Raw genomic sequence first — 72089 nt, 5'->3', positions numbered from 1 at the left:
CTATAGGTAAGAAACCTCAAAAACACAAGTATTATTTAGTTCTTTCAAAAATAATAAATTACGATCAATTGTGTGAATCTTTTACTTACAAGGCTCATTGCATCATTAAGGAAAGAATATGTAGCACAATTAAATATAAGCATGCATATAAGTCTCTTCCTTGACCTGATCTACTTCATCATGGAACAAAATTGTGTACCTCTCTCACTTCCTTACAATTTTCAGGATTTTAGCGCATAATAATTTGACCATAATGGCCAAGCCTTTTCCCTAACTGCTCATGAATCCTTGGTCACCAATAAGTCCTATCAAGGGCCACCTCTGGTGTCACTACAAGCTATTCCAAATCCTTGCCCCACCCGTTCACTGAACAATGATATCTTTTAATATAACAAGGTGAATCGCTCTCTAAATTCAAAAAATCACCAAGTTTTAAATCAGAAATTCTAGAGCTTTTCAAAGCTTGAGCTCAAGAGGTTCTCAGTTGGAATTTCAAGTTTAGAAATTCCATATATCCAACTTCAAATCCCAAAGTTTTCTTTGTATTCAATTTATCAAAAAGACGTTTAGAATCTATTGCACTCCAAGCTCCAAAACACAAACCTTTTTACTGACCAACTTTGGATTTGAACACTCATGTTCAAAATAAGATTGTGTACTATCTCCGATTGGGTGATGACATACTAATCCATAATCCCTTAGCAAAAGAACTAAAAATAATTTTTTTCACATAACAATTCAAACATCCATGGAAATCCCTTGCCAAATTGAGTGATGGAGATCACACTTTCCAACATTTGGGGATCGATCAAACGGTGGCCCTCATGAGTTGATGTCGAAGTGAATCATTGTGAGAAGTCGTGGTCGAAGAACTCACAATCCGGCAAAGGATCTCAATGATCCCCAAGAGGTTGAAGAAGTGGGTGCTCATCATCTTCTTGTAGGAGAAATTGTAGGCTCCGGCCACGAGCACCATCATCAACAATGCCATCGGGCTTGACCTCAGTGGTCCATCCCTCCCCATCCTCTCCACTTCTCCTCCTCCTCTAATGAAACCCTAACCCTAAATGTGGAGTGGGAGGGGAGGAGATGAGCTTGGGACATAAGGACGGCATGAGAGATGGGATCCCTTGTACCATTACTTTTCTGGCCTCCATCAAAGTTCTCCAACTACCCCTCATCCTTGGATAGACTTATTCTGCAGTTCATGTGATAGACACAGCCAATGAGAAGGTGCCAACTTAATATCTAATTCACATAAATCTGAGCCCCATTCTTTCTAACTCTAGTTAGATTTCATCTTTAGAAAAAGATAATTTAAAATAATTTTAATTTTTATTTACTAAAAAAAATTCTTTCCCTCCGCACATTTGCTTCTTCCCCATGTGTAGGAAGAAAAAACTCTCCCAGGTCCAACCTTTTTTTTCTCAGCCTCCTCCGGTATTGATTTATTTTTCAAGAGTTCTCTCAATACCTATAATGCTTTCTTTTCCTCTCTATTTGATTGTCATTTTTTTTTATTTTTTTTTAATTTTCAGATTTATTTTCGATAATCCTCTTGATACTTCCAAACTTTCTTTTTCTCTTTATTTGCCATGTCTCTTTTTTCTTTTTTTTTGGATTTTTAGATTGATTTTTGGATTTAAATTTTAAATATCCTAATCTTCTCTTCCTCCCCATGTTTCCTACTTCCCGCATCCTTTTAGATCTAATTTTGAATATTACATTTTCCTTTATATTTTCTTTTTTTTTTTTGATTTTTCAATCGTTTTAGAAAAAAATGGAAAAGTATTTTTTTATAATATTTAATTTTATTATCTTTTTCTAATCAGCTAACATCTATTAGCTAAGGAATTGATTCATCTATTTAGATATTGAGTTGGCATTCTCTTGTTGATTATATTTACCACATAGCTATAGAATAAATCTATTCAAGAATTTTCTCTGGGATGGACCGATGGAAAAATTGAACACATGCCACTTGGCAGCATCCTAATACAACGCGCCTCTTTTGTTTGTCTGATTGCACGAGGATGGCGCGCATAAAATCTTTTCTATGCCATAAAGAATTTACGTCTCCAGTTGTAACAAACATAGATGAAATAGGACACGTGTCCGAATAAAACGATTCAAAGCAGTGCGGATGGAATGGGACGCAATGAAACTTCTTCCGGAAGCCCCTGCACGCAATCTCATACGTACATGTGGCCGTTGGGTTCTGTCGGATCTAGCAACCAACTGTCGCGAGACTTTTTCATGTTTAGTGTGAAAATGATGCATCTACTCTATAATATATTATATATATTTGTATATTGCTATCATTCTGCTCCTGGTCATAGCATATGAAAAATACTGAGCAAAAGAACAATCATGCTTGATCCAGGAAACAAACATGAGTTAGCACTTAATTGAATCTTAAAAAATTATACTAAAAAAATTATACTTTTTCCATTTATAGAAAAATAATTTCTAAAAAATGAATTCTTTTAAATTTTATAAATTGTTCCTTCACTCTCATAATTATTGTAGAACAGGTTGTCGCCGTTGTGCAAGAGCTTGCCTTTGACCCAAAGCCAAAGGGCCGATGTCAGGTATTTCAAAATAGACAAGATTGCAACAAAATGCTGAACCAAAATAATAGGATCATAATTTTTTTTGTCAAACTTCTATTGTTTTCGTATCTGGAAATCAAAGACAGTTCTAATCCTTTTCCTTGTAAAAGTGCATTATGCACAGGTGGAAACTTGCACATCCTTTGGCTGTCTATTTTGGTTGTAATTTCTGCTTTTTTATTTTTTTCTACTTATCAGTATCAGTTTGAAAATCCCTCTTCTTTGGTGGGGGGCAGGGTTGTCGAATAGGAGATTGAAGCTGGTCACAGAGGAGTTCAGCATTCAGACATGGCTAGAGTTGACCAAAGAGAGTTAAAGTGATTAAGTGGTGAAGCTTAAGGCCCTAGAAAAAGGATCAATCTGGATTCAAAAATTTTTTTTTTAAAAAAAATGCACATATCTTTCTTGTTAGGAGTAATTTGGAATAAATCGATGATATATGAAAATTCAATCCATTATGATCCATCGGATCTATATCAGCGCCTCTCAATGGACTAATTATTGTGGTTTGTCTGACCTCTGGTCGGCAGATATCTGCCCGATCTTTGATCGGAGGCTATTCTGTTCGACCTCTCATCGGCATATTCTTGATCCGAATTTTAGACGAAAAAAATTTGGTTCGATCCTTGATCAGAAAACTATCAGTCCCAACTTCTAGTCGGCATGCTACGCTCTCTGATCTCTCCTCGAAAGCAGATTGATCGGACTCAGATTCAAAAGACAGGCACCAACTGATCATAGCTGTCAATACTATCTGGATGTAACCACTTGATCTTGAGAATCTTTCGGGTGTAACCGTCTGATCCTGAGAATCACAATCAAATAACCGTACCAGATTCGGTCAGTCTATCTATAAAAAATGATTACACAGCCATCTCTTCTATAAATACTCAAACTCCGAGGACCCAGATAAGTAATCCATCTCAGAGAGCTAAAACTCTGTTTTCTATTTGCGCATTCTGACTTGAGCGTCGGAGGATTTTCGTCGAAGCACAATCCTCCGATCCGAACTTTTTTGTAGGTTGCTCCAGTGCTGTGCCTCCTTGTCTTCTAACATTAATTAGAAACAAGCCGCAACAAATAAAGGAAGGACTGAATCTCAGGTCCTATAGAAAGAAGCAGACAAGTTAGAAACTCTCAAAGATGGCTTCATACAAGACTTTCTTTGATGAACCAACACTCCACCTCCTGACAGATGCAGAATGAAATAAATCACTTTGCTCCCGCACCTCTAGCGATGACGGAAGTTCCTACGCCGGTGCAGTAACCTGTGGTGGTGACATGGAGCAATTCAACCTACTTTTTCAGCAGGTGCAACAACTAACAACTATCGTTCAGATAGCGATCCAGCCTCCATCGACACCATAGTTGGTGAATCAAACCCGGATCCCTCTGCCCCAGTGATTGGCGATAGATTATACTCAAGAGCCAAGGGGATGGCGGTCTCTGAGTCCTTGGTCGGGGCATGATTCAACCCCCAGCCGATGATTTTCTCTGCGCTCTGAAGCACATACCAACTGAGATGTGGAAGTGAAGCGAAGATTTCAAGAAATGGATTGAAAGATCTGACAGATCTGCAACAATCGGTCAGCACCATCTGACGGATTCGATTCTGAACCATCTTTTGTGGCGAGCATCCTCCAGGAACCTATCCCGTCAAACTTCAAGATTCCTCAGTTGGAGAGCTACGATGGTACCACAGATCCCACCGATTATATCAACAGCTTCTGAGCGGTCATGCTCCTTCAAGAAGCCTCTGATGCTATCTTGTGTCGAGCCTTCTCCTCCAATTTGAAGGAGACGGCCCGACATTAGTATTCCAGTCTAAAACCGACTTCTATTCATTCTTTCCGACAATTGAGTCAAGCCTTTGCTGCCCACTTCATCATCAGCCGACGATAACAGAAGCATTCAGACTACCTTCAGACCATTAAACAGAAGGAGGGCGAGTCCATTTGATCTTATGTAGCTCAATTCAACAGAGCTATATTCGAAGTCTGCGACCTAGATCACTCAATTGCAATATCCGTCCAAAAAATAGATTGTTGATGGACGACTTCAAAAAGTCACTATTGAAGACCTTTCTTTGAGATTTTCCAAAAATACTGGCTCAAACAAGAAATATGTCCGATTAAAAGATTCTCTGATGAAGAAACCGTCTGAATAACCCCAACTGTGAAAAAGCACAATGGGCTCGCTCACTCAAACAAAATGGTGAAAATCGCCGCCATTCAAGATCCCCATCGAGGAGAAGGAATATTTATGAGGAGGAATCGTTCACCTCTAAGGTGATTGACGATCTTACTCCTTTGAATACTTCTAGGAGAGAGATTTTGATGGAGATACGAGCCGAGCTGCCTCCACCTCTAAAGATGCAGACAAATCTGGGGTATTTCGATCCAGACAAGTATTGCTTCTATCATCGTGATCATGGTTACGATACTGAAGATTGTTATTAGCTCAAAGAAGAAATTGAGCATTTGATCTAAGAGGGGAGGTTGGATCGGTTCATCCGACGATAAGGTCCTCCATGCTGATATCCTCCAAGGGTCGAGTAGCACAACAGAGATATCCCACACTTCAGCAGCGCCAGCGCCACCCCCTCAGCCTCAACCTCAACTGACACCAGCGTAGCCACAGGTGGAGGGGCAGGCGGTAGTAAAAGATCAACCTCTGCGGGGTGAAATTCATATGATATCTGGGAGGTCGTATGGATCGGTGGAGCCACATGCGGCGAAGAGGCCTCGACTCGAGGAGCCAATGATCTTCACCGAACAAGATGCTGAAGGTATACAAATCCCGCACAATGATACGATGGTTATTACTGCTAATATCGCTGACTATAATGTACACCGCATTTTATCGATAATGAAAGTTCTGTCGATATTTTGTACTTTGCTACTTTCACTGCAATGGAGTTTGTTCCCGAACAGTTGAATAAATTCAGTACTTCGATCCAAAGTTTCTCCAGAAGTTTGGTAATTCAGAGGGAACTATCAAACCCCCTTATCTTGGGAACCAAACCCAAGCAGGTGACCATCTATATTGATTTTCTTATGCTTAACTTACCATCAGTCTACAATACAATACTTGACCGATCAAGTCTAGGAGCACTAAAGGTGGTGGTGTCAAGCTACCACTTGATGATAAAGTTTCTTATGGAAGCTAGAGTGGGTCAAGTTTGAGACAATCAAGCCATGGCCTGACAGTGTTTTACTGCTAAGCTACGGGTGGAGGAACAGCCGGTGGCATCCCAATCTGAACTCTCAATAGATTTGGACACTCGCAATGATCTTGCCAGAGAGCATGCTCGATTGTCTGAGGATCTAGTGGAGGTCCCTCTGAGGAAAGAAAATTTTCATCAAACCGTGAAAATCAGATCATCTATAGATCAGGTAACCAAAGCTCGATTAATTGCTCTTTTGCAGAAAAATATGGATCTGTTTGCTTGGACGACAGCGGATGTGCCTGACATAGATCTAAAGATGATGACCCATCACTTGGGAGTAGATCCGACCTTTCGTCCTATAAAGCAGAAGAAAAAAAGCTTGGCCCAGAGCGCCAAAAAGTAATTACTGAGGAGGTGGACAAGCTGGTCAAGACCGACTTATTTGAGAAGTAATGTTCCTAACTGGCTCGCTAACATAGTGCTAGTCAAAAAGCGAATGACAAATGGCACATGTGCATCAACTTCACTGATCTGAATAAAGCCTGCCCCAAAGATAGCTATCCACTCCCTCGAATAGATCAATTGATGGATACCACTTTTGGATATGAGCTTCTCACCTTCATGGATGTCTTCTTCAGTTATAACCAAATTCAGATGGCACTTGAGAACAAAGAGAAAATGGCTTTATTACTGACTCTGGGCTCTATTGTTACAGGATTAGCCCTTTGGGCTAAAGAATGTCGGAGGAATATATCAGCGACTAGTGAATAAGATATTCAAAGATCAAATTAGTTGCAACATGAAGGTCTATGTATGATATGTTGGTAAAAAATCGAGCTACCCCAAATCACATAGCCGACCTCCAAGAAACCTTCAGCACCCTGCACTGATTCCAGATGCAATTGAATCCCATAAAAAATACCTTCGAAGTTAGCTCTGAAAAGTTTTTGAATTTATAGTCTCTCGATAAGAAATTGAGGCAATCTAGAGAAGATTTGATGATTCTGGAGATATTCCCATCAAGAAATATAAAAGAAGTCCAGCATCTCAATGGAAGGATCGCCTCACTCAATCATTTCGTCTCTAGATTGACTGAGAGATTTTTGCCTTTCTTCCAAACCCTCAAGTAGCTGAGGGACTTTCAGTAGACGATTGTGTTAGAAAGTATTTGAGGAGTTGAAGCAGTACCTTAGCTCGATACTTTTGCTCACAAAGCACCAATCTGGAGAAGAATTGTTACTCTACATTGTCGTATTTTATCAGTAATTAGTTTGGTTCTCATCCAGAAAGAAGGATGAATCCAAAAATTAGTATATTATTCAAGTAAGGTCCTTCATGATGCTAAGACCAAATACATAAAGTTAGAAAAATTAATATTTGCTCTGGTCATTGCGGCAAAGAAGCTTCGGCCCTATTTTCAAGCTCATACAATAGTGCTGCTCACGAATCAGCAATCAAGGCAATCCTCCACCATCCGAACACGTCGGGATGGGTTGCAAAATAGCCTTACAACTCTCTAAGTTTGACATTAAGTTCTGCCCAAGATCTTCAATCAAAGCTCAGGCCTTGATAGACTTCATCTTTGAGTGCACCATCCTTGACGAGAAGGGCTTAGAGACTGCAAAGGGTAGCTCAATGGTGCTGGAGGAACAAATAAATATGAACTATGATCCTAAAAACTAGTGGATTATTCATGTGGATGGGTCTTCTAATTCATCGGGATCAGGAGTTGGGATCATCTTAACTGGGTTGAAAGGTGATGTGGCGGAGTATGCTCTGCAGTTTGAATTTTCAGCCACCAATAATGAAGCAAAGTATGAGGCTCTAATTGTCGGGCTTAGATTTGCAAAGGATGTGAGAGTCAAACACTTAAAAATCTTCAGTGACTTTTAACTAGTGATGGGGTAAGTCATGGGTGAATATGAAGCTCGAAAAAAAAATATGAAGAGATACCTCAAAAAGATAAAAGAACTAACCACATCTTTTCTAAGCTTTGATATCCAATAAGTACTTCGGACACAAAATACATGGATGGATGCACTGTCAAAGCTAGCAGCCTCTCTACTGTTCGAATTTGAAAAGAAAACTTACATCAAGATATTAAAAAACTTAAGCCTGAAAGAACCTCTTGCTGTTCAGCAGATTGAAGAAGAGCCTTACTGGATTGACCCCTCGCTGAACTACCTCAGATTGGGCAAATTACCATCTAATGTAGGAAAATATGTTCTAAAACTAATTGTATGACGATTGAGTTCTTTTGTATATGAATTATTCATTAATAAATAAAATTATTTTGATATTTTTCATTACAAAGTTACATCTTCCTTGTACAACTCTTGTATTGTGATGAAGTCCTTAGAACTATGTTAGTAATCGATAAAGAAAGATTTATCATATAGTTCTTAAATATATTCCGACTAAATGATACATCATTATAGGATGATGATATTTATCAAGTGAAATTATTGTATACCATATGGATTGTTGTCCTCTTAATCAAAGAGTGTGGTGACACTGGTATGGCATACAGGTGAGATATAGGAGTACATCGTCACTAAACATGTGACTCACCTGCTGATGCTCTGCGTTAAGAGCTGACCGTATAGTATATGGACATAAGTATCCTTTAGATATGAGATCACCATAGTGACTTGTAAGTAACTCACTGTTCTTTGGTACCAGACTATTTGGATTTCTAATGCAGTGATGGAAAATTATTGGGCACAATCAAGTACTTGCGAAGTCTGTGTGTGGATCAAGATGAGATTGACCCCTCCAGATTATAGGAACTGATGTATCGCTATATTTCAATTTAGTAAAATCTTGATCAGGGTAATCCATAAGAAAAATTTGAAAATTGAAATACAATATAGATGAAATACTCAGGATTGACAGTTAACCCTAGATCATTCTAGAATATTCAGAGTCAAAGAGATGAATTATGCAGTAACCATATGCATAGATTCTGAAATATTTTTTTATGATTATTCTACCTATTCGGACATCGAGAACATTGTTAGATGGTATCTTCGATTAGTATAGAAATAGTTCCTATGCTACCAGTTTAGTATTTGAACCTATGGAGTCATGTACAAAAATCAGATGATGTAGGAAATTATTGACCTATATTTATATATTCAATTTGAAAGTACTTAATTTAATTGAATATATAAACTAACTTGATTGAAAATTAAGTTATGGATCAAACGGGATTGAAGAGTTGACTACGTCTAGCTAGCACTATACATGAGGTTTAGATTCAATCCTGGAGATGAACAGTTTTTGATCTATTATCCAAAGAGCCTATGAAAATTAGATTTAAGTTTAATTAATTTTATATTAGATCTGATTTAATTAGACTTAATTAGATTCGAAATTTTAAGTTAGATTTGATCTTAAATCCTAAACAGTTTAGGATTGACAGTCTTTCAAAATTATTTCGAATCAGCTTCGAATTTGAATCGAATTGACCCAATATTGGATGAGATCCTTAGAGTTTATTTTCACTATGACTCTCTCACCTCCATGGCCAACCAGCATCTGGTATGGTACTAGTTGTGGGCCATCCACATGGGTGTGGGTGTGGGTGCATATAGACACCAAGTTAGGCATCAATCTTTTCTCATGTAGGAGTCCTTCTTTGATAAATTATGAATTAATTCAAAGCTTGTTTGAATTAAGAATCTTAATCTTATAGGTCATGGAGAATCATCTATAAATAGGGAGGGCCTCTACCTACGAAAGAGAAAAATCAGATTGTGAGAAAGAGAGAAAGAGAGAGAGGCGTGAGAGAGCTTGTGGGTGTCCCCCTTGGGCGTCCTCCTTCTTACTGCACCTCCTCCTTCTTGCCATGGGGTCTATTATGGGCATCCCCTTGCTGGTGTGAGGCATCATACTAGTGCCTCTCTTCTCTCCTTTGCTGACCTTACGAAAGTACTTCAATTCAAGGTTTCATCTCATTTTTCTGTGGAGCTTGGCGTGCGTGCAAAGTAGAAGGCTTGCAAATCCAGGCCTACGCAAAGATTTGAATCCAGATTTGAAGATTTGATCTTATTCTACTATAATCCAGATAAAGATTTGATCTTTATTTAGTTCAACATATAAAAAATTTTAGATGCAATCTGAGTTATCCACTAAAAACAGACTTTCTTTCCCTTCATTGGTATCTGAGCCAGACTTTGATACATGGATGCATAATTATTTTTTTGAATTATTTATATATTGTATGTAATTAAAATTTTATGTTAAATATTAAATCTAATTTAGATCTATTCAAATAAAATTTATGATCTGATTTTAATTGGATTATATGAACCTAATCAATAGTTGATTAAGGTTTGTTATAAGTTTATTATAACAGAATTTTATTGTTGCTGAATTTTATTAAATAATAATTTAATTTAAAATCTATTTTAAATTAATTTTAATAAAATTTTAATGTTTCTATTTTGGGTATGAAGTTGGACTTATTTCAGATCTAAATTGAATCTATTTTGATAGATTTTCATATCTGATTTTTAATAAAATTTTATACTATATCAAAACAGATTTAATCAAAAATTAATTCTTATGCATTTATATTTACATCTAATTAATTTTTAATATGATATCAGATTTAAAATTAATATTTTATAATCAGTATGAGATATTTTAGATCTGATATGATGTATATGATGTATCAAATCTAATTAGATTAGATGAAGAACATGATTGATGAGATCAAAGATATGTTCATGACATAAATTATTTTATCAAAATTGTATGTTGATGTGATTATATATAAAATTAGATTTCAGATCTTAGTAGCCTAGTATTTGGATTGAAGAGATCATCAGATCGTCTGATCATAAGAGATCGAAGGGATTAATCTCTCTCTCTTGTCTATTTGATGGGTTCTCTTATAACGTATAGAGATGTCATTGTGATCCGATTTCATGAAAAAGAGAAGCAAATAGATTCTTATGAGTTATTTTATCATAAATATATTTAGATTAGATCTAAAATAATTTATGATTCATTATAATAAGATAGATTTAGATATAAAATTATTTTAGAATCTGAAAAGCATATTATATTAGATGTAATTGGTATTGATCTAAAAATTGTCATGATACATGTGATGTATATATAAAGTTTAGATCATATCTATAATGTTTAATTATTAAACATATTATGAAAATTTATTTTCATGACTTGAAACATATGGTATGCTTTACCTGAAATCCTGGTAGAATAGTTCTACTAACTGAAACACGCGTTTTATACACTTAATTCTGAATTAAGTTTAAATAATCTAGATTTAAAATTGAAGATCATTAAGATACTATATAAATTAATAGACAATGGATTAGCATGAATCATGACCTTTTATTAGGTTAGATCTAGAGTTAAAAATACATATAGATTAAGTAAAAAATTGATTAAATCTAATTAAAAGTTGAATTAGATTAGATCAGAATTTCTTTAGATTAACCTCAATAGTTGAAGTTTGATCAAATCCATATTTTTGACAATAAATAGACCATGATCATGGCTCTATGGTTGAGCTCAAATCTTTTGGTGGATCAAATCAAAACTAATTAACCAGTTGGTATCTAAGGTAAGTCTGACAGATTCGATCAAGTGGTTATTAACTAAGAGCTACTTATCTAGATGGTGTCTATAACGAGTTAATAGCATATCCCTCCCACTGATCTTACTTACCTGACCAACATGATAGATTATATTTTGATTAGGTCATCAGTCGATTCGAGCTGACCCATGCCATCAAGGTAAATCAGTATGACTAGTTTAAATATCTTTAGACTAGCTTGTGTCTAATCCTCTATATAACTTGATGAAATCAGTGAGAGGATTTACAACTTGCAGGTCAACTTCTTCTCTTATTCTCAAGTCAATAAAATTAAATCTTCTAAATTATTAAGTCCTTAAAATGATATAGTTATGGAGATAATTTGTTCATAACCTTCCATTAAGGTACATGATAATGAGTCCAATATTCCAAATAGGTATTGGAGACACCATACACCTGGTTTCTATTACGTATTGAAATTATCATCCATCATATGACCATCTTGTTATACCTTCAGATCAATGCTCAGGTTGGTCGAGCCACATTGGGACCTGGACATCCATTTATTGGATGCACTAGGTGTTGTCATATTAATGGTTGGACCTAATCAAGATTTTCAGTGAAGACGCCACACCCTGCTGAAGGGATGCCGGGGCAAAATCTAATTGCTAGAAATTATTTGAGAAATAATTGATTATGAACCTACCTATAAATGCACTAAAGTTAGTCGAGCCACACTCGGGCCAAATATAATCTGTGTGGATTTAGTACCCGCTAAAAAATTAATATAATTCTTCGAGTTGGAGGTAGAGACTACAATTCGTATAAAATAATAGGAGAATCTTTAAACTAAAGTCCATATCTTTGAGATTAAAAAAATTCATATACTAATAGGTTTTTATTTTTTTCTTTCAGCTATGGCTAACATACTATCCCTTCGTTCACTGTTGGATAGCGACAAGCTTACCGGACCCAACTTCTATAGCTGGTATCGAAAGTTGAAGATTATCTTGGAGCACAAGAAGATTCTGTATATCCTTATGAATGAGGCACCTGAAGAATCTACTGCCAACGCTCTTTATTTCGTGAGAGACACTTACCTGAAGTGGCTCAATAACCACATGACTGTGCATTATGTGACGAGGCAGCCATGAATGATGAACTTAACCGTAAGTTCAAGGATGCGCAGCCAGAGCAAATCATTTAAATGTTCAATGAGCCTTTCGGTACCCCTGATTATGTACTATACATGATTGAGTAAATTGAATGCCTGAGCAAACTTGACTTTCCATTGCATGAACAGTTAGGCGAGGATGCTATCATCAACTCGCTATCAAAATTCTATCTACCTTTCTCAATCATTATAGAATGATGAAGCTGAAGTAAACTATCATGGTTTGCTAGGATTACTGTAAACTTTTGAGAACGACCACCAGCTCCAAAGGAGCCGGTGCATGTTATAGGAGATTCATCTGTGGGTCATCGATCCTCTAAGAGAGAAAAAAGAAGGTGCAGAAAACTCTTGCTCCGATCCAAAGCAGAGCAAAACATCGAAAGTCGATAAAATCAGGTGGAATGCTTCTTCTGTAAGAAGCTGGATCATTAGAAAAGGAATTATCCTGCTTACATAGCCACCTTGATCCAAACAAGTCTAAGAACAAAAGAAAGAAGCAAACGGTTGCTTCACAAAGTACTTATATGATAACTCCTTATAATTTTTCTGCTTGTAATACTACTACCTAGATATTGGATACTAAAAGTTTGATTAATATATGCAATTCGTTGCAAGAACTGCAAGTAAGTAAGAAATTTTGAGAAGGCGGGTAGTTCCTGAACATTAGAGCTGGAAGCCTTGTTTCAGTCCTGGCTTTGAAAACTTTACAGTTATCTTCGAGTTCAGTACTGTCATGTTAGATGATTGTCATTATTGTCCTTCTTTTTTGATGAATGTCATCTCTGTAGTCTTTTGGCCAAACTTGATTTTAAGTTTATAATAAAGAATGATTCTTATGATATCATTATGAATGATACTGCAATTATGCGAGGACAATTAAGACATGGCATATGCATAATATCACAGTATGTTGGTGTAATATACACATCCAGTAAACATCCTAAAATAGATTAATATCAGTGAATCCTATCTTTGACATTATAAGCTTGGTCATGTAAACAAGAATAAGATTGACAGGTTAATCAAGAAGCGTATCCTTAAAATAGATGATTGTGAATTATTACCAACCTATGAATCTTGTCCACTTGATAAGATGACTAAATCATCTTTTAAAAGAAAGGTAAAAGAGCCAACGATGTCCTAGGTCTAATACATACTGATGTATGCGGACCTATGAACATAAGTATCAGAAGAGGATACTACTACTTCATTACGTTTACAGATGATCTATCGAGGCATGGATATGTCTATCTTATAAAGTATAAATCAAATCATTTGAAATATTCAAACGATTCCATAGTGAAGAAGAGAAACAGATTGGGAAGAGTATTAAGACCCTTCGATCAAATCGAGGAGGTGAATACCTCACTAGTGACTTCTTGACATATCTAGAAGAGAATGAAATTCTCTCACAATGAACAACTCCTGAAACACCACAACATAACGGGATGTCAAAAAAGAGAAAACAACCTTGTTAACATGGTCCAATCCATGATGGACTTTGCGAGTCTGTTAATCTTTTTTTGAAGATATGCTCTGGAAATTACCTGCTATATTCTGAATGAAATATCGAACAAGTCTATCGATAAAACTTCATATGAGAAATAGATTAGGCATAAGCCAGTGCTCTCACACCTTAGGATCTGGGGGTGTCCAGCTTATGTCAAGCGTTTAAAGACAGATAAGCCTAGACCTAAGTCGATAAATACTTGTTCGTAGAGTATCTAAAGAAAACTAAAGAGTACTATTTCTACCTTGCTAAACAACAAAAGATGTTTGTCAGTAATAGGACAGTCTTTTTGAAAAAGTTCCTTAGAGAAGAAACTAATGCCTGTAAAATTGAACTTGGTGAAGTTCAAGAGGTGGAAGGACTGACATACATAAAATTAGATTTGATTGAAGAATCAAATCTGGAGCCAGTAAAGGCATCATTGAGAAGATCTGATAGAGTACGCATTAGCTGAACAGTACTATAGTTTCTTGGATCGGGATAGTGATCCCATCGAACTAGATGAGAACGATGAGGATCCAATCACCTATATGGAAGCCATACAAAGGTCGACTCTCAAAAATGGCTTAAAGTCATGAAGTCTAAGATAGAGTCCATAGAGATTAATGGTGTGTAGACACTAGTTGATCCGTTCGAAGGTATAAAACTCAAAGGATGCAAGTAGATTTTCAAAAGAAAAAGAAGAGCGAATGGGAAGGTAGAAATCTATAAAATCCATCTAGTTGCTAAAAGTTATCATCAGCATTATGGTATTGACTATGACGAGATTTCTCTCCTGTGGCAATGCTTAAGTCCATCCAGATTATACTTGTTATAACTGTACACTTAAATTATGAGATCTGACAAATGGATGTCAAAACTACTTTCCTTAGCGGAGAGCTGAAAGAAGAGATATATATGATACAGCTTGAAGAGTTCACATCCACAGATGAGTCTAAGTGTGCAAGCTAAATAGGTCCATTTATGACTTAAGTAGATGTCTAGGAGTTGAAACATATATTTTGATAAGGTGATCAAAACGTATGGCTTATTAGGAATGGAGAAGAGCCTTGCATCTATAAATGGGCTATCGATTCTATGATCATTTTCTTGTATTGTATGTGGATGACATACTATTAATAGAAAATGATATCCCAGCTTTACAGAGTGAAAAGCTGTGGTTATCATCACAGTTCTCCATGAAGGACTTGAGAGAAGCATCCTACATCCCAGAGATGAAGATCTATAGGGATAGATTTAGAAGGTTGCTTGGACTATCTCAATCCACATACATTCCATATTGAAACGGTTCAACATGAAGAATTTCAAGAAAGGCTATCTTCCAATAGGTCATGGGATTACTCTTTCTAAGAAAGATTGTCTGACAACTCCTCAGGAGAGAGAGAGTGTATGAATAAGAATATCATATACTTCGATAGTGGAATCTATCATGTACACTATGATGTATACGAGACCGGATGTGGCCTATTTACTAGGGGTAGTGAGTAGGTACCAGTCTGATCCAGATAAAAATCATTGGAAGTTGTAAAGACAACCCTTAAATATTTGAGAAATACTAAAGACCAATGGCTTATCTATAGAGATACTGACCTAAAACTTATGAGATATACTGATTTCAATTTTCAGTCAGATAATGATGACAGCAGAAGCATGTCGGACTACGTATTTATCCTAAATGAGGAGCTATTTGCTGGAAGAGTTTCAAGCAACATATTGTGGCCGATTCTGTATGTAAAGTGGAATATATTGTTGCATCCGATGTTGCAAAGGAGATGGTGTGGTTAAAAAAATTCATCATCGAGCTGAAAGTTAACCTTCTATTAATGGCCCTATCCTGCTATATTGTGACAGCTCTGGAGCTATAGCTCAGACAAAAGAACCAAAGTCACACTAGTGCACCAAGCATATTCTACACTATTACCATCTGGTATGAGAGATCGTGGATTGAGATGACGTCGAGTTTCAGAATATCGATAGAAAGAAGAACCTAGCCGACCTTTCACTAAAGCTCTCAAGATCAAAGAGTTCCATGATTTCAAACAAAAATGGGTATAAGATATAGCCTCGATTGGTTTAGTCTAAGTGGGAGTTGTTGAAAAATATATTCTAAAACTAATCGTATGACAATTGAGTTTTTTTTGTATATGAATTATTCATTGATAAATATTATTTTGATATTTTTCATCATAAAGTTATATTTTTCTTGTACAACTCTGTGTTGTGATGAAGTCCTTAGAACTATGTTGGTAATCGATAAAGAAAGATTTATCGTATAGTTCTTAAATATGTTCGCGATCAAACCATACATCATTACAGAATAATGATATTTATTGAATAGAGGTCGTTGTGTGCCATATGGATTGGTTGTTCTCTTAACTAAGGAGTATGGTGACACTGGTATGGCATACAGGTGAGATGTAGGAGTAATCATCACTGAACAAGTACTCACCTACTGAACGCTCTATTGTCAAAAGCTGATCGCATAGCATATGGACTTAAGTTCCTCATACCTGAGATCACTATAGTGATTTGCAAGCAACTCACTGTTCTTTGATGTCAGACTATCTGAATTTCTAATACAGTAATAGAAGCCTGTTGGATATTGTCAAGTACTTGTGATGTCTGTGTGTGGATTAAGATGGGATTACCTCTTCGAATTATAAGAGCTGATGTATCGCTAATATTTCAATTCAGTAAAACTTAGCTAGGGTAATATATGATATGGATTTGAAAGGTTGAAATACAATGTGGATGAAATACTCAGAGTTGATAGTTAATTCTAGATTATCTTAGAGCATTCAGGGTCAAAGAATGAATTATATAGTAACCATATACATAGGTTCTAAAATATTCTCTTACGATTATTCGATCTATTTGGACATCGAAAATCATTGCTAGATGGTATCTTTAATTAGTGCAGAAAATAGTTCCTGTGCTACCGATATAGTGTTCGAACCTATGGAGTTACGCACAAAAATCAGATGACATAAAAAAGTATTGGCTTATGTTTATATATCCAATTTAAAAATATTTGACTTGATTGAATATATAGACTAACTTGATTGAGAATTAAGTTATGGGTCAAACGGGATTGAAGAGTTAACTATATCTAGCTAGTACTGTACATGAGGTTCAAGTTCAATCTCGGAGATGAATAGTTTTTTATCTATAATCCAAAGAGCCTATAAGAAATTAGATTTAAGTACTAATTAATTTTAAATTAGATCTATTTAATTAGACTTAATTGGGTTCAAAATTTTAAGTTAGACTTGGTCCTAAATTTTAAACAGTTTAGGATTAACAACCTTTTGAAATTATTTCGAATCAGCTTTGAATTGAATGCAAATTGATCCAATATTGGATGAGATCCTTAGAGTCTATTTTTACTGAGATTCTCTCACCTCTATGGCTAACCAGTATCTGGTATGGTGCTGGTTATGGGCCATCCCATAGTGTGGCGTGGATGCATGTAAGCACCAAGTTAGGTGCCAATTCTTTCTTATGTAGGAGTCTTCTTTGATAAGTTATGGATTGATTCAAAATTTTTTAAATTAGAAATTCTAATCTTATGGGTCATGAAGAATTATCTATAAATAGGAGGTTCTCTACTTATGAAGGAGAGAAATCAGATTGTGAGAAAGAGAAAAAGAGAGAGAGAGGCGTGAGAGAGCTTGTGGGCATCACCCTTGGCGTCCTCCTTCTTGCCGCCCCTCCTCCTTACCATGGGGTCCATTATGGGCATCCCCTTGCTGGTGTGAGGTATTATACCAGTGCCTCTCTTCTCTCCCTTGGTGGCTTGCAAAGGTACTTCAATCCGAGGCTTCATTCTATTTTTCTACGGAGCTTGGCATGCACACAAGTAGAAGGCCTGCAGATCCAGACCTACACGAAGATTTGGATCCAGATTCTAGAGATTTGATTCCTATTCTGTTACAATTTAGGCAAAGATTTGATTTTATTTAGTTCAACATATAAAAAATTTTAGATGCAACTCTGGTTATCCGCTAGAAATAGACTTTCTTTTCCTTCACTTGACAGTCGAAAGCTCGAAAAATCCACAAACAGATTGCCCGCTATGTGCTTCATGATGACAAATTGTATAAGCGATCTTTCTCTTTCCTACTTCTGAGATATTGCGACCGTCCGAAGTAGACTATGCACTAAGAGAGGTCTATGAATGGATTTGTAGAAGTCATTTAGGTGCAAAGACTCTTTCTTAAAAATCCTCCGATAAGGCTATTATTGGCCTTCGATGAAAAAGGATGCCTTCAATTTTGTCAGAAGGTGCGATCATTATTAGAAGATTTTTAATGTTCAGCATCAACCAGCGGTGCCCTTTGCTTCTATTGCCGCTCCATAGCCTTTCGCTCAGTGAAAAATAGACATTTTGGATCCCTTTTCTCAGCCTCAGTCAGCGCAAATTTCTCTTGGGGCCATTAATTACTTCACAAAGTGGGTGGAGACTAAGCTCTTAGCCCGTATAACAGAGGCTAAGGTTAAAGACTTCATCTAAAAATCTATTATTTACTGCTATGATCTCCCGAGGGTGCTAGTAACTGACAATAGCAGGCAGTTCAGCGGCTTTTAGCTCTAAAAATTCTATGAAGACCTTGGAATTGAATAATGCTTCATTTCAGTCGGACACCCACAAGCAAATGGAAGGCCGAAGTAAGAATAGGACTCTCTTGCAAGGCTTGAAGGCTAGACTTGATTGGACTGGGGGGTTCTGGGTGGACGAGCTATATCATGTATTGTGCGCATTCCGAACAACTCAGAGGATTCCAACTAGAGAAACTCCATTCAACCTTGCATTCGAATCAAAGCAGTTATACTGATTGAGATTGAGCTTCTTTCCTTCAGAGTCATGAGTATAATAAGGACACCAACTCTGAATGGTTGCGAACCAATCTTGATCTGATTGAGGAGGGTAGGGAACGAGCTGCCGTGCGAATGCATCCTACTGACAAAGGGTGCCAAACACTACAATTCTCAAGTCAAGTCTAAGAAATTTCGAGTTGGTGATGTGGTACTACGATGCATTGAAGTCTCACGGCCTATAGAGTGGAGAAAGCTATCAGGTCCATATCAGGTGGATGAGATGGTACGCCACGGAACTTATAAACTCAGACAGCTTGATGAACTCCACTCCCGTAGAACTCAGCTAACCTCCCATGTATTACCAGTGATATTGTAATTTTGCTGAAGTATATGCATGAATGAAGTTTCAATTTGTCAATGTCAGTACTTTCACATATAAGTGAGAGTAAAGTCTTTGATCGGCTTATATTGGAACTCGATTTTGATCGATCTCGAGATGTTAAAAGTCTTTGATCAGCTTATATTTGAACTTGACTTTGATCGGCCTTGAGATGTTAAAAATCTTTGATCGGCTTATATTTTAACTCGATCTTTAATCGGTCTCAAATATTCAAAGCCTTTGATCGGTTTATATTTGAACTTGACCTTTGATCGGTCTCAAGATGTTAAAATCTTTGATCGATTTATATTTGAACTCGATCTGTGATCAGCTTCGAGATGTTATAAGTCTTTGATCAGCTTATATTTGAACTCGATTTTGATTGACCTCAAGATGTTAAAAATTTTTGATTGGCTTATATTTGAACTCGACCTCTGATCGACCTCAAGATGTTAAAAGCCTTCGATCGGCTTATATTTAAACCCGATCTTTGGTCGGCTTAGAAATTCTAAAAGTCTGAGATCAGCTATAGCTATCCCAATTCCAGTGTTGAAAGCCAAAGGAATGTATCAGTGCATAACTTGAGAACTTGCATCATATAGCTACTCCCATAGCCGATTCTTGAACTCGGGAGTAGGCAGTAGTATTACAAAAATTGAAATTTTATTAAGATAAAGCTTTTATGTTTTGCGACGACCATGCGGAGTCAGTATGATTCAAAAAATGATAATATAATAAATATATAATATATATATATATATGAATGCATGGTTGGAAAAATGATAACTTTATTCCAACAAGAAGCATTTATAAGAGTCTGGTTAGCTCTTTGTCTGACATTACAAAATGAAAAAAAGTCAAAACAAAGAAAAGAAAAAAGTTGGCTATTCAGCTGGTGGCGCATCGTCAGCTGGTTGCACCTCATCGATCTAAAAAATTCTCCCGCATCAAGATCTTCGACGCACCGCGCTCTATAGGAATTATGAATTCGAAAAATATGTAAGTATTGCTTTGCTTTTTGTGTAGCTGCATCAAAGCATGTTCCATGTCCATTTCAAGATCGAACAGCTCGAATAGATCAAGTTGTGGTACAGAATTTGAATTGCATTCCAACAAAAGCTATAGCGGAATGACGTTCGACAGTAAAGGTCGTGTGGATCGTTGATTGAGAACTGTCCATTAGCTGCACATGAGATCGGGAAGAAGAAGCTCTTTCTCCTCCCGTCGGAGATCGGCCTTCTGGTTTTCGCTCTCTCAATCGAGATCTTTCATCATGGGAGACTGAAAGAAGCTCTTTTTAGCCAACATTGGCGAAGGGAGCTGTCACCTGGATACCTCGCTGTTATACGTCCTTGGGAGCGACAGCGATCTTTTGCTATTCAACGCCTTTTGCAACTTTAAAATTTTCACTCTAGCATCGTGGATTTCATCTTGAAGTTGCAATGTCTACTTGGACCTCGCCATCCAAATTTTCTATACTTGATCAGGGACTCCAAGGTATGGATTTCTTCATAGGAAAAGTCAAGCTGATGATGAATATGGTCAATTTTGTTGCCACACCCCAAGACTTCTTTTCTGCTGTATCGGGTATCCTTTGTATCTTTTTGACCAATTGTGCCTTCTCGACATTGTGTGCTATAACTCCTCATTGAACCTCCTGTTGAAGTCTACCGACTTTTTTTTTGACCTCATCAAGTTTCTTTTGAGCCTTTTGAAGTCTCTTTCTCTGATCAGCGATCTTTTCTTCGAAGAATTTAATTTCTTCTCCAGACTCTTAATATGAGCTTTAATATTAATTGCCATCATCGGAGAAGAGAAGTGGTCAGTAAAGGAGCAGCAGCTATCGGATTGACGTTGCAAGCATCGTTGACCAACTATGCAAACAATTGAAAGTGGTAAATTCAAAAAATTGTAATTTTATTTTAGTAAATGAAATTTCTTACAGAGATAAAAAAAGAGGAGGCAAAAAGTACAAGCATTCAATCTCTGACCTTCTCTTGGAGAGTTATATCCGAAGGAGGCTCGGAGGGACCTTCCTTAGCAGTTGAAGAGGAGGGCAGCTCAGAACATTCTCCTTCTCGAAAATGAAAAGTTCAGAGATAGTGTGAACTTCTTGTCATCTTCATCTTATCCTTATAGCCAAGAAGTGAGATCAAGCTCCGGATGCTCCTTCTTTATTGACTTTCGATAGTCAATTCAGTCTTCTTTATGAGCCTGATGAAAAATCTTCTCGTTGAAGACCACATGACTGTCATGGTATTCTTTAGATGCCTTGAATATCTCAACACTTGAGCCATCTCCTTAGTGGAAGGCAGGTGATGCCTTGAATTCCTCGATGGAAGAGTGCTTGGCATCTTGAATGCACTCCTCAGTCCTTCTCTTCGCTTCTTCCTTTTCAAGACAGGGTGAGATCGGACTCCACCTACCCAAGGGGCTCCTGGAGATTCTTAGCCTCAGCCCCTAGTTCTTTAATATTCGTCCGAGCTATTTGGGCATCCATCTCGACTTTCTTCTCAGCCTCTTGCGCCTGAGCTTTCCTAACCGAGTGATCGATAAGTTGACAAGAATATGGAGCAGCTGCATTTCAAATCGATTAAGTCAGAGGAAGTATGATGATTAAAAAAAAAAGATAATAGGATAAATGCTATACTGTGACCCATGGTCAAACACAGTTATCTCAGACTGAAAACACTCATCCTATCCATTTGCTCCAACTCTGCTGGAATTATGGAGTTCTCGATAGTTTTTCGAACTGCCTTCCAGTCTTAAAAAAATCGACCCTCCAGAATTCATCGAGAAGAGTCTCATCATCGTTAGCCTCCTTAGAAGACTCGACCCAAGCAAGATCTTAGAAGGCTGAGATTGCTCGATGATCTCTTCTCAAAAATCGACAGTCAAGAGTCAGAGTAGGTGCAGGTGTCGCTAAAACTACTTCGATCTCGAAAGAGACTGCTTGGTCGACAGCAGCAGATTTTTGGCTGAGTTCAGCAGATTTTGGCTTTTTCTTCCTCTCGATCCCGACGGCTTGAACCTTCCTCTTCTGTGGAAAAGAGACTTTCAATTTCACAATATCTTTTGCCAGGGTTCCATTTCTACAATTGCTTAACAAACGTCAGGTTGAAGAGCTATATATATATATACATATACATACATACATACATATATATATATATATATATATATATATATATATATATATATATACACACACACATATATATATATATACATACATATACATACATATATATATATATACATACATATATATATATATATATATATATATATATATATATATGAGAAAGCATAAACGATCCCACTCACTTCTAGGGTTATAGAGGAAAGTCCTATCGAAAAAAGAGATTCATCGAATAAAAGCTCATCCAATGAGGAATGTTGCGATCCAGGAGATTCTTAAGCCTTTCTTTTTCTCGACACTCAACTCTACGGACTTCAAAGATGAAGCTTCGATCCGACCCCAATCCAGAAGCCCCCAATCGTTTATCAAAGCACAAAAAATAAAAAAAAATGGCTCTTCCATCCATGAATGGACGAAGGAGCGCCAGAGATCAGGGAAGAGACATCCCTTTGGGAGGAAACATACAGCCAGTCGGTGTATGGATGTTTCTTCAATGTGAAGAGAGCTCAAAAAGAGGAATTGAAAGTCAGACTCCTGTCTAGAGTAAAGTATAAAAAATCCTATGATATATCTAAAGGAGTTTGGGAATACAGCACAGAAATCAATCCCATAGAACTAAAAAGCTCAAAGATGAAGAAAAAAATAAGAAATCTAAAATCTGCCTGAAGATTTTCTCGTACACCACTAACCAGCTTGAGGTGGATTGTGAACTCGAGCAATGGAATCAGAAGTTCAAGATGAAATTCATCTGAATAGTGTATTGGGTTTGGAGCAACCCCAGGTCACCCAAGGTTAATTCAATTTGGATCTCTTCAGGTCTGACCAAAGGATTGGTTTTAGACCTAGGATTTTTTGGATCCTTCACTTTCTCTCATATGGGACTCTCACTTATAGAGTTTTCAAAATCCATCATGGAAATAGAAATCTAAGGAGAAACGAAAGGAAGAAAAAATCAAGAAAAAGTAAGAGGGACTCACCTTTGAGTAAGAAATCAAAAGGAAGCAACTATCTTCCGAGAGCTCTTCACATGGTGGAGGAAGAAGAAAATCTGTATGTGGGAGCTTTGGGGTAAGAAAAATGATAAAGAAAAAAAAATTTCACCAGAATCAGCAAAGAAGAAATAAAATAAAGGAAGCCACCCCTTTAAATAGAAGGATGCACATCTCTTGGAGGACGTCAAGTTGGTACGTATTCCTAAAACAGACTACGCATCAAGCCTTCATTAGACAAAGCTGGCCGATGGTCTCCACATTTAATATGTCTTAGCAGAGAATAGTGGCATCTACGTAGATTTCAAAAATTTCATCATTAGTTCGATAACTTTTTCGTCTAAAAAACTGCACGCAAACATTTGATTTAAAAAGAGCCCTTCACATCTCCAGCCATTCAGAATGCCAAGATAAGTACTCCTATAGCCGATCAAAGCTCAGATAGGGAGTAGGAGGATATCTGTTAGGAGTAATTTAGACTGGATCGATGATGTATGAAAATTCAAGCCCATTATGACCCATCAGGTCCATATTAATACCTCTCAAGTGGCTAATTGTTGTGGTTTGTCCGACCTCTAGTTGGTAGATGTTTTCTCGATCTCTGATCGATCTATTCTGTCCGACCTCTCATCAGCATGTTATGGATCTGAATCCTAGACGAAAAAGGTTTGATTCGATTTTGATCGAAAAACTATCAGTCCTAACTCCTAGTCGCACGCTGTGCTTTCTGATCTCTCCTCAAAAGCAGATTAATCGGGCTTAAATTCAAACGACAGATGCCAACTAGCCATAACTGTCAATACTATCTAGCCATAGCTTCAATACTATCTGGGTGTAATCGTCTGATCCTGAGAATCTTTCAGATGTAACCATCTGATCTTGAGAATCACAACCAAATAACCGCACCAGATTCGGCCAGTCTGTCTATCAAAAATAGTTGCACAGCCGTCTTCTCTATAAATACTCAAATTCTGAGATCCAAATAAGTAATCCATCTCAGAGAACTAAAATTTTACTTCTCTATTTGTGCATTCTGACTTGAGCATCAGATGGTACTCATCGGAGCACAAGCCTCTGACTCGGACTTTTTTGCAAGTTGCTCCAGTGCTGTGCCTCATTGTATTCTGGCGTCAATCAGAAACAAGCCGTAATATTTCTAAATCACTATCTTTACGAATAGTGTGGTAAATGTATTATTTACAAAAGTATCCTTAAAAATATTTTTGATTTATATTCATGCTTCTTAAAACAATTTTTTTGGAGAATAACATCCAAACCAAGTGAACAAATAACATAGAGAAATACAACATACCTATTTTTTGACTAGTTGCACACTCTGATATATGAATCTTGTCAATTATTGGTCCCTAAATTGATTGAAAAGATTTATGTTAGAAATATTATATGGTATGGGTAAATTATATATATCCAAGAAAAAAAAAAAAAATAGCATTGTTCAAAACTAGTATTTTGTCCATCGGAAAGTTGCCACTCCACATCTTTTTTCATCAACCTTTCTATTCTCTCTCTCATGCCTTATTTGGAACTTGAGATTTGAAGAGAAGAAGAGAGGAGATTGAAGAGAAATTAAGAATTCCTCATTTAGTTAAGAGAGAAGGTTAGAGTCTCCAAGTTGGATGGTTAAATATAGAGAAAATAGAAGAGAAGCAAAGGGAGGAAAAATCTCATGACCTATCTTTTAATTTACTATAAAAACATATATATTTAGAGAGCAGGAAAACTCCCTTTCATTTCTCTTTTCCTTTTCTCTCATATCCAACTCTTTTTTTTTTTTTCCTAAAAAAGTGCCCTTTTGTCACTTAATGTAGATAAAAACCATGCCCAAAATTCTATTTCCTTCTAATTAACCTCTTCTTTAAACTCTCCTTATTTTTTTTGCAAGCACTACTTTCTCCATATTGTTCTTATAATGGCAAGAGCAAAGTGAGCTTAGATCGTGAAAATCTTGAATGGAGGTCATCGTCAAACCATGTAATGGCAAGATTTATGACCTAATGAGAACAACAAAAAAATTGTAGCCAGGGTATGGTAGTGTTATTGTTAATCTTTCTTTGACTTTAGCAATCTTGAAAAATGCGGATGGTAAGGGGTCATTCGCTAGATATGCTATCAATTGAAATTTAAACTAGTGCATTGACTACTTATTGTTAAACATTCATTAGATATGTTAGTATTAATCATTCGTTATTTGACTGGATGAATCAATATGGGTTCTAGTAATTTGACTATTATATTGGAAACAAGAGTTCGACCACACCCATTACTTTAAATACAAAATAAGAGTCCATATATTTCTAAATTTTTGCAGCTTTAAATTTCATTTCTACTCCTCACCAGTCACCGGTTCCTGTATTTTTTTTATATGTAACATCACACACATTATGCATACATACAAAGTTATAGTCTGATTTATACTTAACCCATATATAAAGCTCATGTTGATCATGCTTAGGTCCCTATTTGTGCACTGTGCCATAATTAAGGAATAACATGAACGTTGTGAAAGTTACACTTGCTAGTTGTTCCTTTGCCTTAAAGTACCTAAGAGAGAAGATGTTAAATCATGAGTCAAATAGAGTGGTTATCACTTGTTATATCATCTACTATATTTGGCTATCTAGAAACGCCTGCATATTTAAGAATGCAGATTAGAGTCCTCTCATGATACTTTTGAAAGAACAAGCCCCAGCAGTCAAACACGTCCAAATCAAGACCATTCACCTAGTCGAAACAATCGAAGAAAATTGGGGCTCTTGCATTGCATCCTCCATGTCTTTTAGGGTAATGTATTTCACCCGGAAGCTCCTACCCTGTGATTTTCTCAAAATCAACTTCAACAACAATGTTTTGGATGTTGGTGCGGAGGGAGAAACGAGATTCATTATCCACAATCAAAAATTATATCTGTTGGCCGGCAAAGGGTCCTATATCAATGACATTATAGTCTCTAGAGCCGGGAGGAGGCCGAAAGGGTTTGTTTATGTAGTCACTATATTTAGAGCCTCTGCTGTAGTGCTGGAAGGAGGCTCCAAGATTGTGCTCGGTTGAGTATTGAAGACTATTACCATCTATTGGGGCGATTCAGCTGACCTTCCGATTCCGACTTACTATCGGCCTCATAAGTACAAAATACCGACTAACAATCAGTTAGCTGATCTACAGTCGGCTATCCTCAGCCATCGACAGACTTAGCCACGATAACTCGACTAATTTTAGACCGATGACCATCGACATATCAGAGTTATCGATCGATGCTCATTCAGATCTCCACAACTACTACCGACACACGATCGACATATTATTATTACCGATATATAGTCGGCTTACCTGAAACTACCAGCGTAGGAAGCGCGTAATAGTCAGAATATGATCAGTGGCGGTATAACCACCCACCCCACGATCACATGATGCCAGAACGTGCGGACCTATATGTCTAATCGTTACAGACGGTTACCAACTACTCGTTTATAAAAAGAGATAAATGAATAGCGTTTGGTAAGACACTTTAGGCTGAGACTCTGCTACTTTCAAAATTTAATCTACTGTTCACCACTCTCCACTGACTTAAATATTAGAGGGTCCTCGTCGGACACAATTCTGGTCAGTATGTGGACTTTTTTGCAGGTGCTCTTCTCCGGTGACGGACGCAATAGGAGATTGGCCGCAACAGATTCGTGCACCAGATAGGAAAAGAATATGAGCAACTATGGCTAAGACCAAAACTCAGCATTCAACAGATCTGCAAGGCAATCTTTCCGTCGGAAAGATATTCCTCTTCCTCTTCCATTGGCAGAGCCCAGCTCTTCGCATCCTGTAGTTATTATGGACGCACAAATTGCTGTCTTGATGCAGCAAATGAAGGTGTTAACGGAGGCAGTTCACAGCCTCCAACAGCAACAAACACAACAGCAGCAGTGATCATCAGTGGAGGAGCCGGTAGCTCATTCAGTGCATCTAGGCACAGCCACCATCCTCTGCGGTGCTCACCTTCTTCATCTCCAAAACGACGGTCGTCTCAGTACTCTCACTGAGTTGAACAACCGTATTCTCGACATTCTCGCCACACCACTCATCCGCGATCTCCTTCTCCTTCCCATGTATATAGTATCAAGAAGGAGAAAAGGCCGCGTACATATTCTCCTTCTCCATCCTCAAATTCTTCAGTGGACTCTACCTTCGAATTATCTCAGTAATAGCGGCTTGATGACTACGAGTACAAATTCAAAGAGATTGACCACTAACTCGTCCGACTTCAAGTGGAAGGTCGAAAGGCATCCAACGACTATGACTTCCACACTGCCCAACCTCTCTCTCAATGCATCCTGGATGAGCCGATTCTGTCTTGATTCAAGATACCGCAGATGAAGCCATATGACGGCTCCACTGATCCAATTAATCTCTGGAGAGCTACAAGGCTCTCATGATAATCCAGGGGCAACTGACGTCCTCCTATGCATTGACTTCCCGACGACTATTCGGAAGACTGCTCGAGCCTGGTATTCTAGGCTACAGTCGGAAAGCATAAACTCCTTTAAGCAGCTCAATATTCTTTCATGGCCCATTTCAACATTAGCCGAAAGGTGGCATGGACGTCAGACAGTCTCTTCCCCATCAAGCAAGGCGAGACAGAGACGTTGAGAGATTTTATGGCTCGCTTCAATGCGGCCACACTTGAGATCAGGGACCTCAATGAAGATATGGCCATATTAACAATGAAGAGGGCTCTAAGGGGATCCGAATTTATTTATTCTTTGAATAAGACTCTCCTACGGACCTATGCTGAACTCTTGAAGCATGCATACAAGTATATCCACATGAATGAGAGCGCTTTTGACCAGCGCCGATAGAAGAAAAAGGTCAGAAAAAGAAGCAGAAGAAAAATGAAGCCCCGACCGAACCAAATCAATCAACTACCAATAAGCGAGCTTCACCTCGACGATGGAATCTAAGGCCAAACAATTATGGCAGGTATAACTTGTATACTGCTCTTTCTACTCTCCGTGCATAGATCTTGATGGAGATCGAAGGAGAGAGTACCTACGAATCCCCCATCGATGAAAGCGCCATCGAAGAGCCATGACAGAAAGAAGTATTGTCGGTTTCATTATGATCACGATCATGATACCGAATAGTGCATTCAACTCAGGAATGAAATAAAGATCCTGATTCGATGTGGCTACCTCGAAAAATTTCGATGAGATCGTCTGACTTAACCTCCCACCGACCAACAGCCTCAGCCACAAGCTGAGGAGACGATCAATAATCGACCAACAGTGGGAGTAATCAATATGATTTCTGAGCCATCGAAAGATCAGAGGGCAACTTCCGAAGAAGAGTCGATGAAGAAACAATGACTAGACAATGTAATCTCTTTTTTGAAAGATGATGTTAGGAGAATACAAACTCTCCATGATGATACTATCGTCGTTTCGACGATGATAGCAAACTATGATATAAAAAAAATTTTAGTTGATAATGGAAGCTCCACTGATATTTTTTTTACTCGACTTTCTTTCGAATACGACTACCGACTGACCAACTCAGAAGAGTCTCGACTCATTATTTGGTTGTACTGGAGATGCAGTTATCGTAGAAGGAGAAATTATTCTTTCTTTAATCATGAAAATAGATCCACAAAAAATACTGTTCTCCTGACATTCACAGTTGTCCGAGTTCCATCGGATTACAACGTTATATTTGGACAATCTGGACTTAATACTCTGAGAGCAGTAGTTTCAATATATCATTTACTGATCTGATTTTCAATAAGAAATAAAGTCAGAAAAATACGTGGAGATCAACAACTTGCTCGATGTTGCTTCCTGATCTCTACAAAGAATAATCAATCTGAAGGCTCTTTGTCCATTGATAAATTAGATCAAAGAAAAAATGAAGAAAGGGATGAACCAACCAAGCAACTAATTTCTATCCCGTTAAAAAAAAAAGATCCTGAGAAGACAGTCCAAATTGGATTGCAGTTGTCTGATCCAGAACGACAACAACTGATGAATCTATTAAGAGCAAATATCGATATTTTTGCTTGGTTGGCAACGAATATATCAAAAATTTCTCCAAAAATAATAATCCACCAGCTCAACATTGATCCTAAAATTAGACCGATGAGACAAAAGAAAAGACTTTTGTTATGAAAGGTAGAAGGTCATTGACGAAAAGGTCGACAAGCTTCTCGCAGCTGGCTTCATCAAAGAAGCTAATTATCCTGATTGGCTCGCCAATATAGTGATGGTGAGAAAAGTCAATGAAAAATGAAGAATCTGCATTGACTATACAAATCTAAATGAAGCTCGTCCGAAGGATAGTTTTTCTTTATCAAAAATCGATCAATTAGTTGATACGACTTTAGGACACCGACTTTTGAACTTCATGGATGCCTTTGCAGGCTATAATTAGATTTGGATGGTACCCGAAAATGAGGAGCACACAGCCTTCATAATCGACAAAGGTATCTACTGTTATAAAGTAATACCATTCGATTTAAAAAATATCAGAGCTACTTATCAATGACTAGTCAACAAAATATTCAAAGCATAAATTGAATGAAATATAGAAGTCTACGTTGATGATATGCTGATAAAAAATTTTCAAACTTCTGATCATGTTCAAGATTTGGAAGTAGCCTTCAGCATACTTCGATAACATCAGATGAAATTAAATCTAACTAAGTGTACATTTAGAGTAATTTTTAAAAAATTTCTTAGATTTTTATGTTACAATGAGGAATTGAAGTCAATTCTGAAAAATAAAGACTATCATCAATATGAAGCACTCAAACTTCACGAAAGAGATACAACAACTTAATGAAGGATTGCCGCACTCAGCCGATTCATCTCAAGGTCGGTAAAAAAATGCTTGTCCTTTTTCAAGACCTTGAGATCAGCAAAAGACTTCACATGATCAGATGAGTACCGACAATCTTTCAAAGATTTAAAAAGATATCTGACATCTCCACCATTGCTTACAAAATCAAAGGTCAGAGAAACTTTGTATCTCTATTTGATGACTTTGACAGAAGCAATTAGTTTGATACTCATCTAGAAGGATGAAAATTGAATTCAATGATCAATTTACTACACTAGCAAGGTACTTCATAATGTCGAAATAAGATATTCAAGAACGAAGAAGATCTATATTCTAATCATATCATCATAGTGACTTCGTCCGTACTTTCAAGCACATCCTATTATTGTCTTGACAGATCAGCCGTTGAAGGTAATTTTATAATGACCTGATACTTTAGGTTGAATGATGAAGTGGGCAATAAAACTCAATGAATTTGATATTCAATATCGTCCATGACCGTCGATGAAGGATCAAGTTTTGGCTGATTTCATCGTCGAGTATACTATATCTGACAATAACTCTAAGGATGAACCAACGATAAATTAAAGCAAGTTGAAATTCTTGAGCCTGACTTAACATCGATGTGGGTGCTACATATTGATGGAGCATCCAATGCGCAAGACAGTGGAGCCAGTCTCATCCTCATCAATTCTAAAGAGATTGTAACCAAATATGCCCTTCAATTTAACTTCAAAGCTTCTAATAACCAAGCCGAGTATAAAGCTCTCCTAGCCGGCTTGAAAATTGTCAAAGAACTTGACATAGACAACTTGAAGGTCTTCACCACTCACAGTTGATTACCGGACAAGGCAAGAGTGAGTTTGAAGCTCGAGACCCCTTATGATGAAGTACTTTCAGAAGGTGAAAGATCTTACATCAACTTTAAAATATTTTGAGAGCTCTCATATTTCAAGAACAAAGAATGCTTGAGCCAATGCACTTTTCGATTTGCAACCACTTCATTCAACTCGCTAAGTCGGACGTTTATCTAATATCTCGAACAGTCGAGCATTGACAAAGTCAAAGAAGAGCTACAAATTAATGACGAGCCAAGCTGGATGGATCGATCATCCAGTACCTGACTGATGGAATGTTTTTTGCTCCTGATCTGGGACTCGAGAGATGTGATGTTTTAATGAGCCGACTCAAGCTCGGCTCTGGAGGACTATAGGTCGGCCGTCATATGGGAGATTCTTGCTGAAGCTTTTTCTCCCGTTCAATTGCCGTCTGAAGTTGTTCGACAGCAGCAGTCTTTTTAATGTTGGCGGCTGCCACCTTATCCATCCACGCTCAGTGAAGGTTGATGATTTTTTGATATCCGCTCTCTAAAGCATGCATATCGTGCGCCTGCTGAAAAGAAAAGACAAGTCAGAAAAAAAAAGAGGAGGAATGTGGAATGTCGGAAAATTACTCCAAGCATCATCGGGTAAAAGGAAGAAAATATTTCGGATACTGTTCAATTTCTTCTGTTCTCCCTATCTGTCGAGAGAAGCACAGCCTCGATGAGTCATCTGACCAATGATGGATTGGCCAGGGCTGACTCACCAATAGAAATTCTGATGTCGAAGAAGGTGGAGAGGCCCGCAGACGACCCATCGTCGGTAGAAGTAGCCGGTGCATTTCCTCGATCTTCAGTCGGCAGTCGCATGCTTGAGACCGCCATGAAGTCAGTGCTTGACTGCGCCCGAGACGCTCTGTTGGAAGAACAGCTGGTGCAATAGCAGATTGTTCGGATTCGACCGCGACTTCTGATTCGGCCCGAACCCCCACTAATGGAGCCACTGATGGTTCTGCCACATCTTCTTCATCTTTCGCTGCCCTGACTCCAGCAAACGGCACTTCAGTTGGAGAAAGCGTTGTTGGAGCCAACAATGCTAGGACCGGCTCGAGGGTTGTCTTTGACGGAACGTCGGATTCCCTTATCGGTACCGACGAAAAATCAATCCGACTTTTTCTCGATGGTCGGAAGGATCCAACATCGATCGCTACCCTCTTCTTGATAGCATGTGAGTAGATGTCAGTAGTCGAAACTCGTGCCCTTGTCCACATAGTTGCAATCAAAAGATAAAGATCAATACAAAATTCAGAAACAAACAAAAGAAAAAGTGAAGTGACAGACTATGTTATACCTAAAGAAGTTATCAAACCAAGTCCGGCACCATAGAGAGCCTATTGGGTCATCAGCTCTCGCTGTAGTGGAACTTTCATATCTTTTAGTCAGAAAAAATCTTTTCGATCAACAGTATCTACTCGACTATTCTCATTGGGGCCGGTTCTCGGATCGCCCCAGCATGAAGGAAAACCCCAAGGAGATGAAAAAGAAGTAAAGAAAAATTAGTTCTTCCATCCATTAATAGACGATGGAAGATCGAAAATGAAAGAAAAGCCCTTCCTCGGATTAAAAAATCACCAACCTTTGACCTTGGGGTGAGGACAGAGAACAAAGAAAGTTCAAAATAGAGAAGGACGAGGATCAGTCGGAATAAGATGACATAATAAAGCAAAACTAATAATCAGCTGAATAGAGTTCGAAGCCAGCTGAGTAAGACAAAGACCATAATAATCAAGAAGATTTTGAACAAACTCCGGAATCGAAAATCGAAAACCAGTCTGAAGATCCTCGACATAAAATACAACCTGATCCGGAGGAGGAGAGTTCATCTGACCGTCTAGACTAAGAGTGAAAAGCAATATTGCTCTAGGATACGGTACTGTTTTCGGAGCCGTTCAACATTGGCCCAGATAAGAAAGAGACTTCCATCTCCGAACTCGAAGAAGAATCATCGACCGGATTCTCCGACCGACTATCCTGAGAAGATGAAGCTTTCTTACTTCTACTTACCATTGAAAATAAGAACAAAAAAGAAAAAAAAAATCCTAAGAGAAGGGAATGGGAACTTGACCTAGAGCTATAGATTTCACAAGGAACAAAAAAACTTGGGAAGCTCCTAACACTGGGGTAGAACCTTCTGTTGCAAAGGAGAATGACGAATGCAAAAGTAAAAAATTCAAATGAAAGCGAATATATATATATAGGATCCCTTAACGGTCCGGATGAAGTCACTCAAATCAAGATCTTCTCAGATGTCGACACATGGCTACATCAAGACTGACCATTAATCGGACAATTCGATGCATCTGCTCTCAGATCATACCACCTCACAATTATCTGCGTGAACAACACAGACCCAATGACATCCAAACACGTAGCCAAAATCTACTAGTCAAAATTAAATCATCGGGATTCTCCGGACGCTGAATTATCTTTCCGAAACAACATCTCAATGATGATCTCATAGTCATCGAAACAACAAAATAGCTGGAGACCTTTGTATTTCAAAAAATCATTAATGACTGCAGCCGAATCGGAGCTCGAGACAATACATAACAAACTTCCTTCATCCAACGTGACAGACCACGTAACAACACGCATGTTGGACTACTTTGAACTTGAGAGTGGGGGACAACTGTTGGGGCGATTCAGCCGACCCCTCTGATTCCGACTTACTATTGGCCTCATAAGCACAAAATACCGACTAACAATCGGTTGGGCAACCTACAGTCGGCTATCCTCAACCATGATAACTTGGCTAATCTTAGACCGATGACCATCGGTATATCAGAATTATCGATCGATACTCATTCGGATCTCCACGACTACTACCAACACACGATCGACGTATTATTATCACCGACATACAGTCGGCTTATCTGAAACTCCAACGCAGGAAGCGCGTAATGGCCAGAATATGATCAATGACAGGTATAATCATCCACCCTACGATCACATGATGTCAGAACGTATGGGACCTACGTGTCTATCCGTTAGAGATGGTTACCAACTACTCATCTATAAAAGGAGATAAATGAACAGTGTTTGGTAAGATACTTTGGGCTGAGACTTTGCCACTTTCAAAATTTAATCTACTGTTCACCGCTCCCCACTGACTTAAGCATCGAAAGGTCTCCGTCAGAAACAATTTCGATTAGTGTGTGGATTTCTTTTGCAGGTGCTCTTTCCTGATGATGGGTGCAACAGGAAATTGACCACAACACCATCCATTATGCAGATTTTAAAAGATTGATTTCTACATTATAGTTATTTTAGGGCATTTTATGCAGAGAGCTTAATAATGCTGTTGATTGAATTGCAGCCAATCACATAGGATCAATACTTCGGGATTTTACCACGTTGTCTCCGGCATACAGAACTCACTAGCTTAAAACCCCATATGATGCATGGGATTTCAAAGTCAACTTCTTTTCATTGACCGAAGTTAACACTTCATCAATTGAATCAATCGCATATATTATCAAACATTGCAACAATATAAACCTTCCTTAATGAATAACATTTGCATTATAATAATATAAATCTCAACTCGATCAATCATATATATTATCAAATATTTACACCACAATATGAACCGCAAGTTTGAAATTAGTACAGTATTATTATCAAATTTCAATTAAAATTTTAATAAATAATTTATAAATATATTCAATCAAAATTCTCAATAAATAAATTTAAATGCACTGCCACCATCTCTTCTGCCCCACTTCATGATAAAGCAAAAGCAGGAAAACAACAAAAAAAAAAGTAAGAAAAAATAATAGAGAAGGAAGGAGGAGAAAGAGAGAATACACAACAAAAAACTCTTCATCCCATGTACCCAAATTTCTCTTAATAAGATTTGTGTTTTGTGAACATGAACGATCTCAATTTTCTGAAACCACTTCATAAATTTATTATTTTTTATTATTTTTAATTTTTTTATCTTTCCTTCTTTTTCAATCCTCTTCTCGCATACCCTCTTATTTAGTTAAAAAAAATAAAAAAAAATCTACTCATAGATGGAGTGGGGTTCGACTCACATGAACTGCACATCCTTTTTCACATTACAAAATGAATTCAATCCCGATTTAAGATACGACTGATAAATTTTTTAAGTATAAATAATAATATTACGAAAACGATAAAGTTTAAGCATCAAGCTGGCATCGTTTACGTCCAAACGGCCCCTCAAAGAGATGACAGTTACCACGGCTCATTATTAATAATTTTCAAGAGAAAAATCTAAAAAAGATCTGCCATTACCAACTTATTGGTAAAAATAATAATAATAATAATAACTGACGTTAACCTTGTCTTTTCAGAACCATATAGATTGGAGATTACACCAGTAATTTTATTCAGAAAAAAAAAAAAGAAAAAAAAGAATTTTTTTTTTTCGATGGGGTGAAAGATAGGGAAATAACGGAAGAGACGATGTGGCTTATCTGGAAGAGACGGGATGAAGGGTATGGGCGAAGCCGTTAATGGCGCCATAGCTGCAGGAACTGGAGCCCAAGCAGCCGAGGAGGCTCTGGCGGTACGGCAAGAATGTCTTCCGTCGCATCTCCTCCGCCTGCACTTGGTTCGTCGTATAGTGCCGCTCGTGCGGCGACGGTGCCGGCACCCTTCGTCGCCCCACCCCATCCGTCCTCCCTTCCTCTCCGAACCTCTTCGAACAGGAGAGGGCGATTTTTTTTTTTTTTTTTTGCCGAGCGGCTTCTTCTTCTTCATCCGTCTTCCGCCACATCTCCTCCGCTTGCGCTCGGTTCACCGTGTAGTGCTTTTTTTTTGTCGAGCGACTTCTTCTCCTTCGCCCATCTTCCGCCGCATCTCCTCTACCTGCGCTTGGTTCGTCGTGTAGTGCCGTTCGTATGGCGACGGTGCCGGCACCCTTCGCCTCCGAACAGGGAGGGTGATTTTTTTTTTTTTTACCGAGCGACTTCTTCTCCCTTGCTTTAAAAATTCACGCATCCATGTGTCAAATGGAGAAGCACCAATGAGATTATTCTATTTTATATTATATATGTTAGATTAGATTAGATTATAGTGCGATGTCTTGCGTTGTACTTACAAAGGGCGGTGTATTCTGAAGGCGGCAATGCTTCAAGCAAATTGTGGTTTGAAGTAAATTATTTATTTAATAAAATACTTATATTTGAATTTGGATTATCGACCTATACATCGGATTCATGATAACTTCTTAATCTATCCTCTATCCAAACCCCCTCTGTCCCTCCTCCCCACGCGCTTCTGTCTCTGCTCCATCTCCGCTCTCCTCCTACTCTGGTTTCCGAGGATTAGCGGGCTTCCGCCTTCGAATTAAGCAAAGACTACCATGGATGAACAAGACCAATCCCAGCCGAACCAATTCTCCTCGGAAACCCTAGATCCGATCGCCCAGATGAAGCACGCCGCCATGCTCGAGCGCCTCTCCAATCTCCACCGCTCCCGCCTCCAGCAATCCGCCTCGCGCCGCACCGACTCCGCCGCCGCCTCCCCCGCCTTCGAGTCCGTCCACTCCTTCCTCGACCGCTTCTCAGACTCCAAGCGCTCCATCGAGGCCGACCTCGCCCGCTGCCGCGCCCTCGCTTCCGATCCGGCCTCGGCCCCCAACCTGAAGCCCGAGCTCGAGAAGGTCTCCGCCTCCATCGCCGATCTGGACCGTCTCGTCGCCGAGAACTCCTACTTCTTGCCCTCCTACGAGGTCCGCTCCTCTCTCAAGGCCATCTCCGAGTTGAAAGAGGCGCTGGATAGCGCCAACTCGGAGCTGATGCCGAGGAAGAAGTTCTCTTTCAAAAACAAAGCATCGAGGAAAGATCCATGCGTTTTGGTCCAACAAATAGACGAGATCAAGGTCCTGGATGCGGAAAAATCGAATCCTGGGGGCGTCCGGGACTCGCCAGGGTTTAGGAACAAGGAGAATGCGGTTTTGGTGAAGCATTTCAGGGTTTCTGAAGAGGGCGAGGGGAATTTCTCTCTTTCGGACCTTAATTCTTGCGAGGTGTACCTCAAAGGCCGGATTCGAGCACTCTTTGTACATCGGCTTAGAAATTGCCGCATCTTTGCTGGCCCTGTCCAGGGATCAATCCTGATCGAAGATGTGAATGATTGTTTGTTCATGCTGTCTTCTCACCAGATCAGGATCCACCAAGCCAGGGCGACCGATTTCTATCTCCGGGTCCGGAGTAGGCCAATCATAGAGGACAGCAATGGTGTGAGGTTTGCACCATACCGGTTGTTTTACAAAGGAATCGATGAGGACCTGAAAGATTCTGGTCTAGGGGAGGAGACAGGGAATTGGGCCAATGTGGATGATTTTAAATGGTTACGGGCTGTGCAGTCTCCTAATTGGTGCTTAATGCCTGAGGAAGAACGTGTGGGCACCACGAATTCTTCAGATAGGGAGGAACAATGTGATGATGAATAGTTTATCTTGACCTTAATTTCTGCTCGCAAGCATGATCGTGGGCCAGGTAAATCTGTTTTCTTTTTTTTTTTTTGTGTGTGTGTGTGTGTGTGTCTCTGAGCAATTTCCTCTGCTATGGTTATATGAAAATTTTGGCTTATATTCATTTTGTCATGCTTATTACTCCATTGATTGTGAATGAATGAATCCACTTTTGATTATGAAGTTGTAGCACAATATCTTTTATGCACGCAGCACGCTATCCGGTTATAAACTGCTGCAGCAATTAGCTACTTTGTAGAAAAAAATTGATAAGCATCAGGTGAACTGTTTTAGTGAAATATGCTTTAGATTATGCAAAGACATTGGATTTATTGCTCAGGTGAGGCTCTTATTATTTATTTCGCAAGCCGCTTGCATCAAGTGTTTTCTTTTTCAGCAATTCTACATAGGTCATGGTCCTATTGCCTTTTTACTATGGATTTTCCTCTTTATTTTTTCCTTTTTATTTTGTCTTGTTTATCATTGCACATACTGATATATATTTATGTAGTGGTTATATATATTGATTTGGATTTGGTTTAAGATGGTTTTGGCTACCTATAGCTTTAACTAGATCATCATCAAAGCAGAAACTTAGTTAGATTTTTTGTTTGCTACCCTCATCCAATCCAAATTCTAGAGAACAGTTGAGCTCAACCCAATCCAATATCCGGATTCAGTTTTGGACAATGTGGCCATAATGGAACCTTGCACAATGAGGGTGGTCATAGTGCTATGGAAGTTAAGCCTAGGAGACAAGGTTGGCTATGCCGGTACTCGGGTCTGTATTGGTTATCCAGTGGCATGGTTTGGCATGACCTCATGTTGTTCTATGTTGGGCTTGAACCGACACAACAGAGAGAGAGCTAGGGAGAGGGAGAATTGGTGAGAGAAAAATAGAGAGATGGGGAGGGAGGAGGGAGAGGGAAAGGGAGAGGGTGGAGGGGTCTATGGTGGTTGTCGGAGTGCTGGGAAGTCTCGGATGACCGAAGGAGCGGGAAAAAGGAAGAACTAAGAGATAGGGAGAGAGAGAGAGAGAGGGAAGGATTGGGAGAGGGTGGGGAGACTGGTGGTGGTCGTTGGAGGGCCGGATCTCCCTCCTTGCCCTCTTATGGATCGAAACAAGCATGACCCTTTGCCATCCTACCGTCGGCGGCCCTCTGATAGTCACCACCGGCCTCCCCATCCTCTCACTTTTCGTCCCTCCCCCCCTCCTTTATTTTCCTCTCTTTGGAGGATGGTGTTCTAGAGGTCTTGATGGCCCTCCATCAGCCTCTGACGACCTCTCCACCCGTTCCATTTCTGTCCTTTCTCTCTCTTTTCCTCTCTCCTTCTTCCTCCCCCTGACCTTATTAGTATTTCATTTTGAATGTCGGAACTATCCCGATCGGCCGTCGATATGGTTTAGCATGCTCCAAATCGGACGGTTCCATTTGGTTCAACAAATCCTACGAGGAGGTGTTTCTATATTTACTTTTGCTTTTCATTAAATGATTTGTCCAAATACTACGTTGGATAGTTTGCATTTGCCTTTCATAAAGGATGAATGAGTTGTAACAAATTATTTGTGTTGACACTAAAAACAACAAATAATCTAATTGTAAAGTGTTTTAAATGGAGTCTTGTATTCATACAATGCCAAACGCTGCAATGAAACGGATCATTGATGCATACCGATATATGGGGAGATTATTGCTGAAGTTCTTTATCCGTGACTATATTCAAACAAAGATAAATGCTTTTCACTTCATGTAGATCAAGGATTGATGCCACCTGGGATCTGGTTCTAGAAATTTAGCCATCTAATCCATGCAGGAAATATTGTTTTTTAGGATTAAGATTCAATAGGATTTAAACTTAGAGGTGCTTCATATTATAGTTTGATTGACGAACATGCATGATATGGGGATCCATCATCATTTTCCTATCATGTTTCCCTTTTGGTCAGTCTTTAACTTCCATTTATAGTCCTTCACTGTATCTAATGCTATTTTACTTGAAAACTCCATTTTAAATTGTCTGGAAGTGGCAACACCTTTGGAGACTTGGATGTGGAATAACACAACATGGCTGGACCTCTACTTTGAAGTTTCCTGCTAATGCTAGCAAAAAGAGTCTGCAACTTGGCACTTTTCTTGGGAGTTTCATGCAAGGGATCTTAGTTTTTAGTATTGGACACATCAACTCAAGTCTCAAGGTTTTCCGAACACTTCAAGCAAAAGGTCCTTACATTTTTTAATATTAAGTGGATACTTGAAGCAAAGCATCATTATCTCTGAAGTTATCACAATTATATGAGCACTTTCAACGAAATGTCATTATGTTTAAATATAATGTATCATAGCTATCAATTTAAGTATCTCAATGCATTTTAAATAATTTTAAATAAACCTAGTGACGCAGACGTCATAGCGATCAGAAACTGGTTGATCGAGGTAATGAAGGAAGCTCCACGTGCCAGATGGATCGCACATCAGATTGGATGCAAATAGTTCAGCCCCATGTACTTCAGCTCAGTATTTGGGTCGCAACCAAGATAACACCTGATCCGAGGAATCCTGATCCGAGGTTTCCTAATCGAGGTACCTGATAGCACCGATTCCTGCGGGGTTCTGACACTGTCGAGCTAAAACGGCTATAACTTTGTCATCCGATGTCAGAATGCTTAAATTGACCTCATTCCGGAAAGCTCTTTTTGAGCTCTACGAGGTTGGCCGCTTCATCGTCACTGCGAATTTTGGAGACTAATTCAATCATTTGACAGGCCTACGGGAGCGCGCAAGAGTCCTAGTCTGATATGGAGTCTGTTTTTGATTTATTTCATATTTTATTTCTTTCGAATTTCTTCTTTTGTTGACTTAGGACTTTTACATTATAAATAAGACCCTTGGCTATCATTATAATCAGTTTTTTTTGGAGATTATTGAATTAAAACTCGTGAGAAGAGAGTTTCTTCTTTTTTTCTCCGTCTTTCATTGTTTCGTGCATCTTCCATCCTTCTTCCCTAACGATCACTGTGCTATAGGCTGCGTCAGTTGCATCAGAGCCCTTCAGATCTGTAAGTGCTGATTCTTTCCTGCAGTTCAGATGACGGATGGTGATCACAAGAAGAACCAACCTGCGAATCCGGCAGCAACCCGTGAAGAAATCATGCAACGAAAACGAGACTTGATGTTGGAGTGCGAAGATTTTAGGAGACAAGTGGCGGATCTGACTGCACGTCTTATGTAGTTAGAAATCCGAGATGCGAGATCCGAGGTGGAACCTGATGATCGCAGATCTAAAGGAGAGTTTTCAGATTTCGAAAACCTTAGGGGTCTTCCCACACTTCGGTGAGAAGGACGTGGTGACTTGTTCGAACGATCAAGCCGCTGGTTTGATTCCATAAGAGTACATCTACCTGAATATTCAGGCAGTCTACAAACGGAGGTGTTTCTTGATTGGCTGGATCAAATCGAGTGCATCTTCGAATACAAAGATGTTCCTGACGATAAAAAGGTAAAGCTTGTTGTCCTTAAATTAACTAGTCGTGCTTCTGCTTGGTGGCAGCAATTGAAGAAAATTCAGGAGAACAGAAGCAAATCAAAATTCAGAATTGGGAGAAGATGAAGAAGATGTTGAGGGAGTAGTTCCTATCGTTCAACTATATCCAAACCCTATATCAGCGCCTGCAGAATCTTCGGCAAGGCCCTAAATCCGTAGATGAGTATACGGAGGAGTTCTATTAGCTAGTGGCGCGAAACGATCTGGCGAAAAGCGAGCAAATGGTCACGCGATACCTTGGAGTCTACAACAGTAGATTTAAGATGCCTTGAGGCTTCACACCATGTGGATGGTCAAGGAGGTGTACCATAAGGCTGTTGTGGCTGAGAAGCTATTGCGACGAAGACCTGTGATTAGATCTGATTTTATCGTGCGAAGTAATCAAGTTCTAAAAAATCAGGGAGACATGCAAGGTAACACAGCTTCTACCCCTTCTGTTCATAGCCTTGTTGATATGAGGTCTTCAAAACCAACCCCGGTTGGAACTTCTACCTTACGGTGCTACAATTGCGATAAGATCGGACACCACGAAATAAATGCAAGAAACCTGCTGGACGTCCTGGGAAGCAATTGTTGATTGAAGAAGAAAAATCTTCCGACGAGGATCCAAAGCTTACCTATGATGAAGGAGGTGAGGAGGAGTATGATTTCATGCTATTTGGGGATAAAGGAGAGGTTCTAGTTGTTCGAAAGAGCCTACTCACGTCAAAAATAGAAGACAAGAAGATTGGAGGCAGACCAACATCTTTCATACTTGCTGTACTATCAAAGAAAAAGCTTGCAACATCATCATTGATGGAGGTCATTGAGAGAATATCATCTCTCGAGAGGTCATTTTCAAACTGAATCTGACCATCGAAAAGCATCTCAAGCTATACAAGCTATCATGATTCCGAAAAGGGAATGAGGTGATTGTCAATAGTCACTGTCCAGTTTCATTTTCAATCGGTCAGAAGTACTTTGACGAAGTTTGGTGTGACGTTGTTGCCATGGATGCGTGCCATCTACTTTTGGAAAGGCCATGGCAATACGATCGCAAAGTTTCCTATGATGGTCGCCAGAATACCTATACTTTCTGGAAGGATCGTCAGAAGATTACTTTGGCATCGATGAAGATTGGAGATCTACCTAAGCGGGATCTAAAGACTAGCATTAACCTTTTGATGCATCGCTCTTATTTGAAGGAGGTTTCCAACTTGAGGATGAATTCTTTCCAGCTAGGGAAGGATGATGCAGATATCATAGCGATCAGAAACTAGTTGACCAAGGTAACGAAGGAAGTTCACGTGCTAGATGGGCTGCACATCAGACTAGATGTAAATAGTTCAGCCCTGTGTACTTTAGCTCAGTATTTGGATCGGCAACCAAGATAGCACCTGATCCAAGATATCCTGATCTGGGGTATCCTGATAGCACTGATTCCTGCAAGGTTCTGATATTGTCGAGCTAAAACGGTTATAACTTTGTCATCCGATGTCAAATCCTTAAGTTGATCCCATTTCGGAAAGCTCTTTTCGAGCTCTACGAGACTGGTGCTTCGCCGCCACTACAAATTTTGGAGCCTAATTCAATTGTTTAACAGGCCTATGGGAGCGCGCAAGAGTCCTAGTTTGACATGGAGTCCGTTTTTGATTTATTTTGTATTTTATTTCCTTTCAAATTTCTTCTTTTAGTTGACTTAGGACTTTTACACTATAAATAAGGCTCTTGGCCATCATTTTAATCAATTTTTATTTGGAGATTATTGAATTAAAACTCGTGAGAAGAGAGTTCCTTCTTCTTTTCTCCGTCTTTCATTGTTTCGTGCGTCTTCCATCCTTCTTCCCCAACGATCGCCGCGCTATAGGCTGCGTCACCTAGTGAATAAATTAAACAACTTACAAACTCGTGGATGTTCCATTGAATTTATTTCTTATACAGCATCTATGATTCCAAGTCTCTCTTTTTTCAAATAAGCATTGAAAGATTCAAACAAATTTGTGCGCATGCCTGTACAAATGTAATATGTGTTTGCATGGACCGTGTCCTTGTACCTAGCTTTTTGGAGGCTGCTGTGTTCAACAGTTGAGGACACTGAAACACTTAGATCTGTACCAAGCATCTAGGTCACACTGATTTAATGTTGTAAAATGGATTATCTGTATCAATTCATATAGATTTTGATGTTGAGTAGGTTGGCAAGTGAAGTTTTTCTTACTATTTTGCCAGTAGGATCTGTTACAGGGCAGTTCGTAAAAGATTGTCTGGAACCACAACCATGTATTATGAGCACCAAGTGTTGCAAGTTGCTGTAATCTCATTAGGAAGGATTTTTGCAATAAGAGGTCAATATATCAGTACACATCATTCTCCCTCTCTTCCCATCAATGTATTTATAAACTGGTGATAAATAATTGTGAGCTCCTACTTCTAGACACCAAATATATTGCCTTGTCTCATCTCCTTTGAGAGCCTCTATAAGCTTAGTGATGACATTTCAAAGAGGTGAACTGAATTTTTGCAAGCTGATCAATAAAGACATACAAATTAGGTGAATAATAGCTGATAGGGTGTTTTCTGTGAACATTTCTGGTAGAAGTTCAAGGCTGTGCTTTCTCTGTTTGAACTAGTATCTATTACCATGGATTGAAACATTTATATATAGAAAGTGGGGGAAGGCATTAGATGAGTGTTGGTTTATTGTTGCAACTAATGAGGTCAACAGCTTTGTCCAAAATTTGCGCTACTGGTGGACACATCAAACAAGCTCATCTTGAAAGCTTAACAAGTTCTTCAAATAAGATGAAATATGACCATCTATTATTTAAACCAAGATTTTTCCCATTACATCTGTTAAAACTTCACATAAAGCATCATGCATAGGTGATAAACGTGATAGAAAATGTCATACATTATTTGGAACCAGATTCTAATAGACAGCGTCATGACCAGTAAGGTAAGTATAAGCTAAAAACTGTAGATATATTGATGCAGTTTTTCTTGTTGACTGGCACTGTCAAATCAACATAGCATTGCACTTGTTGAGGGAAAAGAAATCTAGAATTTATAATTAGCTGTTCCAGCCATAGCAATTTAACATTTTTCCAGTCATGCACATGTACCTGTTTAGTTTCATGATGTGGCTGAGCAGTGGTTATAATACATGGAGTTATGTAATTGGAATCTTAATATTCCTCTTTGTGAGGTTCTTAAAGTCCAAATGACATGAAAAGATTGCCTTCTTTCAAAATGAGCTGCATGAGATAAAAGATAGCTTAGTAAGTCCGACTCTTAAGACAGTGAGTTATGATGATAATGTGCCTCTTCATGAGATGCTTGCTGACCTGCAACATTGTCCTTAAAAGGAGTGCCGACTAGTCATTTAGATGATTAATATTGTTAATATTTTGTATATTTTTAAGAGCATACTATATGAGCATGTGGAAGGCTTGAGAAGTGTTTTAGGGAGAGAAAGACTGACAGTGTTAGGTTCAGACTAGCAACCTTAGACAAAAAGAAGGCAGGATGGTGCAAAGAGGAGAGCAGCTAGGCTATTTGATAATCTTGTTATTGATGTCATTTATGATGACAGGCATGTTTGGAATCATCACAGGCAGCAGTGATTGGAATCATCATTGGCAGGTTATGGGATGATGGTAGATACTTAGGTTTTGTTATTGATGATGGTGCAGATATTCATCAAAAAAGGTCTCAGGATTGGAAATGCCTACCACATGGTTAATCTTTACATTTTCTTTGAGCAATTAATGTTAGCCAATATCATTATCATAATGAAAATCACAGTGCCTGAGTATGTCAATCCGGTTGCTCTACTGTACACTGGCTTGTTTGATAGTTCTGGGATCTTTAGCAGTATCAGCTGAGCATCTGGATACAAGAAGCATGTTTAGCTCTTTTATAGTTCAGGAGTTGATGGCTCGCAGTGGTTGGGGTAGGTTCTTCATATTTGTTGTGTTTCAGTTTCTAATGAACTTCTGGCCTGTTTCCATCAGCCTAACTCTAGGTTCTTTATTTTCCTTCCTTTGGCATTGTGATGCTAAATTTATGCCCCTTTCTTTGACTGTACTATTATCTGTTTTATGTCTAAAGCCTCCTGTTACATGTCCAATCTCAAAAAGTTTTTGTCCTTGTTTTAAAAGATCATCTCCTAACTAATAATTGCAACCCATTTTTTTCTCTGTTCCACTTGCATAAAATAGTAACTGGACCTGCTTAATTCATTGGATGAAGTTTTACATTAAATAATGGTGGGAGTCCTTTTTGATGCATGGTCTTCTTGTGGATATGGTTGCATAAAGAAAGAGTGTGAATGAGGATGGACACCGGTAATCAGGGAAGGATATATGATTTCAATTATTTGTAAGAAGCAGGGCCTCCTAATAAATATATACATCATATACTACACCTAATATGTAATATAAATTTCATATAGATAGTTTTTTTTTTTTTTTTGAAATGTCTATATCAGGCAAGTTAGACAATATTGAAAAGGTGCATTAATTTAATTTTCTAAAAGTGGTAAAAATGTTCATATCAGCATTTGGTAATGGCATGAGCAGTAGAAAGCTGAAGAATGCCTTGGAGTGAAAAATGAAATGAGTTCCAAAGTGGATGTGGCATCAAATGTAAAAGGTTTTGCAACTTATTTATGGAGAACCCAATGGCCATGAACAATGTAGTAGAAGTCACAGATTATATCTTAAGGTAATTCGAATGGTTTGTGGCTGATTGCTTCAAATATTTTCTAGTTTATCTAACATTTTTTTTGATGTCATTCCTTCTGTCTCTTGGTTTGCATTAATGCTATATCTCTTATGAATAGATACATACCTGTCATGTAACATGTGTTGTTAGATAATGAGAGGAACAATGAGTATTCATGTCATCTCTTTCAGAGGGGTAGCAGAAGCAAAAAGGTCCTGTTTCAACTATTGTATGTTGGTTTGTGATTAAAGTTCTGCTATCAGCCTTTTTAATGCTTAGAGAAAGAAACAAAAGCAGCTGAACATTTGGAAGTGATATGGGTTGCTACTGACTTTTAAGTGATGGTTTAGTCTATAATGTTACCCAAAATTCTCTCCAACTTATCTAGGTCATATGTATTTTGATCCTATGGTTTGAAATGTTGATCTATTTACAAAATATGTAAATCATTATATTCTTTCTTGGTTAGGATGGAGTGGATGAGATTGGAAAACACCTATACTAGGGATGTTAATGGAGATGGATACCCAAATATTTTACCTGTCTCTGAACCAAATGGGGCGGTTTTAATTGAAATTAAATGAGGATGGTTTTGATGATGGTTTTAAAAATTAAAAATCATTCGGTTTCGGTTTCAGTTTTGTTTTCAATTTTGGCGGATTCCCCAACCCAAACCAAACCCAAAATTGGATCCGAAACCGAAAATATCCAATAATTAATACTCTTAATACCCTTGGTATTCATTATAAATTCAAATTAAGAACTCCATGAAATAATCTAGACCATCCCCTATTCCACTCAAAGAAAAATCTTTAATTTATATGTGAAAATTGTGAAAATTATAAAAATTAATTTATATTATGAAAATTATGGATGATATCTCTAATTTGGTCATTTATATGTGAGAATTTTGAAATGAATAAAAAAAGTTAAACGGTTTCAGTTTTTTGGTTTCACTTTCAGTTTTGCCCTTTTTAGGTGGTGGTTATGAGTTTTTATTTCAAAAACCATTTGGGTTCGGTTTCGGTTTCGGGGAGTGGTGCTGGATTTCGGATTCGGTTTTTCTTCACTAACTGCACCAATCCATCTTGTTGACATCCCTACGTTAACCTTTAACAGCATTACAGTAAGTGAAATAGTTTCATAGTTTGCAGATGTTGAACTCTATATCATCAATGTGATTGCACTTGTAGGTTTTGTACAAACCCACCGATTTGTGGGAGTATTCACATTTCTTGAATTGATTAGAGAGTTAAGCATTTAGGAACTCAGGACTCGTTTAGTTCCTGGGAAGAGGATGGAGGAAAGTGTGGTCAACAGGAAAATAGAGAAATGTCTGATTTTCAGTTGAATTTTTTAAAGGAGATATAAGAAAGTAGCTTCTCCATAGAAATAAGATTCCCACATTTCATGGGAAAGAAAAATCCATGTGGGACATGGGAAAGTCACTTTCCCATGGGCTGGAAATTAGGTTAATTTTAAAAGTGCCTTAAGGTTTTAAATAGAATGGGATAAGGTCTTTCCCTTTATTAAGGGTATAACATGTATTTACACAATTTTCTCAAGAAAGAAGATGCTCAACCACTGTAAAATGTACCACTTTTCTATGGTCAACCAAACATGCAAAAAAGCACTTTCCCAAGGATCATTGAGGGTAAATTATTCTCGCGAATAAAATGAGTTCTTGAAGTCTCTTGTCACCTGCCAATATTGATCAACAATTTTGTCATTTTTCCCTGACTCCCAGCGTTGCCCATTTAAGGATATCACTAAATTTATATAATAGGAATAGATTACAGACTAAACTTATTTTTCTATAGGGCAAGCCACATAGCTTCAGCTTTTATATTAAGAAGAGTGGTTGGAAGAGTTACAATTATCTGTTCAATGCCTTCTTGAAGTTAAACCACACAGCAACAGATACTGGACATCATCTTTCTGTAAAATACACTGAAGTCCCAACTTTCTTTTTTCATGAGTAATCAACTCGATGAAAATTGCTTTGTAAACCATTACGCTGAATTCTTTTGAGTAAGGTAGGGTCTTGCCTCAACAGCCGTCTGCTGAAAAACCTACATGTCTAATTTTTTAACAATTTGTTCAGGCTACATGCATTATCACTAAGATATTGCATCTTCTTTTGTACCATAAGATAGGATGCCACAAACCCAAACTGTTCCTGAAAGTGACATACCTTGTCTATATTCTAAAGCCAATTGACCTTGCTAACAAAGGCTGCCTTCACCAGGTGCTCCACTGGTTGAAAGAATAGGTTCCCAGAGCTATCATATCCAGGGTTGCCATTCTATATCTATGAATTTCCACAGATATTGGCAATACATGTTGCCTTCTAGGATCCATTTCACAGTGAAACATTTGAAAGATTACAAATTGTCTCAGGATGGTAGACCATTTCTCATCTTTCATCTTCTAGATCAATCATGTGAAAGGATTTTAAATATCTTTCTTAACAGTTAACACCTTAATTAAAAATTCAAGCAGCATCTTTAGGACATCTATTTATCTCTCATCCATCATCATCCTCTAAACCTTTTCATTAGAGCCGTAATCATTATGCTGAATTGCAAATAATAAAAATGCAGATGCCATATCTTTTTTACTTGCCAGCCTCATTTTGACCCAAAAACTTGCAGTGTAAGTAGATGAATATAAAGGATCCTAAAACACATCTTAGCTTCTTTACTTGTTGTCCGCTTTGTTCCTTTTATGAGCATATGATATTCCTAGCTGCACATAAATCTTCCTTTAAGTTGTACCCTGCAACCATCATGCATCACAAAAATTTTTCTCCATGCCATCAATTATTGGATATTTGGAATGGATGACTTTATGAAGCTGAGGCAATACAATGCTACGAGATAAGAACCTTCCTTGCTAGGCTGGGAAGTTGGTCATCTTCTTATCTTGCAATGGTTTTAAAGTCTTATATTCCTTTTAAACTATCAACACATTTTGATATCTCCATATCTCATGTCTTAACTTTGTTCAGAACCCAAATTTGTTTAGGGCAAACTAGCAAAGTTGCTATAATCAGATGCCAAGTTCATAATGATGCCAGAGATGGAAGAATAAGATGCTTCGTTCAATAGAACTTTGAATCAAGGTTCGGTGTTTTGGTACCAAATCCTATATCGGTACCATCATCAATTTGCAGTTTGGTACGGTATGAGATAGCGTATTAAGTGCCAATATGGAATGAGACAGTGTACTGGTATGTTTCGGTACTTCCAGTATCGGACGGTATGGCATGGTACGACAAACCATGCTTTGAATAGTATTTTATATAAAAATAAAATAGCATCTTGTGAAATGGTTTTAACTTTTGAAGGAAAAATTTTTTGGGGACTCATGTTTGCAAACTATAGATAGACATGTAAAACAAGATCAATAGTAAATAAATTATTTTCTTATATAATCTTGCCATCATCTTAAGTTAAATGAAATAAAACTATAAAGGAACATAATTTAGATAGAGTTGTGGTAGCAATAAATAGTACCACACCCATTAGAATGCTCAAAAGGTTGGGGAATGCTAGCCAGTATGATTTTTGGAGCAAATTGATGCCCGTTTTGACATGTTACTACCAAGCTTTGGCATTCTTTAGCTTTTGTTTACATGTAGGCTTAGGCATTCTTTAGCTTTTGTTTACATGTAGGCTTTCCTTGAAAGAATGGCTCCTTGATCACTGAAAAAATGGCTAAATGAGTGTTACATGAGTTGATGACATCAAAGAATTAAAAGAGGGGAAGACAAGAAGACTGTCAACTTTATTGTTTCGGAGAATGTCTTTGCAGTGAGCTAACACCATACCCTAGTCCAGCATGGTATATACATGGTTACAAAAGTGTATTGTGATCTAGGTGATAAAAAACCCTGTAAGTTGTGTGTCAATAAATCATTAGGAGATGACTAGAAGTGGAAATGTGAAGTCATTAGATAATGGCATTGAGCAGCCCACTAATCATATACAAAGTTAAGATGGTGCTTATATGAATAATGATTCTTTGTCATCAGAGTATCTGAACCTTGTTATAGGATATTGCAGTTTTCAGTGTGACAAGTTTGAGGACCTTTTCATCTGCAAAACCACTCACTGAAACCAAGTACTTGGTTTCATCTACATGGAATCAGATTCAGACATGCAATAAACTAAATTCTGAATATTGCATGGCTGATATTCTAACTGATCTATTGCCAAAAATAGATAGCTTACTCACAAATATTTTCATCGCATCCACTACATGTAGTAATCTGCATGATGACTGCTTCATGCAAAACTTTTATGATTTGGTAAGGCACATTCCTTGATATGCCAATGTGCCAATGTAATATTGACCAAGGTGGGGAAATTTTGTGTGGGGAGGGGGGGGGGGAGGAGAGGGGCCGGGGAGTTGGGTGGGTGGGGGGAGGGAGGTGGGGGTTGTTAGGGGTGTGTGTGCAGTGGTGGCGGAGTTCTAAGGTCATTACTGATTGTAGCTCATATCCTTGTTCAAATCATCAAGTTGATGAATGTGATATAATAAGTTCATTCTTATATTTTGATGGGTCTCAAGTCGGGTCTAAGGTCATTACTGATTGTAGTTGAGCAACGGTAGTAGTTGCTGGATGACACACAGATTAAAAGGAAAAAAGGAGTAGGGAAAAAAAAGATTAGGTGGCATGAAATATATAATCTTTCATGGGTGTAATGAACTAAATTATCAATCACATAAGCAAAAGATTCCCATGATGTTGGGCGGAGTTGTTGAGAAAATCCAACATTAGGGGAAAGTTCTTTGCTCACAAACCTAAACTGTACTCTGTTGTGGAACTGCCTTTCTTTAGTTTCACCTGTTGCTTTTTGTAATGGCAATACGGTGACTCCTGGTAGAGAATATCACTGCAGCTATGCTTCTCTCATACACTTACAGAAAAGAAGAGATTTTGAGGGATAGCTAATTTGTACCATGGCCTATCAAATTCCACTAATAAACATTATCAAGTATGCTAGCCAATTCTTTAAATATTTTCAGGTGTTTGTAGATGAAAATATATATACTCCAGATGAAAGGTGTACCACTTTCATGACAGCTATGATAGAGGTTGCACCTATTGTTGGCATGGAATATTCACATTCCCCTTTTTTTAAGTATAAAATCTTGGTTTTCTTCTTGCTAAATAATTGTGTGATTCCATTTGAATTTGAGGAACAAGTCGGATTAAATGAGAATTTTGACACTCTGTACTTTCAGTTTTGCGCTACAAGATACTTGGATCTTTCACTCTTGTTTGGCTGTTATTCATGTTGCTGAACATCTACTATTTCTCGTTTTGTAACTTACTGTCACCTTTGTTATCAAAATAAGAATAGTTATTGCTGTTATTCATTTTTTTCCTCATTGCAACTATGTAACAATACCATGTTTCATGTCCATTTTTCAACATTACGATGGGCTAATTTGGATCTAGCCTATGATGTAGGACAGTTCGAGACTGAAGTCATAACCACCTAGCTACAATTGGTTCACCCCCACCGCACGCGAGAGAGAGAGAGGGAGGAGCTAACATCCTACACTATCATTATCATTGAAATCATAAAGATCTGACAAGGTTACCATTACATTTATTTGGTCCTACAGCAAATATAAAACCTATATACGGTTGTCAGTTATTATTTTAGGAGGGGTTTGTTGGTTTTAATATTATGACTTGAATACGACCCACGTGCCTAGGATGTTCTATACTCATGCCAATATCATTTCTTTTCTTCTTTTGGTGATGATGTGGTGCTCATGATTCCCATCCTGTTGCATGAGTTTAACTGTCAGATGCCTTCATCATGTAATTCAATAAGACCTACAGCGAATAAAATCCTTCCTAGGGTGTACCTAGCCAGATCTCTTCATTTTTCATTTGTTTATGGCGCCAAAAAAGGGAGGGAGGGATGGAGGCATCCATGAATCCAACCCTAGGTAATAGTTGGATAAATATAATCTTAGTAAGATCGATTGATCATATGCCATCAGGTCTTGTAATGAATTTGTTGTTGGTACAGGCTAGATCAAAATTTTGTATGCTTAAAATGTTTTTGTATGCTTGGGAATGGACAACACTCAGTAGCATGTTATTGGTCTAAACACATGTATATGAGGAAATCAGTTGGTTAGCTGAGGTCTGTTCATCTGCTACTGGAAGGGTGACATAAGAGATAATGTATACATCTCCATAGATCGAGGATGGTCCACCAGATAAGGAACTCAAGCCACAGAAGCAACCTGCAGAAATGTCAAAATTTCTAGCCTGGTCGAGGTGGTTGCTGGCCAGGTTTCCTCTAACCCGGGTTATCTTATTGCGAAGCTTGTTGTCCTAACCAAATGATGCAAGCAAGGAAGAAAAATAAGGCATGCAAAAAAAAAGGAAAGAAGATTGAGAAGGAAGACGAAGGGAAGAAAACATGCCATCACCTAGTTCTTCCTCTTTCATTGACTCATAGTGGTTCATGTCTCTCCAACTATTTATCATACTAGTCTTCTCTTACATTTAATATGATGTTTTCCGTGAGTAAATTTGGGAACATACCACTTCTGATCTCCCAGTGGCATGCAACGTGTGAGCTTTTATAATTTTTTATTTTTTTTTAAATTTTGAGTGCGTTAAAAACTTAAATAACTGTGTGTTGTGATAGTGTGGGACTCAATTTAACTCAATTTGCTCCTTTTTAAGGTTTGAGGAATGCAGAGGAAAAGAAGAGATCGGAGGCAAGGCAGGTCCCATGTTGATGCTGTCTCCCAGTATACGTGAGACGTATAGGTATCTTGTGGTGATCCTCAAGGATGATACCTAATTTTTCAGTTCATAGAGTCGGGGTATACGTCATGCATGGGGAATGCCTTCCGGGAGGCACTGTAGGAAGGTGATGGATATCTTGGTTGCTAGCTGCACCAACTCCTTCACTGACTCTGCTACAACATCAAAATAATAAACTCGCATCCACTAGTCTACATGATATCCAAATATTTTGGTGGCTAAAAACTCTGAAATGCTAAGATTAGAGATGACAAAATGACTTTGTAAATTGACCTAGTTTTTTTTCTTTTTTCCTCCCTTGTTAATAAGTTTCTTTCGCTTATTTCCCTGCAAGAAAAATTCTTTCCAATTCTTTGATGACTATTAATGCTAATCTTGCTATGGCCTTTAACACTGTTGATCGATAACAACAATGTGCTAACCTTAGATATCACTTCATATTAGACTGCAGTGAAAGCAAAAGGACATGTGCCTATCTAAAGCTGGAAAACCTTTTTCCTTTTTAGTTTCATTCATTTGGGGTTAAAACCCATTTTTCATTTCAGTTTCATTCATTTGGGGTTTGTTTTTTATGTACTTGTCAGCCAAATAATTTAAGAGGAAAGCTTGTCATGTCCTTATTTTCTCCTCTACCTACGTGAAACACTCCGTACCCTCCGACCAACAACTCTTTTCTGGTGATGCCATCATGCCCTTATTTCGCTCAACCCTTCCCAACCCTTCGTTTTGTACGCTTTGCCGTGGTGGGCTCTCAAACACACCCTTCCCATGTCTTTGAAGAAGGGTTATTTATTCACCAGGTGTTTGCTCCATAACAATGTTGTTTGGCCAATACAAAGTCTTCACGGTCTTTTTCGTTGCTTCTTTTTTCTTTTCTTTTCTTTCTTTTTTTTTTTTTTTTTTTTTTTTTTTTGTGAAGAGAGGTAAAGGGGCCAGAATTAAGTAAGCTAAAGTGAGAATCCAGCTTCTAATTCTTTAATTGCTCGAAAGTTTCTAATTCTCTAATTTCCTAATCAAAAATAGAAGCTGGATCATGTGGCTCCAATTTTCAAGGACACGGTGGTCTTGGATATCAGACCGTGGATAGATTCATTGCGATCATATTCATTGTTATCTAACCTATGACTGTGTTACGCTAATGATAATAATTAATTATAGCAGGACAAACTCTTGAGCGGTCAGCATTATAAAAAAAAAAAACAAATCTATCTATAGAATTAGAGCCAATAGGAAAAGTGTTTGGTCAGAGTAGGAAAACTGTCGCTTCCCAGGCCCCGGTCCCTTCTTCTACAGAATTTGATCTGCTATTACCTGTAAAATATTAAAAAAAATCCAGATCGTGCCACAAATTATTGTGTTGCTTTCGGAATATTTTGCTGAGGGACAAGATTCTGAAGTTAAAAGATGCTAGGAATTTAATTAGGAAATTTAAATATGCGATTTCTTTGGCAGACTTATATACTAATGTCCGCCGAAACAAGTATGCTGGAGGTCATACTAACAAACAAGAAGTTCCAGGTCAACTGCAACTTAAAACAGCATCAATCTGTATAAATTATGAGCACATGTTTCAGATATAATTCACAGAGTCACGAAATATCAAGTAAATCATGAATATGTTTAATCATTTATGAATGGCTTCAAACGTCATCATCATTATCAGTTCAAGAGTTTTTCAATAATCTGGATTGCATTGTCAATATTGTCCCCAGTACCACCTTCTAGTTGATTAACCTCATAAAGAAACAGGTTTAATTGTCACCTTCTAGCCTTTGTCCATAATCCCATCACCCTCCAGCATTAATTTCTTGGGTTCCAGTTCAATTGCATGGTCCAGTGAAGCAAGTCCCGATGGCTCTTTGTCCTAGTATACACATTTTGGGCTCACTGCCTTGGTAGCATAAATGAGAAAGTCAAGAAAGCCAACATTGAAGCTCCTTGACGCTGCAACCAGGAGAAATTATTCTCTGGACTACATGTACCACATGGCTATGTACGCCATCAATCACAACTACTTGCTCCTGTAGATCCCATTGATTAAGCACATATCTCGGTGTAGTACTATAAGAAAGAGCGGTTGTGATTAATGGTATGCATGGAGCACGCAATGTAGGGAATGCTTTCTTGGCAACTAGACTATAAGTGGTCCAAGAGTGGTTGGATTCTATTGCCGTTCCCTATAAAAATATTACCGTTTTGGTTAAGGTTAAAGGTGCATTATCAGTTTACGTGCTAAGGAGATGGGGCCTGTAGGCAAGTTTCGGGAGCAAAATTAGGGTGGCCTCTTAAGCTAGCTGGCGCCGTCTAATGCCAACTAGTGTTGGATATGAAGACCAAAAAAAAAAAAATAATTAGTATGTTGCTAAGAAGGCATACTAGTTGTATGCCATTTAAAGAATACACTGATGCTTTTCACTGATTATTAAACTAGTTGCGTAAGTATATCCTGTTAATAAGGATTGCAAAAGAAATAAAAAAACTTGGGACGGCGTGGAGAAACAAGAAATTCTTTTGAAATTATAATTAGTTTATAATGTTTAGATTCTAAATCCCTTGGATTATGTCTCTCTCTCCTCTCTCCTCTCTCTCTCTCTGCTTGTATTCTCAAGAGGGTCGATATTCATAATCTGAATATTTGAACAAATTTTTTAAAATTCTGTGCTTCATTAACGTAAGAACAATCTAAAACATTTAGTATTCCTCTCGTTCTCCTAATTTAATTTGATTCCAAGGTTTGAACTGAGTGTTGCGCTCATCATGACTATATTAGGTACAGATAGTTATTAGACGTATAAGATATAAAGTTTCTCTAGAGTTGTTGCGAGTCCCAAAATGTTATATCTAGAACGACTAACAAATCTAGTAAATAAAAAGAAAGAAAAATGATTTTCTCTACGTCAATCAATGTTAATATATTCTAACGAAGGAAGCGCGCGGTTGCTGACACTACCATTGATGCAAGGGCGTAATAGCCATTTCGCAATAGAAACTAAAAATTTAGTCGGGTACACAAGCCAAGCAGGTGTATAAATGGCCACGGACTGAAGACTAAAAGGTAGAAAATTAACTTGGGCCACGTACCACTCCCCAGAATCCAGGAAGCAATGGGAAGATCTCCCTGTTGTGATGAGATCGGCCTCAAGAAGGGCCCCTGGACTCCTGAAGAAGACCACAAGCTCATCCAATACATCCAAAAGCATGGCCACGGCAGCTGGAGAGCGCTGCCAAAACTTGCTGGTACCCTCTCTCCCTCTAATTGTATCTCTAATATTTCCATATTTCTCTGATCATATTCCTACGTAAAGGGTGCCTTACTTTCTTCTATTATAGGACTCAACAGATGTGGCAAGAGCTGCAGACTTAGATGGACGAACTACTTGAGGCCAGACATCAAGAGAGGGAAGTTCTCCTCTGAGGAAGAGCAGACCATTCTCCATCTCCACTCCATCCTTGGCAACAAGTAATAATTCTCTCGCTTTCCAACATTCTCTATAATATAACCCTTGCCTACATTCCACACACACACACAGAAAGAGAGAGAGAGAGAGAGAGATCTCACTGCTTCTTGTTTACTTAGGTGGTCAGCAATCGCAACACACCTCCCAGGCCGCACTGACAATGAGATTAAGAACTTCTGGAACACCCATCTAAAGAAGAAGCTGATCCGTGTCGGCATCGACCCAATAACCCACCGGCCAAGGACCGATCTCTTTGCCAACCTGCCCCAACTTATGGCCCTCGCAAGCCTCGGAGGTCTCATGGACTACCGCTCATTGGATGACCAGTTACGTGCGGAAGCTGCTAAGTTGCAATTGGCCAATCTCCAGTGCCTTCAGTACCTTCTCCACTCTTCAGCTGCGATCAATAATAGTTCCAATGGCAACACCCTTGGCAGAATTACTGGTGAAATAGATACTATAAACTTCTCCAACCAACCTCTTCCTACCCTCGCTTCAAATCCTTCTCACGGCCCCTTCACACTAGTTAATGCTCAAACTCAACTTCCCCACCTGTCAGAGATTTCATGCAGTTTGGAGCAGCCTTTGGGCAATGACACCAAAGAGGGTTCCATGTTTATGGACTTCAGCCAGGGAGAGAGCAAAGGCCTTTCAACACCAGTGGTATCTCCTCATCCTTCAACTCTTCCTCCTTCTCTAGCTGATGCCTCGATGGGCAGTGGAGATGCTTGTAGCTCTTCTAGCCATGGCGGGAGTGTCGGTACTACTCCATTCTGGCCCGAGCTCTTGTTTGATGAGCCCCTTATGTCTGAGTTTGCTTGAAACTTTTGTGTTATTTTCGGGAGTTTAAGAGGAGGTACACCACCCTCTCTGTTGTATGTACAGTGTTATTGGCTCTCATCATGCATTGCTTGCAAGCAGTAACTGTGTGCATCTCCTAGTCAATTACTGGTACACGTCTATGGACGCAAAGAAGCCACTTAATGAATACTTGTTTGGGAATCTGATGGTTTACTAGTTATTGGTTGATATTTTTGAGGTTGCCCAATACATTTGAGATCCCTTATTTATGTTGTCTTGCTCTCGCGATTACAATAATCTCACTGCATTAAAATAATTTACTAAAAGCAATAGTAAATCTGGTGTAACAATAGAAGAAATTCCTATAAATGATAACAAAAATGGTACAGCAACATAAGTTGAGGACATGCTTATCTTAATTTAATATATACAGTTCTAGCAACTAAATATAATGCATCTACAGTGCTGCATGAAACATGGATAAAGCATGCAATTTTTGTTTTCTTTTGTGATCACTCGTGCTGGTGCCGGCTGGTTTAATTGGTAAAGTCTCTTGGTACAAGAAAACCAAGCGATGCTTTTCAAATCATTTCCCACCAATTCTAATTCAAAAAAAAAAAGGAAAAAGAAAAAGAAAAAGGAAAACATTATTGGTTTATGAGTCTTGATCGATCCCGAAACCTTCAACTGCCTTTAATAATAAGAAAATTAGGATTTTTTTTTTTTTTTTTTTTTGACTCAACTATCTTTCAAGGCTAACACATTTCTTCTAGAAGGAGATGACCTGTTTAAAGAATAAGCAGCGAAGAAACATGCCATTGTAGCTAGAGTTGCACTAGGCTGTTGTTTCGAGAGAGTGGTACGAGAACACAAATAATAATATGAAGTGTCCAGCGGATTAAAAAGCATATCTCCTTATTCTCCACCATCTTATTGATGAAAATGAAGAGAAAAAATATTTTTTTTATTTTTTTTATATTTTTAAAAATGCATACAAAGGCCTATAAATACAGATATGTAGACCCAAATATAGTCAGGGAATAACTAGAATATGCCAAGGAATACCAAGGAATACCAAGAATATGCTAAGGCATAATATCCCTGGATTCTTATGTAGACAATTTTTTTAATTAGGTTCAATCCTTCCAACACTCCCCCTCAAGATGAGACGAAGATATCTCGAAGCCCCATCTTGTCAATCAATCTAGAAAAAGATGATAAACTTAGTCCTTTGGTCAAAATATCCACCACCTGATCAGAAGATCGAATGAAGGTAATGCAGATCTGACCCGAATTAATTTTCTCCTTGATAAAATGACAGTCAATCTCGATATGTTTGGTATGATCATGCTGTACAGGATTGCTTATAATCTCAATTGCAGTTTTGCTATCACAATACAACCGAAAAAAAAATTATTCAGAAATTATAATTCTTGAAGCAACTTCTGAAGCCAAAGAAGTTCACATATGCCTGAACCATTGCTCTATATTCAGCTTCTATCGATGATCGTGCCACCACTGTCTGTTTCTTGCTTCTCCAGGTAACTAGATTACCCCCTATATATGTGCAATATCCAGAGATAGATCGCCTATCATTCAATGATCCAGCTCAATCTGCATCAGTAAATCCATCTACCTAAAAGGTGTTGTATCGCGAGAACAACAAACCACGACTTTGACATCCTTTCAAATAGCGTAATACTCTGAAAACTCTCTCCATGTGCGATTCTCGTGGATCATGCATGTACTGACTGATAACACTGACAGCATAAGCTATGTCAGGTCTTGTATGTGAAAAATATATCAACTTTCCAACCAACCGCTGGTACCTTTCTCGATCAACAGGGGCTCCACCATCTGTCATTGTCCGATGATTTTGATTTATCGGGGTAGCAGCAGGCTTACACCCCAACATCCCAGTCTCAGAAAGTAAATCTAGTACATACTTTCGTTGTGACAGAAAAATCTCTTTGGATGATCGTGCAACTTCTATGCCCAAAAAATATCTTAGTGGACCCAGGTCTTTCACCTCAAATGCTTGCTTCAGTTTTTCTTTGAGTTGCTTTATCTCATGATGGTCATCTCCTGTTATTACAATATCATCAACATAAACCAAGAGTATAGTTTTCTTTCCCTTGAAATGCCTATAGAACAGAGTATCATCTGCATTACTCTGTCTATATCCCATTTCTTTCACAGTCCAACTGAATCGATCAAACCAGGTCCGAGGAGACTGTTTAAGACCATAGAGAGAGCGCTTTAGCCTGCAGACTTTTTCAGTAGTTGCTCTGGTCTCAAATCCCGGTGGTATTTATATGTATACTTCCTCCTGAAGATCTCCATGAAGAAATACATTCTTTACATCTAACTGATGTAATTCCCAGCCAAAGTTAGCAGCACATGATATCAGTGTTCGAACAGAGTTCATCTTGACTACTGGAGCAAAGGTTTCATCATAATCTACCCCATATGTTTGAGTATAGCCCTTTGCTACTAGCCGAGCTTTGTATCTTTCCACCTTACCTTCTGGAGTCTGCTTTACAGTATACACCCACTTACACCCCACGGGATGCTTACCAGCTGGTAGAGTGATCAGATCCCGCGTTTAATTTTTGGATAAAGCAGTCATCTCTTCTAACATTGCTTCCTTCCACTTAGGTTCTGCCATAGCCTTTTGCCAGGTACTTGAAATACAGATGGAGTTTAATGCAGCTATAAAGCTTTGATAACATAGAGACACATTCTTATATGAAACATAGTTAGCTATATCATAACAGTAACGAGCACAAGGAACAATTGGGCGAGTACCTTTTGATTTTGCAATAGGAATATTAAGATCAGAAATGGAGTAGCAGAAATAATGTTACCGTTAGAAGATTCTAATTCTGGAGAAGAGGCTTCAAGCGGTAAAGGCACCTGGACAGTTGGTGAGTGCACACTGGACTCTTCAACTATTCCAATACCAGACTCCCCCTGAACATCATTACTATGATACTCTCCCTGAGCACCAGAATATCCAGGTGTGCATAGAGAGTCATCCGGAAGAAGTAATTCTGGTGTCCTATTATCAGATGGACGACTTTCATAATAAGCTTCAGTTTTTCGAAAAGTAACATCCATAGTGACAAGCATTCGTCGCTCAGAAGGGTAATAGCACTTGTATCCCTTTTGAGTAGTAGGATAACCAACAAAGACACATTTTAATGCTTGTGGATCTAGTTTTCCTACTATGGGTCTATATTCTCGAGCAAAACAAACACACCCAAAGACCCTAGGGGTGACCACATAATCAGTAGAACCCTTCAAGCACTGTATAGGGATCTTAAATCCGAGTATCCTTAGAGGCATACGATTAATCAAGTATGCAGCGGTCAAGACAGCCTCACCCCACAAAAACTTAGAAACTTTTATGGTAAAGAGTAAGGACCGGGCTACTTCTAATAAGTGCCTATTCTTTCTTTCAGCAACTCTATTTTGAGCAGGAGTATTAACACAAGTGGTCTGAAGTGTGAAGATACGCACGGAACTCCCGATTAGTATATTCGGTACCATTGTCAGAACGTAAAATTTTAATTTGAGCACCAAACTGAGTACCCACAAATTTATGAAATTTCTTAAAGCAGTTTAAAACTTCCATCTTTTCTTTCAACAAATAGACCAACGTTACTCGACTAAAATAATCAATAAAAGAAACAAGCCATCTATGGCCCAAGAGAGTAGTAGTACTACATAGTCCCCATACGTCAGAGTGAATTATAACAAAAGATTCAGAACTTTTAACTCCAGATATAAAAATACTCCTCTAGTGTGTTTAGCCAACTCACAATGATCACAAACTAATAAATTTTTATTGTAATTATTTGATAAAAAAGAAAATAAGCAACTAAAAATTTAAAAAGGAATGTGACCTAGCCTACGATGGTGTAACATAAGTTCTGAAGTGGCACCTTCAGCAGATAATGCATATCCCGTCAATGAAGAGTTCATATTTCTATCATCAGTTGATAGATAATAGAGTCCATTGTGCAACCTACCACCCCCAAGTATCTTTCCCATTTTCAGCTCCTGAAATTGACAATAAGAAGGTCAAAATGTGACAGAGCAATTCAAATCTCTAGTAACAGAGCTAATGGAGAGTAGATTTGTGGGAAAGGATGGAACATGCAATACTGATGATAATCTTAAATTAGGAGTACAATCAATGGATCCTTTTTCTGAGATAGAGATAAAGGATCCATCAGCTATTCGGACCTTGTCCTGTCCTGAACATGTTGAATATGAAATAAAACTATTAGATGCCCCTGTCATATGACTAGATGCTCCTGAGTCTATTACCCAAGAGTTGGATGTGCCGCAAGTAAATGCATGTGATAATGTATATGGAGTACCTGAGTGTGCAAAAAGAGAGGAATCAAGATACTTATCCTAGTGGCTAGGCTGTTCCTGAGTAGAGGGTGTGGTGCTAGAAGTTGATTCATACTTCTCCATCATTCGTCGGAGGGTCTGGTACTCCTCTGCAGATAAGCTGTGTACAGTACCCTCAGTCTCTTCAGAGAGATTGGCTTGAGCAGATCCACGACCATGATTCTGTCCTCCAGTTCTTCCATTACTACGACGACCACCACGACTCCGACTACCACGCCCAGGCTGATTTGGGCGACCATGGAGATCCCAGCAAAATACCTTAGTGTGTCCAGGTTTCTTGCAACGAAAACATACCTTCTCAACTATCTGCTATGGTTGCACAGTAAGAGCAGATCTTACAAGACTACTGGAGTCGGAGGTTACTCGTCATTGTATCTTCTTGCTCAAAACAGTAGAGAAGACTTGACCCAAACTAGGTATCATATCTCTGGCGAGAAGCTGAACTCTGACAGACTCATACTCCGGATTCAGACCATATAGAAAATTCTAAACCCGTTCTTCTTCTAAGTATTTCTGAAACCCATCAACATCAATAGAGCATTGTGAAATAAAAATTCTATAATGATCAGCCTCAGACCAGAGACGCTTCAACTCGATGGCATATTTAGTGATAGATAAATTTTTTTGACGAAGCTGACGCAATTGAGACCTGATCTCAAATGCTTAAGCAGAATTCTACTTCTGTGAGAACATTTGGGCCACTGTCTCCCAGACTTCCTGTGCAGTCTCCAACAGTTGCACACTTCTTGCCACATTCTGTGTCATGGTATTGAGAAGAAATGTCAGAACAACAGAATTCTCCATTCTCCATTGGGCCAGATCCTGCTCACTATTAGTAGATTTCTTCTTTGTGCCGGTGAAATATCCTTCTAAACCTCATCCTTGAACAAGCAGACGAGTGCTCCTTTCCCATTGCAGATATGTTGCTGGTCCGTCAAAGTTTATAGCCATTTGAAGAGCATTCAGGGATCCACTATCTCTTAACGAGCCCTCAGATTGAGTGGTAGCTGTAACAAGTCGATCCAGTAAACTTTCGAGATCTCGCATAGTAATTGCATTGGCTATCTCCAAAGATAAAGTATGATAATCTCACCATCACACTATCGAACACCGGATATTACTTAACTACAAGCTTTCGAGCATCTACCTTTCTTCTTTTTCTTCTTCTTCTTCTTCTTCTTTTCTTTTTTTTTTTAGAAAAAAATAAGTAAAGAGGGAAAAAAAAATTAAAGGAAGGAATTTCCTTCCTTACCGACACCCATCACCCGTGAACCACGGGATGGGAGAAGACGACGGCCGACGTCGTGGTTCGTGCGGTGAGTTCCGACGAATGAAGTGCGGTGGCGTCGGATTGTGGGTTTCAACATCGGAGTGCGAGAGGCGGCCGTGGACGAGACAGAGGAGGCCGGAGGCGAAAATAGAGGCAAAGAGGCGACGTCGAGGTGTGCGTCGGAGTGCACAGGTTACCCCAGCTCGGATTGCAGCGGAGCGGCAGAACGTGCTACGGGGTTCATTGGGAAGATGAAGAAGGGGAAGATGAAGAACGGTTTGGATGGCGGCGGTGGAGCTGATCTACTGGGTGATGAGGGCGACGGAAGGAAACAGAACGGAAGGGAAGAGACGACAATGATTTGGATTAAGAGGGAGGTGGTTCCAAAAAAAAAAAAATTATGATAGGGAAGAAAGGGAAAATGGATCAGAACTTGAGTGCACTGGTACCATAATGAAAATGAAGAGGAAAAATTTTTTTTTTATTTTTTTCATACTTTTAAGAGTGCGTACAAGGGGCCTATAAATATAGGTATGTAGATCCAAATATAATCAGGGAATAACTAGAATATGCTAAAAAATATCAAGAAATACTAAAAATATGCTAAGGCATAATATTTTTTGATTCTTATTTAGATAATTTTTTTAATTAAATTTTATCCTTCCAACACTTATCAGTACTATTAATCATAACGTCAATCAACTATCATGAGGACGTACGTCTAGAACAAATGTCACTCTCTTCTTCATGAAGCGTAACACCTACACCTTCTATGCCCTCAATTCAAAAGAAAATACGTTACATTTTTTCCTCGTGAGCAGGTGGAAATGATTGCTTCTCCTTCAAGGGACTAACTACTGCTGCCCATGCTAACATAGCCCTGTATGCTGACAGTTAGCATGTTTACATTATATTAAGCTTTCAGTAGATTTCTTGCTGGTTGAAGTTAGCCTGGTCTTCACTGTCCAAGGCATGGTAAGCAACTAAGCATAGAAGAGAATAGAGCTGTCAAATGAGAAAGCTATTCAACGGCAGGCCCCTTTTTGGATAGAATCTGGCTTGCTAGATTAGCAAACACGGAGCCAGAGCCAGGCCTGGCTCGCTCTAGCTGTTCCCAACCAATGAACCAAACCCAATATATGAAAAAATAGTCAATTATATATTTTTTAGATATCGTTTATATACAAAAAAGTTTTTTTATCATTTATGTGAACTATCATAGATTTATAAATAGAATGCATTTCAATTATAAGGCTAATATATAACCATGGAAATTAGCTGGAAGGACAGGCATGAAAGCCAGAAGGGACCTCAGGAACAACTTTCTGAAATGAACCATGAACAACTAGGGTCTAGGTCAAAATTACATCAGCTGGCTTAAGCTCAACATGACTAAAAGATGAGCTTTGCCGGACCCAGGCTTACCATGCTCAAGTTCAGGTCATTTACCCTTCTAACAAGTGAAGGGAGCTATACCAAGTGTTTGCCCCTCATGTTAATAAGACACAAATAAATTTCATGTCGTTTCTGGATTTTTTATTTTTTTGGGTATGTCTGAAAGACAAAAAAACAGCAAGCATAGAGTGTTTGCCCCATGGGGCAAGCCAAGAACAGGAATCCGGCAGTGGTCGCAGAAAGGTCTGTGCGGAAGGTAGTGGGTCGTGAAGCGCATGCGGACCATCAAATCATTGCGCTGGGTGTCCAACGTGCTACCAGCCGGCCCGCTTATGTTCCTGTTGCTTCTTGTCAAAAAAACAAATATATTTTGACTTGAGACGCATTTGGTTACACTTTTTGACTTTTAATTTTTAATTTTTTAAAAATATATTTTTTATTTTTAATATTAAATAAAAATAAAAAAAATAAAAAATATATTTAATAATTATATTGCTATAAAGTAAAAAATTTGAGAAAAAAAAGAGAGAAGAGGATAGAGAGGTGAAGAACTCAACGAAGGAGAAAGATTCGAATCCTTTATTTTTTAGTTTGACATTTTAGATGTAGAGAAACAAAAAAAAAAAAAATAAGTTTTAAAAAATAAAAAATTTTTATTTTATATATATAATAATTATTTTAAATTTTTTATTTTTATTTTTCATGATATTATCAAATATTATCTTTTAATTTTTATTTTTTATAAATTTAAAAAAATATTTTTTTAATGGCTTACCAATCGCACCCTTATGTTTTACCGGAAAGCAAAACCAAGAAAATGTAGATGCCTCGATGGTTCCAGAATTGGAGGAAATTGAAGAAATTTTAATGCTCATGGTGGTGCAAATAATGATGCTGGATTCTGCGGAAGAAACGCAACAATGGTTCAATTCCCATGCCAGAAAATCAAGTACGTTGTCTAGAAAACATCATTTCCAGAGTGCAAATTTCACATCATTAATAGCAGTCGAAGCTATGCTTCACGACCGCAAAAACAGAAGAATTACAATATCATCATTTGCAGGTTCTTAGGAAATGGATCTCATTCATTGGCAACTCAAAAAAAAATGCATGTTTTGAGGTTAAGATTAGAGAAGTACATTGAAGGTCGTTCCTTCCATTATTACAAATTAGTATCTCAAATTAATTAAAGGATCAAAAGAATGAGCAGTTCTAGAATCCTTCTTTCAGAAAAAAAAAAAAAAAAACTTCAAACAAGCCTCCCAGAGAGCTTGTTTGAGGAACTGCATTTTGCTATATTAAATATCCAGCAGCGAAGGACACAGAAATCCCTTTGCCCTCACCGAAACCCTCGAAATTGATTTACACTCTTTATTATGAAAAGAACATGATGATGGGTCACCATCCACTATACATAACCACCTCTGATGTTGCATCCTCTCACTCCAGCATAAAGTTTCCTGTGAGCTCTTCCCGGAGGGAGGAAAAATATTTGATACATCGAGAAGAAATGATCAGTATAATTCTCACAACTGAAAAATTTGTAAAGCCTTCAACTCCTTCCACCTAGCCTCTCATAGAACAAGATGTACCCATGGTCAGTGTTGCTCGAGTACTCCTGTGTGGACCCAAAGAAAGTCTGTATAATGGACTCATCAATCATCTCTACATTTTCATCATCAAAGAACAACCAATGGTTATGACTTTTGACGAGACTAACATAGTGGCCATGGTTAGGCCCACTTCCAACATGCACCACAACTGCAAAGAGAGAGTACTCGCAGTCTGCATTGTCAATGGTGTTGCTAAGCTTCAGCTCCAGAGGAAACACAACACGGTATGATAGCTTCTTGTGCCGGCTAAGGTGCTCGATGTACTTGAAGCGCTTGAGATGGATCACTAGAATGTTTGGTGGCTTCTTTATCTTCATCCTCTTCTGGGCTTCTTGCAAGCTGCAAGGAAGAAGAAACAGTGTTCAAGTTTTATAGGTCCAACTAGTGGTAACCGAGAAAGTAGTTCACAAGATATTTACATGAAAAAGGACTAGTATTGAAATTGGAAGTTGTATCCAATGAAATGAACAGTCATTCATGTCAAATATACCGTTATTTGCCTTTTTGGAAAATTCACATATGATGGCCTATAGGAGAAACATAGCTGCAACCGAACAATTTGACAGTTCCACCAATAATGTAGGAACTATTGTTTCGCATTCCCCCTGATTAACCTAAACTTTGGCAAATGCAGCAGCTATTCAGCAGACAGTATCCCCCCCCTCTCTCTATCTCGATCTTGAAAGAGAGAGAGAGAGAGAGAGAGAGAGTCCATGTATACATGCATCCACCTATGCCCTCATTATATGCACAGGCTTTTTCCATTCTTATGTAAAATTCAAGATATGTCAACAATAAAAGCATCAAGGTACCTGCAACATTTGTCACAGAAGAACTTATCCTCAGCATTTAAAGTCTCTGTTGAGCTGAAATTTTTGAGGCAGCTTGTGATTGAACTATTTTGCTCAATGTCAAGACTGAGGTCAAAAAAAGTTTCATCCCTTGCAGTGACAGTTTCACACCGTAAGCATCTTGTTTCATTAGTCAGAATGCCCTATACATCAAAAGAAAATATTCATAAAAAAAATGACTACAGGAATTAAATCAAAGCAAACATAATGGAACACCAAATCAGCACAACCTAGGAACCAGACAGAGTTGCTTGATTCACCTGAAAACATTTGTGCACCCATGTGGAAACTGGCTCTTTTTGAACACCATTGGCTTGAGGATGGCTAGGCCCATTTGCAATATTTTCTGATGATGATGAGGTATCAGGGGACGTTTTTGCAGCATTAGACTCTTTCTCCAGAATGTCAACAAGCTCATTCAACAAGAAATTTAAAAATTCATGAGCATCCTACAAAAAGAGGAGACAGTTCTGAGATTAGCCAAGCAACTCTTAAGATGTAACACAGCAAGCAATAGGAGGCACTGAAGCAAGCCATGATGTTCACAAATGCTGAATGTGTGTGTCATTCCATGAGGAAGGGGATTTTAGAAGTCCTCAAAAGATTGCATCTTTCTTTATGTTTTGAAAAGCAACAGAAAATGATGAATTGTTGAAAGAAACAAAGACTAGATCTATGACTGCTAGATGGTCAAAACAATCATAACGGTTGTTTCTTGGGATGGCTAAATAAATCACAGGGATAACTCTCCCCATGCCACTTTAGACTGGTGATAGATGAGTTATCTAGGGGAAAAACACATCGATGCTACATCGAGACATCATAATTTACTAAATCCAGGCATTTATGATGCTATATTGAGGCAGTTAAGAACTTTGCGACAGTACCATAAAAAAATCAAAACCCTTATGACAAAGAATTTGTGCAAGTATTGGCTCTGAATCAGGAACAGTCATTTTCATCCTTAGAAATTCAGCTGACATCACTACAATCCATTTGAAACAGATGTAGGAGAAATATTATTTTTCATATAAACAGAAATTTTGATCACCGTGGGACATCCTACTTTGTCAGAGTATTCCAAAGACTGCAAAGATGTCCGTGCCTGTTTCCAATACATAACCAGCTCCAAACTGGATTACCTGGTGCATGTAGCTGCGGAAAATCTCATTTTGTTTCTTCACTCTTTGCACAAAACGCTTTGGAGCAATTACACCAGTTTTCTTCTTCTGGGAGCTAATCTGCATAGAGTAGCAGATATGTATTAATTGCAGCAATACCTTTTACCTGGCTACATATGTCATAATTCATAACATTTTTTGTTTTTGTAATGCTTGAAAACATCCTGTGAATAGAGATGTCAAAATTAACTTCCATGACAATCTAAATGGCAAGTCCAGTTGAGTGGGTCACCGACTTAACATGATATCAAACCATTCAAAAGTTTTACAGTGCCATTTATATGACCTATTCAAAAACAGCAGCATAAAAGGTCATAACCTCAAAACTGATTGCTATAAGATTTTTTTTCCACCTGTAACCCACAAAAGTAGAGAAGTTACAAGAGTCAATACAAAAGTAATGGAATACATTAGACTACAATGCAACTTAATCCATGATTCGTCTATTAATTAGCAGGATGCAGCATCTGTAATGCACTTCTTCTCTTTTAAGTAGTTGTTTCAATCTCATAATCTACAAAAATATCTGCAACCGCAACAGCACTGATGTTCAGCTATTCTTCGAACATCTTTGACTACAGACTTCCTGAGTAGAATCACTTTTGTAGAATTGAAATTTCATAGTAGCAAGAATGACACCAAAAAATACTATGAAGACCACAATACAAATGCTATTAACAAAAAACTTGATGTCAAAATTTTATACTAGAGTTATTTACAAAGCAGACTCACTTTTATTTAAACAAAAATAAAGTTATTTTCAAAATGTTAAAGTATCTTTACAAATAAAATAAATTAAATTGCAAGCATGTTTAAAAAGGTCTCTTCAAACAAATCTGATGTTCTTCCAAGCAAATAATACAAATTTAACTGTCTTTTTATCAGACTGCACAAAAAGTTAATCTTCTAGACCCAACAAAAGGTACTGCAGAGCTACCATTCAAACAAAGGCCCAAAATTTTCCGCATTTGATTTTGAAATGACAGAGTAAAACAGTCAAGAAACCATTAGTTTATAACTCAACGATCCTAAGTGAAGCATACAGTCATTTCTGCTAGCAAAGCAGTGAAGTTAGAATTTCTTGACGCAAAGCAAAAAGAATCCTGGATGGAGGAAACACAAAGGAGACACGGAATAAACCTATATGGCATACCTGGGTGAATAGATCAGCCAGACATGTCAAAAGATTATCTTCTGCTTCACCCCCAGTTTTGTAATTTGCATAATACTCCAGTAGTTGCTCTCGGAAAGGGAGACAAAAATAAAGTGCCTGCATAAAAAAAAACATATTCCTCATAGTACACTAGCAGATTGATCATTGGACTAGAAAAAGGATAAAGTTATACCACATAAAGGTCAACACAAAAGATTTGCTGAACAGGTTTCATTTCAATTTCAAAATTCGATCATTTCAATTACTCCAATGAACAGCTCAAGAACTTCCTTCAACTAATGGATACCACCCTTGAGAGGTGATGATGGAAAGGAAGGATATGTATAGTTGAGATGGGATGTGGTTTGTGGATATAGCTATACAATTGTGTTATGACTTCCTACATTGCTTCAGGAACCGCAGCAAACATTTAAAATAAATTTAACGAGTAATGTTTCAAAAGAGGATTTGCGATAAATTTGTCATTAATGATCAAGTTTTATCATGTCAATCTAGACCGCTACCTCGACCTTTTCCTTTAACCATGCCATGTCTCACAAGTTTTTCCTAAAATCTCCTCGTGAATGAAAATCATTTCCGTACATTTAGACAGACATCTTAGCCAAGAAAAGCTAGCAATGATGACATGACATACATGTTATGTGAATGACATCAATGCTTTGACACGACGGTACCTCAATTCAGGACTCAATGCACACATAGGCACACCAGTGGAAAAATCACAGAGATTACTGCACTTTGAGAATATTTAGATAAAACAAATTCTTAATAACTAGATCTATGTGAGAAGGTGGAAAGGGCCATCTGGGCTATTCTGTGACTGGAGCATACCTCTGAGAAGGAAGAAAGTTCTATCAGACAGAAACAATATCCACAAAGTTGTAGTGATCACAGTGTTAAGCGTGTAAAGAGGGTCCATGCTGCTAAGTTGAGTCTCACAGAGATGAGTAGCTTTATGGTAAAGCAAGGAACAATAAGATCAGAAAAAGTAAATATAAGAAAAACATAATTGTTGTATAGATTGAGCATAACCGTGTTGAAAAATCAATTAAGATAGTGGCCATATATGCCATGAAAAGTTGAAAAGGACCTCACACCAAACAGGACATTTATGTGTGTTAGAGGTTCAGGAAAAAATAATGACAATAGTTCTAATGCAAACTTGTTTAAAATTATGAGAAAGGAGTTGGAAAAGCTTGTAGAGACAATGTCATAGGCCTAAAAAGAAATGGAGCAAAGAAGCTTCATGGAACTGAATAGAAATAGTCTGCAAAAGCTTACGACTAAATGTGCTCCAAATTTACCAATTATTTATCCAGACTTTCTATTCATTACTCAATCATGAGACGTTCATACATTCAGAACCCAAATAAGAATCCATAGCAAAAATTTACCAATGAGTTATTAATACTCTACCATAACAACTTTGATTATTTTGTGATTATAAAAACTGCTATCACATCTACATAATATTTGTGAATCTATGTCCCCTATTGATATCAGTAAGAAGTAAGAAGTGTTACTGCTGCAATTGATGAAGCACTAAGTATGGACGCGAGCACACAGAATTCCGTTTCCAACTTTATTTTTGGTGAGATTGGACACTGCGAATAGGAGATATATGCAGCGGGAAATGGAATTGGAGGTGCGGTTAGTGGGGGATCGAGAAGCTTGGAAATGATGCGTGCCAAGGTTCAATATCTATTTCTCATTAATGTAAGGGACATGGCTATTATGTGTCAAAGAGGCCATTAAGCTGAGCCAAAACATAAAGACCAGACACATATCACATGCAACTCCAAGAAGGATGGGAATATAATTTTGATGTTGGATGAATCAACAAACAAGTTTCAAAAAAACGAAAAAATGAAGGCGATCTTTTTCAATATGACGAAAAACGATACACTCATAACGTCAAAACCTTACAAGCAAATTTTCTTCGACCAGCGAAGAAAACCCTAATCATCCCTACTCTAAACTTAAGCAATTAAAATCGAATCTACAACCGTAAAAGAACCCTAGAGAAAGATATACCAAATCTCAAAATTTATTGCCCCAGAACCCAAAAAAAAAACATTTTGCCTCTAAATTCAGCCCCTTTCTAAAACATCTCCATCGGATTTATCCACGCGTAACGAATCCAAAGAGCAGTTACATCGAGAAAAAAAAATTGGGAACTTGATCAGAGTTTCGATGATCGGATGACAAGGAGAGAGCGAGACCGACCTGGAGGACGCTGTTGCAATAGCAAGTGTTGCCGAAGTTCTCGAGGCCGAAGTAGCGCTCGCCTTCGGGGAACTGGTCCCCCAGAGCCTTCTCAAGCTTGGAGCCCGCGGCTCCCATCACCATCCAACTCCTCCTCAACGCCGCCAAAGCTCCACCGCCGTTCCCCGATCTCGATAAAAATCCTAACCCTAGTCGGCCTTCCCTCTCTCTCTCTCAGGGATTGTCTCTTCGTCGACGAGGAGAAATGGAGATGGATCGTTCGGTCATTCCTAGGGTTTCCTGTATCTTCTTATTATCTGTTGACTGTTGTTAATGGCGATCGGCGAATAACGAGAGCAAGTATATAAATAGATGATGAAAATAATAGCGAGAGGAAACCGAGGGAGAGAGACGCAGAATTCACTCAAAATCCACGTGGCGATGAGTGAGAAGCAGTTTGCATGCTGACGCGGCATCGCAGATCTTAGGTTCACTGTAGGTATACCGATCGGATTTTTTGGTCTCAGAATGCAGGAGCGAACGAACAGCCCGCATGAGAAATTCTTTGCACAAAGGAACAACCTGCGTGAGAAATTCTTTGCATACAGTATAGGAAAAACGCACAACCACAATGATTGGGCCACCACGTATATTTAATATTTATAATTTTATTTTTTATTTAAAATTTTAAATGATAAAAATATTTTTTTTAAAAAAATTATAATATCTTATCAAAATTATTACAGCACACAAAATATCGTAATATCGATATAAAATATTATATTTTTTAAAAAAAATATTTTTATTATTCAAAATTTTAAATAAAAAAAATAAAATTATGGACATTAAATGCATGTTGAAAAACAGTAACTACGTAACCCAATCAGATGCGACGATGTATTCTTTCTATACTGCATGTGATGTATAAAAAATTTTTTCAACCTTCAGGATTTATGGCCCGAGCTCGTCTCTTACTTGAGATTTAGACTTTTGATTTTTAATTTTAAAATTTTTAAAAATATTTTAATAATACTAAATATGAATAATTAAATATTTATAATAATTTATAAATTTACAGTGTTGATGCAGAATTTCGTTTCGAGATCGGATCAAGAAAAATTCCTGACCGAA

The 72089-nt window shown here is 38.1% G+C and overlaps 3 protein-coding genes across 6 annotated transcripts; 2 read left to right on the top strand and 1 right to left on the bottom strand.

Moving 5' to 3' along the window:
- Positions 1–35542: 35542 nt before the first annotated feature.
- On the top strand, positions 35543–52832 carry LOC105048631 (tubulin-folding cofactor C). Of its 4 annotated transcripts, XR_002165173.3 has the most exons (3): positions 35543–37555; positions 45611–45777; positions 52502–52832. XR_002165173.3 is itself a non-coding variant. In XM_010928002.4 (2 exons), the coding sequence occupies exon 1, from the start codon at positions 36418–36420 to the stop codon at positions 37507–37509; it is 1092 nt and encodes a 363-aa protein (XP_010926304.2). In that variant the 5' UTR covers positions 35543–36417; the 3' UTR covers positions 37510–37555; positions 51265–52437. The 4 variants fall into 4 exon arrangements, 3 of the variants coding, with proteins under 3 accessions (XP_010926304.2, XP_010926302.2, XP_010926301.2); XM_010928002.4 differs by lacking the exons at positions 45611–45777; positions 52502–52832 and adding an exon at positions 51265–52437; XM_010928000.4 differs by lacking the exons at positions 45611–45777; positions 52502–52832 and adding an exon at positions 51260–52436.
- Positions 52833–55417: 2585 nt separating this feature from the next.
- On the top strand, positions 55418–57064 carry LOC105048630 (transcription factor MYB93-like). Its single transcript, XM_010927998.4, has 3 exons — positions 55418–55822; positions 55916–56045; positions 56163–57064. Exons 1-3 carry the CDS (start codon positions 55690–55692, stop codon positions 56863–56865), a joined length of 966 nt encoding a protein of 321 aa, XP_010926300.2. The 5' UTR covers positions 55418–55689; the 3' UTR covers positions 56866–57064.
- An 8209-nt stretch (positions 57065–65273) lies between these two features.
- LOC105048629 (ubiquitin carboxyl-terminal hydrolase 4) lies at positions 65274–71258 on the bottom strand. The gene is made up of 6 exons (XM_010927996.4): positions 70980–71258; positions 68733–68849; positions 67541–67639; positions 66659–66847; positions 66360–66541; positions 65274–65886 (listed from the first exon to the last, which is right to left on the bottom strand). The coding sequence occupies exons 1-6, from the start codon at positions 71100–71102 to the stop codon at positions 65487–65489; spliced, it is 1110 nt and encodes a 369-aa protein (XP_010926298.1). The 5' UTR covers positions 71103–71258; the 3' UTR covers positions 65274–65486.
- Between the last annotated feature and the right edge of the window lie 831 nt (positions 71259–72089).

Source organism: Elaeis guineensis, chromosome 7 (genome assembly GCF_000442705.2).
Source record: "Elaeis guineensis isolate ETL-2024a chromosome 7, EG11, whole genome shotgun sequence".
In the NCBI taxonomy this organism is placed as follows: Eukaryota; Viridiplantae; Streptophyta; class Magnoliopsida; order Arecales; family Arecaceae; genus Elaeis; species Elaeis guineensis.
The sequence above is the reverse complement of the archived record's forward strand: the minus strand, read 5'-3'. Positions and strand labels throughout refer to the sequence as shown.

What these genes read in the sequence shown, in the direction of transcription:
- LOC105048631 (XM_010927999.4), top strand. Translation starts at nt 36,418, where the DNA reads ATGGATGAACAAGACCAATCCCAGCCGAACCAATTCTCCTCGGAAACC.
- LOC105048630 (XM_010927998.4), top strand. Translation starts at nt 55,690, where the DNA reads ATGGGAAGATCTCCCTGTTGTGATGAGATCGGCCTCAAGAAGGGCCCC. An exon ending in AGCGCTGCCAAAACTTGCTG is followed by an intron (nt 55,823 to 55,915) that starts GTACCCTCTCTC and finishes CTTCTATTATAG; the next exon opens with GACTCAACAGATGTGGCAAG. An exon ending in CACTCCATCCTTGGCAACAA is followed by an intron (nt 56,046 to 56,162) that starts GTAATAATTCTC and finishes TTGTTTACTTAG; the next exon opens with GTGGTCAGCAATCGCAACAC.
- LOC105048629 (XM_010927996.4), bottom strand. Translation starts at nt 71,102, where the DNA reads ATGGTGATGGGAGCCGCGGGCTCCAAGCTTGAGAAGGCTCTGGGGGAC. An exon ending in ATTGCAACAGCGTCCTCCAG is followed by an intron (nt 68,850 to 70,979) that starts GTCGGTCTCGCT and finishes TTTTTTATGCAG; the next exon opens with GCACTTTATTTTTGTCTCCC. An exon ending in GGGTGCACAAATGTTTTCAG is followed by an intron (nt 66,542 to 66,658) that starts GTGAATCAAGCA and finishes TTTGATGTATAG; the next exon opens with GGCATTCTGACTAATGAAAC.